Genomic DNA, 72,089 nt, shown 5'->3' on the forward strand with positions numbered 1-72,089 from the left:
TAAAATAAAACTTCAAATAAATGAAACAATTTGACTCGATATTTAACTGTAAGGTCTAGCATAGTTTTAATTTTTTTTTCTGAGGGTGTGTGTATTTCAATATAAAAAGTACATTTATGGCATTTTAATTTCCACCTACAGATAGTTAAAAGTGTTTTGTTTAATTACCCTTGTAAAATTCTATCTTCTAAAATATTAATAAAACCATCTTCCAAATTAATATATGTGGCACATTTTTTTTTTTTGTATTTTTGTTATCCTGCCTTAAAATACACTGAACTAACTGTAAAGGGATGTCAAAGATTTTGAAATTCTATTTCTAAGCTTTTACTTAAGTGTATTGGATGGAACTATGGTACTGTTTTGTAAAGACACAATTGAATATTGTTTAGCACGAGACCTATACTATACCAGACATGCTTTCTTTTTTTTCTCAAAATACTCTATCCATAAAATTTCTCTTTTTAGAAGATTTCTATGCATCTCCATGAAGCAATCTTAACTATGGGTAGATTTTTATAACTTCCTATATGGTATAACATCAAAAGTTCTTAGCCCCTACAATAAACATATTATATGAAACCAATCATCTCCCAAAGATCAATTCATAGGTGGCCTCTAGTGAGAATATTTTCATAACTTTTCAATCCATTTATTTAAATACTGACCATCAAAATAAGTACTAGTTTTTGCTTAGCATCCTACTTTTGCTGAGCATTATCAACAGTTGATTTTCTCTATAACTCTGTGTGTGTGTGTGTTGAACACATTTTACTACATCTCAGGGTCGCTATATCTCACCGTTAATCACTCGCCTCTTCTTCAGTTAGAGAGCCTTAAAACCTTATTCAAGTTTGGGTAATTTGTTGATATTTTTGTTTGTTTGTTTGTTTTATCCTTTATAGTAGGCTATGTCATGAAAACAAATTCTTGAAAATTGGAGGACTGTTTAAATGCTAAAAGAGATTTCTTCACTGAGCTGTAACTTTCCTCATATCTCCTCTCTTTTGTGACTGAAAGATGACATGATACTAAAAAACCTTCTCTGTGCAGGAAAGAGAAATATCACAAACATGCCAGAGTAAGATGTTGTAACCCATCCCAAGATCCCATCCTGTTAAGCTGACATCTAATATGGGTTGCAGAGTTTATCTTACTCTTAAGAAACAGAAAAACAGGGATTAAAGTTCTAAAATAGTCTTTCTATTCCACAACACACTAGCTTTAGCGAAAGTAGGATCACTTTGACTGGGCTTGATTGCACACAGCTGCAATGCTAGTACTTGGAAAGCTGAGGTGGAGAAATTCCAAATATGGGCTTAGACTGGGACTTACAGTAAGACTTCTTTCTCTGTCTCAGGAACATAAAGGTGCTGATGTTTTTTTAAATATAAGAAATAAGAGATTCACTTTTGAGCAATCCAGATATTAGCAGTTGGTTTGAAAAGATAAAGTCAAAACTTACATGAAGGGTACATCCGATGAACTCTGTGAGTGTGAGTGTGAGTGTGTGTGTGTGTGTGTGTGTGTGTGTGTGTGTGTGTGTGAGAGAGAGAGAGAGAGAGAGAGAGAGAGAGAGAGAGAGAGATTGAGAGATTGTTTCCGTCTTTATTTTCCTTACATTCTATTTTTATTTTTTTCCTTTTTAGTTTTTTTTTAAACTAAAGTCCCAGAAATTTTGTTTGTTCAAGCAAGCCCTTGTATGTTTTAATACATACAGTTTTAATAAATACATAGAGTTTTAATAAAACTACTATATTATAAATAGTTCAATCAATGAAAGTCCTTCTATTTGATGAACAATCCATTTAATATTTATATTTATAGAGTTTCTCCAGAGAAGAAAGAATCACTGGAGTAGACAAAGACAGAAAAGAGGGAATTTCCTATGGAACTAGGCTTCAGCAGTTCAGTGTGGATTCTGGAAGCTGGTAGACCAGACATGCTGGTACTGTAACTCTGTCTGTGTTGAATGTGACTCAATGTATACTTTTTAAAGATAACACTTAAGAAATGAAGTTCCACTGTAAAGAAAATTCTCAAAGGAAAGAAAAGAAATAACTAGGAAACACTTTAAACAGTGTTCAACATCCTCAGCATTCTTTCCTATCAATAAAATGCAAACAAAGCAAAAAACAAAAACGAACAAACAAACAAAACAAAAAACAAAAAAACCCAGACTCTTCCTTCCCTCAATCCAAATGTCCATCCTCAGGAATCCAAGTAACAAGTGCCAGTCTGGATATAGTAAAAGAGGAACTCTTATCCTCTGTGGGAGTGTCAACTTGTGTTTGCAAATCAGTTGGAAGTTTCTAAATAAGCTGAACACATGTTTATGACCAGTAACACCATTCCTGGCATATATACACAACAGTATTCGTACCCTACTGCAGAGGCACGAGACCATCCAGGTTCATTGCTGCTCTTCTCATAATCATTAGGAATTGCAATCAAATTATCTTTTCTTTGCAGTGTTTAATTTGGATCAAAAGTGGAAGCCAGGAAAGTAGAAATGGCCTTTTGGAGAGACAGCATAAATCATCACTAAAATTGAAGCAGAGAAATAGAATCCTGGGGCCAGAAATATAGGTACACAGGGAGGGACATAGGTGTACTGAGAAAATCATGGATTGAAGGGAAGGGCTAACCCAAAGGAAAGGGGTAAGAAAAACAATGTGGACACATGCTATCACAAAGCACAAGTAAAAAAAAAAAATTGTAGGAATAGTAGAAGAAAATGTTAAATAAAAGCAAGAGGCAGGATGCTGTGGGAGATAACTAAATGGAGGGGGGCAAGTGGTTGAGGAAGGCAATGGATCAGTCAAGCAAATTTAGAAATATATGAAAATCCTTACTTACATCCACTAGTGAGTAAGCTAATTCACAATACAGCTGAAACAAAAGAAAAGAGCTCTAGTTGAATTACCCTGCATGCGTAGACAATGCTGTTCACAGAAGCTTAACTGACAATTTCAGTAACAGGGATAGAATAGCTCCTTAAGAGTTCTTGCTTATGAAGTCCCCAGAGGTCACTGAAACATTGTGGAAGAAGTTACATAAAGGGCATAAGAGCTGGAGGATGGGGAAGCATTTCACTCCTGTGAAATGCCTTTGAGCTGTGGCAAGGCTATCTTACTTGTGAGCTCTTCTGATTATCTTCACAAGATCTGCACAAAACCAAGCCAGACCAATCCTGGCACAGATGGGGTTGATGACTTCCAGAACACATGCCTTACTGAAGAACCATGGGCAGAGGATTGCGGCAAGGACAGGAAAAAATCATTTTTTTAAGGATATTGCCACTGATAGGTTTCCTATGATTGGGTGTAGTCTTTAACTGTGCTTAGTGAGCTATCCAAAAAAAAAAAAAAAAGACATGAATTTGGGAGGGACAACATCTTGGAGAAGATGTTGGTGGAATTGAAGGGAAGAAATATGAAGTAGATGGGATTATAATTCAATGCATACATGCATATAATTATCAAAATGATAAAAATTATATCTAAGATAACTTTTCATGAGGTGCAAGGCTGTTATATAGGGGGGAGAGAAGTAGAAGGAGGATTCAAAAGAAGGAGGAGGAGGAAGAGGAGGACTGTAGATATAGATTCTTAGATCCCTCTAGTAGAATCACTTCCTTTCCCAGATGAAATATGGAGATACACACCTGCATATTCTAAGATAAACATCAATGACACCAGAGTCAGCAAAGGCAGAACATAGACTAGTACCCCTCCCCCATTCCTTTTCTCCAAGTTGAACTGGAAAGAATAGACATAGTACTTCAGCCCCATACATATGAGCACATATCCTTAGTGGGAAGTGAAACACTAGGATATAAGATGCAGACATGAATGAAGAAATAATTTTTATCACAGGTGTCGATGTGAACATATGCCACACAAGAAACACAGAACAGTTATTATAATTTTATAAAGATTCCAGGGAAAATAGCTATTGGCAACTGATGAATGCTGGGATAGGAATAGTAATTGGGACAGAGGGTAGTACATCTATCTACTCATAGATAGCCAGGCTGCATTGAATACCCCAACACACATTTCCATATGCCAATTGGTGTCATTATATCATAAAAGAAATCACTAATAGCAGGACATGATGGAGCACATTTTAACTCCTCACATTCAAGAATCAGAGGCTGGCTGTTCTCTGTGAGTTTGAGGACAGCCTGGTTTACACAGAAAGTTCTAGGTCACCTAGAGCTAGAACTTAAATGAAACTTTGTTTCTCTATCTCTGTCTCTCTGTCTCTGTCTCTGTCTCTCTCTGTCTCTCTCTGTCTCTCTCTCTCTCTAATTATAAAATATATAAAAGTATTAGTTAAAAATATTATATTCAGAATGGCCTCTTTATATATTCAAATATATACTTACTGTCCCACATTCCCATGACATTATATAAGGTACATGATGAATCCACTGTAGTACCAGGAGACAGCATACTAATTCAATCATTTAAAACTGATGAAACATTCTATTGAATGTAATTGCCAGTCCAGTGGGCCTATGGTGGTTCCTTTACGAGTTCATGTCCTGTGTGTTTCAGGATCACAAATGCTGGTATTCAGCAATTCCAGTTGAGAGGGAAGGTGGGAGGGAAGAAGGAAGGGAGAGGGGAGGGGAGGGAGGAAGAGAAGGGGAGGGGAGGAGGAGAGGAGAGGAGAGATTGACCTGAGGAGATAGCTCAGAGAGTAAAGCCCTGTCACTCAAGCATGAGAAACCTCTTAGAGCTAGAGAGTTAGCTTGTATTTATAATCTTAGAGATCCTACAGTAACATGGGAACTGGAGATAAGAAAGTAGCTAGAAGCTTTGGGCCAGCTAGCATAGAGTATGCAACAAGGAAAACCAAAAGGACCTGGTCTCAAGCAAATATGGAAGGCAAGTACCAGCATCTGATGTTTGTACTCTGACCCTAAGGGCTCTCTAAATTACACGCACACTACATAGAAACAAGATATTGAACTATAAACAATCGATAGAAAACATAGTAGCAATGACACTTACGTAACAATAATTAAGAGCAGGCCAAGAATTTGAGAAAGAACAAGGGAGCTGTACATAGAAGAAACTGCAAAGAGAAAAAAGGAAATGGGGAAATGGTGCAATTGTATTTTAATTTAAATCTACAAAAACTATATCAACAAAGTTTTAGAGAATTAGAAATTTCATGAAAAGAAGACAAGCTTTACCAAGCTTTAACATATCCTCTAGCATTTTAGAGTATTCTTATAGGAGATTCTCCCCCATAGCTTCTCAGTTTTTGAGTTGTTTTCATCTCACTTACTCAAAGAATACAAATGCATAAGCATAAGAATCCAGAACAATGAATGCTGCTACGCACAGACCTTAATAAACAGTTGTTGAATACAGAAATGTTCGAATCCAAGATCAATCTTTCCTATGTTCTTTTTTCCCTTCCTGCTTCCTTCCAAATCTCATGAGAATGCCTCCCATTGGTAGACACTAAACAGGAACCATATGGAAAGAGGCCCTGGGAATGTGATTCCTTGTTTCTCTTCGCCTCAGAATGTGATGGTGGTGAACATAAGTTGAAAATAGACAATCTGTCATGAGGAAGATGGAGTCGTATTCTGGGTCTCACAGCAGGCTATCTTTTTGTTACCTCACTAAAAACAGGACAGCTTCTCCACTATCTCCAAGATATCAGTAAACATAAACACATAGGCCCTATTGTGCTATGTATTAAAGGCTCTGAAAGTCTAAGTGAACCAAGACCAGTAGGCAGGCATGGTTTAATTGAAGTGATACCGAGTGCCATAGAAGCAGAAGCCAGAACAAAGAAGAGTTGTGTGGATGTCATAGTGGAAGCTATTTTGTCGTTGTCACTTTTATTTTCCTTGTGTCTAATGAGCAGTACTGGTATCAAAGCAGCCCTGGAAAGGAGCCTGGCCAAGCCACATGCAGGTGTGGGAGAAGCTAATGGAAGTGGCAGCTGAGGTGACCTATAACCAGGGTGTTGAAAAATGAATTATCCATGTGGTTTAAATGAGCCCAATGATATATTGGAACACCGTGGGGCTTAATACAAAGCATGGCATTCAAGATGGAAGATCCAAATCCCGACTCTGGCTCTAACACAGACCACTTTCATGAGACTGAATGAGTCATTTAAACCACACCACGCTGTGGTTTCTCCCTCAGACCAATCAATTCAACAAGATGGACTGGCCCCTCACATCACAGGATGCTGTAAGGCAACAAGCGAAGTGCCAGCCACTGCCGTGTTTTCTGTGCAAGGCAAAGGTATCTGCTTTATTCAAAACAATGGTCCTGGATATGGCTGTCAAGCCAAGACTTCCATAAAATCAATTCACTTTGTAAACTATGGTGGTTTCTAATGTGGTATAATGCATTAGAAATATTATACCTCTCTGCCGTGAATCTACCCTCCCTTTATGTTAATTCACATGTCATACAACATTTAGAGTTCAACAATTCATTGTAGTTCTGCCAAGTGTTGCCAATCATTTGCAGTGTTTTGCCACAACCTATAAAAATCCCCTCAGGCCTAAAATATGTGCCCTCATCCCTGAATTCACAATCTTATATTTAGACCCAGCCAGCAGGCCCTTTAGATTGCTCCAAATCAAATAAACTCTAAAGCCCACACAGTAGTATTAGATCACTACTGAGCTAGAGGTGTACAGGCTGAAGGAGAAAACAAAACTCGGGGTAAGAGGAATATCACCGGGCATGAATTAGGCATATTAGAGAAAGAACAAGACAAGGAGTCCAAATAGCCTAGGTGAAATGCCAGCCCTGTCACTTTTGATAAAACATAGATCCATCTTGCATGGGACTTTGAACCTCGGCTGGAAAATGAGAATACTAGATTGCATCAGATGGACAAAGGCAAGAAGGTATGCATTCATCAATCCAGCATGTGCATAGAAACTTTAAGAGCCCAGCTGACAAGCGACATTGCTTTTGAACTATCACAGCACTGAACTAAACTATGTGACTTTGAGCCAGATAAAAATAATATATGTGTCTCAGATTTTTAAATCTGTATGTCTTTAAATTTGTAAAGTTATCCTTACAGCGGTGTCCTAAGGATGGAATGAGATCATTGAAAACCAGCTAAACTAGCCTGTGACAGATAGTAGCATTATCATGATGACAACTGTGTACCAGGCAAAGAGAAAACAAAGTTAAATCCAAATGTTTCAGGGAGGACATAAAGAGCATCAGATAGTCTCCACCGATCTCTTGCCAAACCAGGATGCTGTCGGTTTTAGTTTGCTTCCACATATCTTCACTCACAGCCAAGGAGATTTCGTGGCACAGGATGTTTGTAAGCTTTCACTCTCCTGAGATGTCTTTATCAGGGGAGGCAGCACCATTCCTTCTGCAACCACTGCTGTGTCACTTAACAAAACCACTGTGGGAGCCAGGACCAAGAGCAGTGAGCACAACACAAGAATCAAAGAAGCCTTCTCAGCCTTAGAAGTAAGACAACAAGAGCCAAGTACCATGAATGAAAAAGCCTTTCTGACTTTTCCTTGAGTCTGTTTTCTGATCAGGAGTCTCACTGATGTGAAGTAAGAAGCCGTGTTACTGACCTCTAAACTAAACAAACAAACAAACAAACAAAAAACACCATGAAAATGCTATTATGATACATTTCTATAATTTAATAGGTATCATAATGATTTTTGTCTTATTCTGTTATGGCTACTATCACAAAAAATACCATAAAGTGGGTATTTTATAAACTACAAATGCATAGGGGTCAAAAGATGGCTCAGTGGGCAAAGGTCCTTGCCACCAAGCCTGATCACTTGAGGTTGAAGGAGACAACCAGCTACTACAGGTTATCATAGGACCCTCGCAGAGATGTACCCCCCCCACACACACACCAAAACAAATAAATGACATTTTTTTTAAGAGTGAAGAAAATGAACTGAAACTTTTTTTTTCCAGAGCTGAAGATCAAACCCAGGGCGTTGTGCTTGCTAGGCAAGTGCTCTACCACTGAGCTAAATCCCCAACCCCAAACTGCAACTATGTATTTCTCACAGTCCTTGTAGCTGAAACCACAAGGTCTAGACACAGATAGCTGTGAGCCCAGCTGAGTACCCTGTTCCTTCCTGGTCGACCTTTTATGTTGTGTGATCTTGAGAGGTTAGTAGCAATGAGGCTTCCCCAAGCTTGTTTCATGATTATATTTATGAGAGATGTTGCCCTCAATACCTAATCATGCCTCTGAGTATCCACCTTTTAATAGCCTCACTTTGGGAAATAGGTTCCAACACAGAAACTTGAAGGAATAAAAATACTTATCTCAAAGGATCTCAAAGTCATTACCCTAGACCTGCAGGCTTCCTGATGCACTCTTCTCTGTAGACATCTTGGCTGAGCTCCTATGTCTCGTGAAAAGTACATTACATAGTCCCCCTGTAACCAAACCCACAAATACATCTTCATCACTTCCTCCATTCCTTTATTTTTATAAATCATTATGACTTAAATAGAAAAGCATTTGCTCTTTCTCACTATTGCTAAACCTAGGTAATAAATGTATTAAGCCCTATTCAGTCTTACCTACTGTACTTCTCTCACACTTAATTATCTTGAACCATTCTAGTAGCTAATCTTCCCATTTCACACTAGTGCGTGCATTTTAGTATGTAAAGTTTATAAGGGGCACCACCTGCCAAAGGGAATGGGGCATCACGCACTCATCAAGTTTCTAGGTTATCTTTTTCATCTTCTTAAATGTTATAATTCTCAAAGTAGTTATCCACAATTCCTGTCCCATGTGTTAACTTCTTTTTTCTCTTTAGCTCCTTCACAGAAGGGTTCTGTTCCACTGAAACATTCTTCCTGAATCACTGGGCCATCACCACCTATTTCTTCATGTGTAACAATCTCCTCAGTTTTTACCTTTCTTGATCCGAGAACAGCATTTGACCCTGTTAATCTCTTTCAAAACATATACTTTTTATCTAGTGCCAGAAAACCCTCTTGCCTTTCTATTTAATCCTTTGGCTGTTCTATCTACCTGTTAGCTGTTCCACACAGATCTCTTTGCTGGCTCCTCATTGTCTGCCTGGTTCCTAGCAACTAAAAATGATTTGCAGAAACGCATGCTTCTCTCACCTTACATATATCATCCCCAAATCTCACTCCTTTCTGTGGCTTTATCTCCAGTCTAGTCTGATCTTGTTGAACCTTCAGAGCCATATACCTAAGTATGTGCTACACATCTCTAAGAATCTCATAAGCATATAAAAGCCATTTTTCAAGTCTGGTCATGACATTTCCACTGAAATAAGGACCCCAAATAATTCTCCTTGATGATTCCTTAATTGTTCCTGACATTCAGTTCTAATCAAAGCATTTCAAACTCATCGCCTGTCAGTTTAGACATCATTTCCTAAGAATAGCCTTCTTTATATCTAGGCATATAATTAGTTCCATTCAGTTCTTCTACACTACCTGGTCCCATAGGATTCTCTTGATCTCCATTTCCCTCTATGTAAATCCAAATCATCATTTCTGCTGCCCAAATTTTATACTCATCAGGGTAAAATGTATCAAATCACTGTCTTCCCTACCAAGCAACATAAATAGACAACATTTGTGTAACTTGGTCGATGTGTGGGAAGGAAGAGAAAATGAAGGGAGTAAGGAGGGAGAGAGAGGAAAAAGGAGTTCAATGGAGATGGGAGGTTTTTCTTAATAATGCTAATAATAAAATGATAAAAGGTAAATATATGAATAAATAGAGTTGTAAGGAGTGAATATAGAAATCTATAACAATAAAAACAATTGAATGAAACTCAGAATCATATAAACTACTAAATAACAGGTGAAGAATTTAGGGTGTGAGGGTTGTGGTCATTAATAAGGGTGCTTTGCATTTCCCAGGAAATTGTGGCCCCAGATTAATTTATTGATTACATCCTAATGATCATAAAATAGTTGGGGCTGGTGAGGTGGCTTAGTGGATCAAGCCCTTATCGCACAGCTCCAAGGAGAGGAATTTAGATTCTGGCACTTACATGAAAGCTGCGTGCCATGACTGCCTGCTTGTATTCCCAGGGAAAGCATAGGGGGATCTCCCTGGGCAAGCTGTCTGGCTGTAATAGCCAGAATCAGCATACTGTCGGTTCAGAAGAGACTCTGCCCCAGTAGGTAAAGTAGATAGTAATTGAGGGTTATATCTGAAATCAGTCTCTGGCCTGCATACACCTCTGTACATATATGTCCACAGACATATAGACATACATATATGTATGCACACTACATATATACACACATGCAGAAACTTTCCTAAATTCTCCAGAATCTCAGTTTCTTTATGTATGAAAATGCAAAGCCATAAGAAAATAAACATCGCAGGATTCCTTTAAGAATTAAACCAAGCACCATTAGTAAAACCTGAATAAAACAGAATGGTCGCCACAATTTGTGCTGCTGAGGTAAGATAGGATTTTCATGGATAGCTTCCCTGAACTCCACTTTGTACACAATTCCTTTCCTAATACTGTAGATCATCATTTTCAGAACTAGAGAATTTTAATCTGCACACACACACACAAACACACACACACACACACACACACACACACACACACACTATGTCTACTGAAAATTATTGTCTTTGCAATTTTGCTCAGACTTGGCTCTCAAGGTTGGAGTCAATTTCTTCAGAAAAGCAAAATATATATAATTGTTTTTATCTTGTTCTATTCAATGTATCATATGCATATGTGTATTATATCTATCTCTACAAAGACATTTTTCTTAAGATACAATAAATTTCACAATATATACATACATACACACACACACACACACACACACACACACACACACACACACACATATATATATATATATATATATATATATATATATATATATATATTATATGCCCCATTAAGTCACGGAGATCGAGTTATCCCAAGAGTGCTAGTCCACAAGATGCAAGCCCATGAAAGGTAGTGGAAAATCTTTGAGCTGGAAAACCAGGAGTGTGGATTACAGTCCCAATCTGAAGGCCTGAGATCAAGGGGGACTGAGGTCAAGAGATCAGTGAGGAACTGAAGCAGTCAGCAGAGTCAATTTCCTGTCTTCCTTTCACCCTGTCCAGGTCCTCTACAGACTGGATTATGGTCACCAGTAGTGGGAAGAGCAATTACTTTATTCATTTCACCAGCCCCAAAGCTATTCTCTTCTGGGTACACTTCCATAGGCATACCAAAACAGCAATGTTCAACCAAATCATTGGGCATCCCTTGGTCTAGTCAGTTTAGCACAAAATTAATCATAGCATCCCTGGAATGCCCATGCTTCCAATATTGCTGACACCTCCTCTTTTTCTGTCCTGGGGCTTCTCTAATTATCCTTCGCTTTTTAGATCCCTGACTCCTATGTCTCAACTCTAATGCATTACACATCTGGTTCTCAAGTCTGGCTTTTATAAAGCAATCTTATTTATCTTTATGTTATAATCCAGCAGAAAGATGAGTGCAAACCTGTTAAATTAACAATTATTGATTTCAGTTGAAACAGTGGAAATGAAGAAGCTGCTTCTTTAGTCTGAAAATTAACAATGAAGATTGTGAATCTGTCTTTCACAAAGTTAGCAGAGCTTAAGAAATTCACTAACATCTCAGTACCAGAATAAATGGACCAAGCATAATATCATAATCCTTTTTAGTGGAAGAAGATCTCTGCACTTCACTTGAAGATGGGAGAAATTAATGATTAGAAATTAATGGTGGCTAATGTGGACAAAAATTAAGCTTGTACTATATAATTTAAACTTTAAAAATATGACCATTCCCTTGGATTTGGTTAAAAATATGTAATATTAAATATGTAAGATAACTCTCGAGAAAGTTCAGGAAAACATTGCTTTCGTGCATAATATTAACAGCCTAATAATACTGAAGATAATTTATCACTATCTTTAGCTAAGAGGCTAATGCAAGATCTCTCTCTCAGAGTGATGCTGTGCCACTGATAAGCTATCATCCATAGAGTATCCTTCTGTTTCCTTCCGCAAGGCATTGGGGAACACTGCCAACTCTGCTGAAGATAATTCTGTTGATAATCGTGTTGGTTAAACTCCAAACATGTATTGGGTGACACTAGAACATATGTTAATCATAGAGAGAAAATATGAAGCAGACCTCCCCCTTCTGCCTGATCAGGAAGATACATACATACATACATACATACATACATACATACATACATACATACATAGCTTTAACAAGCTTCTTTCTATAAATAATAAGGAGATAATGGGTTACAAAGAGTAATAGATGCTAAAAATCAATAGTTCATGAAAGTGCCATAAAAAGACTCATGAACCCTGAGTAAAGTCTTGGTATGGGTTTAAAAGCTTCATTACTTATTATCAAAGTAAACACATTTTAATTATTGAAAAGTTCAAATAAATAGAATAAAATAATGCCTGCAATATAATACTACCACCTAGAGTTACATAGAGTAAAATCTTAGAATTTTTGCATTTTTCCTATTTCCTTGTTATTAAGTGACTATTACTTTTAAGTAATCTAAAAATTAAAATATTTTTAGTAAACCTTAAAGATTTTCCAAACATTTTTATGGAATTATTAAACTCAATATCTTCCCAAAATACAGAGGCCCTCTCTAATTTACAGAGTCTATGCCTATGTTCCCTCATAGATGCCTGAAATGAACAAACAGTACTGATACCCTTTTAGTCAAGATTTCTCTCTATCAATCTTTCTCTGCTCTTTAAATGACAGTTTGTATACAAATGAGAGAAGATTATTTTCTAATAGAATGATTTTTACTGAATAATCAGAATCCTGTCATGTCAGGGTTAAGTATATTAGTCCCCTGAAAAACAATGTCTGAATTCAGTGAGTATTGTCATGCAATTATAGATTTAAAACCCAGTAGCAAATAATCTTGCTATTCTACAAATTTAAGTTGAATGAGGAGAGATTTGGTGGGACAGGTGCCAAAGCTGAAAAAAATGTAAAAACCAGATCATAAATGCACTGCCATGTCATGATCTGTAGTGTATCTTTATCCTGGAGGCAATGGAAATTCAATAACTGTTCAATGTAATTGATTTACCCACTTAGGACGAGTTTGCTTCCTTAAGTAAATAAGACTAGTAATAGAATATCTAACAAAGGCCCTTGTAAAGATATTCTTTCTTCAGGAAGTGTAACTTATCTTCATGGCTGAAATTAGATGAAGCCTGCTGATCTAATTTATTCAGAATTTCTAATGAGTTAATTAATCAAAAAACTTATAGCTACAAAATTTTGTATGATGTTCATACATTTAGTATTTATGTATCTTGAAATTCAGTCAAATGCTTTAGAGGTAAGCTTTAGATAAGAATCATAGACTTTTCCTTGAATATGGACTCATCCATCATAGTTCAACCTACTGCACTTTTGTATAAACCACATCTACAGTTCATAACATATTTGGTCTATTTTTGTTCTTAAGATAGAAAAATAAGTTTAAAATGTACAACATAGTCCCAAATGTATTTTCATTAATTTTTAAACTTTCAAATTTTCTATGGTAATACCATAGAAGTATTTTTCTTAGTAACTCACATAATTCTTTTCTTTTTTCTAGCTTTAATTTCTGTTTTTTCCTTTTATTGAAAGTAGATTCTTTTCTCATAAAACATGCCAAGATTATAGTTCCCTCTGCCTCTACTACTCCCAGTTCATCCCCACAAACCTTCCCTCCAGATCTACTCCCTTCCTATCTCTCATTAGAATAAACTTCTAAGGACTAACAACTAAAAATATAATATATTAAAAATAAATGAAAATGAAATAAAATATAAAATGAATAAATATAATAAGATGAAGGAAAAACTATTATATCAAAGTTGGACATGGCAACTCAACAGGAGGAAGAGGCCCAAGAACAGGCACAAGAGTCAAAGATCCACTTGTTCTCATAGTCAGGAGGCCCATGAAAACAGTAAACTTAGTGGCTATAATATGTATGCAGAGGACCTGGTACAGACCCATATAGGATCCATCATTGCTGCTCCAGTCTCTGTGAGTTCATATGTGCCTTGCTTCTTCTGGTGTCTGCCACTCTCTGGCTCTTACATTCTCCATTAGATTCTCTGAGCTCTGAGGGGAGGAATTTGATGAAGACCTCCCATTTAGACTCTATCTCTGCATACTGTTTGACTGTAGGTCTCTCTATCTGTTCCTATCTGCTGCCAGAGGAAGCCTCTCTGATGATGATTGGATAAGGCATTGACCTAATAGTACAGCAGACTATCATTACTGTAAGTCTCTGGGTTATCCAATCTCTGATAACATAGCAGTGCTGTGTATGCGTTCCTTCTGTGGAATGGGCCTGAAGAGAAATCACACATTTTTTGTGGAATATGTATTTTGTTTAGCTAGGCAAATATTTGTTACATTTGTTTATTATGTAAAGATGCACTGCTACTTCACCTTGCCTGCCTAAGGCATGTGATTGGTCTAATAAAAAGCTGAACAGCCAATAGCTAGGCAGTAGAGGGAGAGGTAGAACTGGCTGGTGGGCAGAGAGAATAAGTAGGAGAAGAAAAGAGAAGAGAAGAGAAGAGAAGAGAAGAGAAGAGAAGAGAAGAGAAGAGAAGAGAAGAGAAGAGACACTAAGAGAAGGAGGGAGAAAGACGAAATGTCCAGGGCCAGCCTGTAGCATGATTATCATTAAATTAATGCCTTATAGACACTTATAAAAAAATACATACTATTGTAAAATATTAATTGAAGAAGTGTTACATTTGCCTATGCTGTGGAACATTTGTTGAATGATGCAAAGATGTGCTGCATTCTTTTAGGTTGCATTTGTTTAACTCTCTGAAGCTGTGTTACTTTGCCTGTCTAAAATACCTGATTGGCTTAACAAAGAGCTGAACGGCCAATAGGATGACAGAAGAAAGGATAGGCAGGGCTGGCAGGCAGAAATAATAAACAAGAGGAGAAATCTGGGAGGAAAAGATTAAGAATCGGGGAGGAAGAGGTAAGGAGGACTCCAGGAGCCAGCCACCTACCTACACAGCAAGCCATGGAGTAAGAAGTAAAGAATGGTATAGAGAATGATAAAAGTCCAGAGGCAAAAGACAAAGAGGGTTATTTAGGAAAAGCTGGCTAGAAACAAGCCAAGCTAAGGCCAGGTATTCATAAAAAAAAGAATAAGCCTCTATGTGATTTATTTGGGATCTGGGTGGCAGCCAACCCCCCCCCCAATAATGGTAAGTTTCTCAGGTCCTTCCTGGCTCCATGGCCCTGCCTGGCCCCAGGGTCCTGCAGCTGCTTAAAGAGGCTTAATATTATTTACAAACTGTATGGACTATGACAGGTTTCTTGCTACAACTCTTTCATCTTAAATTAACCCATTTCTATTAATCTATGTTTTGCCATGTGTTGGTAGTGTCACCTGTCTGCTGGCATCTTGCTGCTCCTTAGGCAATGGCTAGGCGTCCCTCCCTATTGTCCTTTCTTCTTTCCATATCTCTGTTGGATTTCCCTCCTGCCCCTAAGCTGCCTTGCCATAGGCCAAAACAGCTTTATTTATTAGCCAATGGGAGCAACGCATATTCACTGCATACAAAAAGGCATCCCATAGCAACCCCCCCCCCCACCAAAGCCTAAAGAGTAAAGCATAAAAACAACCAACTATACATGTAGGCATTCAAAAGTGGGCCTATATTTCCATGTAGGGCCTGAGAAAGCTTTTTTTTTTTCCCCCAAAGATAGGGTTTCTCTGTGTAGCTTTGCACCTTTTTCCTGGAACTCACTTGGTAGCCATAGCCCAGGCTGGCCTCGAACTCAGAGATCCACCTGGCTCTGCTTCCCAAATGCTGGGATTAAAGACGTGGCCACCACTGCCTGGCTGCTTTTTTTTTTTTTTTAAGGTATGTCTCCTTTAAGAAATTCTGCCTTAGAGCAGAGCACTTAAACAGCATTTTTCCATGCTAAGTAGAAACAAAAAACTAAGTGAAAAATGCCTGCGACATTCCAGAACTGGAGAGCTGAATGAAGTTCCAGGTAAAATCTACCTCTGACTGGGGGAGAGCTTTAGGCTTTGCTCTGGGTAACCTAAAAAGCAGGTAGAGCCAGAGATAGAGCTGTGCAGAGGGCATATCTGTAGTTTAGCAGTTAAAAGTATGATCACATGGTCAAAACAAAAATAGAGATACACAGTAAAAGAGGTCCAGACAGAACAAATCTCTAAACAGGTCCCAATGTGTTTCATAATGTGCTGTGTGTAGGCTGAGGAAAGAGAAGAAAATGGATATACACAGTCACAGAAAGAAATAATAGTTGAAAAATATAAATTCTTTAAAGAGAGAGTAAAAGTAATATAAAAGAAAAAGGCCACAAAATGAAGGAAAATACATAAGGAGTATGAATCCTGTATAGTATTATGTTGATTTTGAATGTTTTAAATGTTAATGAGCAAGCAAGAGCTGCTGACAGACATTGGATTGTGAACTGGACTTCTAAATTGAACCAAACTAGTTATCTTAGGGCTTCCTTAACTTTAAAAACAAAGTAAAATATATATATATATATATATATATATATATATATATATATATATATATTACTTGGGGTAGAGGATTTTGGTTTTGTTTCCACAGGAAATGAGACACTATGGATTTGTTCCATGTTGATATGGACCAGGTTTGATCAGGGAAGATCTCTTGATTATTATATATATATGATTCTACTCTTGTTTAGGGTAATGTGCTTATGCAGCTCATTTAAAAATGCAATGTATAATTAAGAAATGAGGTTAGTAGTTAATCTATAATAATCAAACTTGTCACATTAGGTGTGTTTTCAGGGTTAAACAGGTATATTTTAGATAAATAGATGATTTTCAAACGCTTCAAAGACCTATAGAATATGACATTTAAGCTGTTTAATAAACTAAGGTTTTTCATGACAATGAGACATGTCTGCTCCTGGCAGCACCAATTTACTTCAAAAAGGGATGATGAGCATTGAAGAAATTTTATAGGAGTTTGATTTCATTCTGGCATGATTAGACATTTAGAAAAGAAACTGCTTTTGCTTTGACTGCTTGATACCATGCTGCATAAACTGGACATGCAGAATCCACAAGGAAGTGTTGGCTGAACTTCGCCAAAACAAGGTAGGATGGTCCCTCAAGATTCCTGCTTCACAGAAGAATCTTCCAGACATTCTACAGGACACACAGGAAAGTGACTGCTGAATTTTGATAATAGAAGGCAAAACTGTTCTTCAAATTTCCTACTTTGCTGAAAAGTCTGCCACATACTCTAGGCCTATAGGCCCAACAATGGATGGCCTAACATTGCAGAGAAATTTTGGGTGATGGTCCAGGCAGCCAAATGTCTCTGTTGTTAGGTTAATATTATATCCTTCTGTGGTCTTTGAGGGAGATAAAAACTAAATAGTTAAAGTTATAGTTTTCCTTAGTTATGATATGAAGTAAATTAGATATAAAACTTTCTAATCACTAACAAAAGATAGATAATGGAGTATTTTCTGTAAATTTGCTAAATACAAATGAACTGAATATTATAGAGGCAATTCTTACTTGATAGCTTTTTTGCTGTATATAGTTTTACTATGTTAAAGTTAAAACCTTTCATTTTTATTTAGACAAAAAGGGGGAAATGTAGTTGATTGTCTTTATTCTTTACTCTTTGGGCATTGGGGGAGCTGTCATTCAACTTCCAAGTAAATCACACAGAGGGTTATTCTTTTCTATGAATGCCCAGCCTTAGCTTGACTTATTTCTAGCCCTCTTTTCTTAACAAATTATCCTATTTCTCTTTTGCCTCTGGGCTTTTATCTTTATCTATTCTCTATAACTTTCTTTATTTTTCACTCCACAGCTTGCTGTGTATCTGAGTGGCTGGCTCCTAGAATCCTCCTCTTTTTCTTCTCCTTGATCCTAGATCTTTTCCTCATAGATTGCTCTCTGCCTGCCAGCCCTGCCTTTCCTTTCTCTAGCCATGCTATTGGCCATTCAGCCCTTTATTAGGCCAATCAAGTGTTTTAGATAGGCAAAGTAACACAGCTTCAGAGAACTAAACAAATGCAACATAAAGGATTGCAACACATCTTTGCACCATTCAGCAAATATTCCGCAGCATATACAAATGAAACACATCTTCAACTTATAGTCAACCACAACATTCTGTGTTAGTCTTTCTGTATTTAGGGTACCTCACTCAAGGTGATTTTTTTTCAAGTTCTATCCATTTGCCTGCAGATTTCATGATGCCATTTTTTTTTCACAGCTGAGTAATACAAAATGTGCAAATGTGCCACATTTTCTTTATCCATTATTCTGTTGAAGATCTTCTATCATGTTTCCAATTTTAGGATATTATGACTAAAGCTGCAATGAACACAGTTGAGCAAGTGTCCTCTTGTGATAGGATGGAGAGTCCTTTGAGTAGTAAAGCTGCATATTAAGGTAGATCAATTCCCAACTTTCTGAGTTACTGAAATATTGATTTCCATAGTGGCTATAGAAGTTTGCACTACCACTAGCAATGGAGGAGTGTTTCCCCTTCCATCATGAGCTGCTATTTGTGTTATTGATCTTAGCCACTCTGACAGGTGTAAGATGGAATCTCGAAGTACTTTGATTTGCATCTCCTGATGGCTAAGGAAGTTGAAAAAATTTATATTCCTCAGCCATTTGAGATTCTACACAGAGAATTATTTATTTAGGTCTGTACTCCATTTTTAATTGGATTATTTGGGTTTTTTCTTTTTTGATATCTTGTTTCTTTATTTCTTCATATATTTTAGATATTAGTCCTCTATTGGATTTGGTGTTACTATAAGCCTTGTCCCATTCTTTAGGCTTTGTCCAATTGGTGGTGTCCTTTTCTTTACAAAACCTTTTTGGTTTCATGAGGTCCCATTTATTAATGGCTGGTCTTAGTGCCTTCATTGTTAGTGTTTTGTTCAGAAAGTTGTCTTTTGTGCCAAGGTGTTCAAACTTATTGCCCACTTTCTCTCCTACCAAGTTTAGGATATCTAGTTTAACATTGAGCTCTTTGATCCTTTAATACTAAATTTAGCTTATGTTTTAATTTAAAATAAAGTTCACCTTAAAGGCAATTATTTAACTGAGGAATTATGTTAATTAGTGAAATTGGATTAATTGGGATTTTAAACCATTACAACCAACTCAGTATAAATCACACAAGTGGAAGGAACAGAGAGACAAGCTGGCTGGGGGCTTCAGTTGGTCTGTTTTACAGAGGAAAGGGAAGGACATTGGCCACCTTGGCAACCTGCAACTGAAGAACTGTCAAGCAGATCAACAGTAGAATTTCTGAACTCCTCAAAGATGTTGAAAACTCTGGTCCTTGTCTATTCAAATCTAAGATGTAGGGTCTTGATTTCCCTTCCATTCCCACATAAATACATCATCACTAGGATATCTTAATGCCAAGGACATAAAACTTTTCACTACTTTAAAAAAAAAAAAATCTTGTTGTTGGTTGTGGGCCCCTAGGCCAGAGGAGGAAAGATAGAGTGTCGTTGTCTATAGCTCTCAGAGCACGGCAGGAGTAGGACTGCTCCCTCCTCAAATCAGGTCTGGGCTCACTCAACTCCTTAGAAACAAAGGTGACATCATGTCAGAGTCAGTTAAGCTTCTGTTTCCATGCCAGAAAATTAGCTCCTCCAAAGTCAGGTGACCAACAGTCTGCCAACTGATATGCCTGGATAGTGTCTGCCTCCACGACAGCCCTCCCTCCCTGCATTCCCTCTTTCTTTTTCTTTTTTTTTTTTTTTTGCTTTGGTGTTTGAATTGATGCATTATTAATGTTTGTCTGCCTTCAATCAGGTCAAAATATGAAAATTAGGTGGATAACCTTGTTCTTTGCGCCCCCCCCCCCATGACTCAAGCTGTATGAGCCAATCCATTACTTCAATAATCGAGCTGTCCTCTGACACAGTGTCACAGTGCCCTGGGTCGCTTCTGACCCTTGTGCACACCTCTGCCCAGACTGGCAGTGAGAAAAGGACAATCTAGGATGGGACACCCAGAGTTGGTAATGCTAAAAGTTTATCCAACTCCATATGTTTTATATATATATTATAGTTTAAATTGATGATGACTTTAATATATGTCTTATTATTGCCATGTGGGAGTTTTCCCTCATGTACTTTAATCATTTAAACTCTCTTTTAACTAACACAGCTGACAATTTTATTTTCACACTTCACAATATCAGTGAGAGCTGCACTTTTTGGCTCCACTTCTCTCTTTTTGGAAGGGGAAGCCTTCTTGTTATGCAGCTGGAAAACACTCAGGCTCAGCACCGTTATCTCCTGGTGAAACAGAACAAGTACAGATCTGAGAAAGAGCCTTTCTGCTCTTATCTGTCTGGCCCAGTCATGCCAGGCCGAGTGGGCACCATCATAGGTCGAGCAGGAGGTCTCATCATTGGAGGCCCAGGCATCATGGGCATGTGGCCTCCCATGGGTGGCCTCATTCCAGGAGCAGGTCCCATGGGCATCATCCCAGTAGGAGGAGGGCCCATCATTGGGATCATGGGAGGGCCTCCCATGTGGGGTGCAGGCATCATGCCAGGGCGAGGAGGACCGGGAGACTGGGGGGAGGTGGGATCATGGGCCTGCTCTTCCATCCATTTCTGGTAGTAGTCTTTCACATTCTCTTTGTGTTGCTGATCACTGCAGTGTATCTTTCTCACAGATGGAGAATCATGTTTCAGATACATATCACAGTAGTCACAATAAAACTTAGGCATGTTGCTCTTCAGGCTGTTGGCTACCTAAACTCTTATATAATTAATGATAACAAATTACATAGTTTTAACATTTAGTGACTTAATACTACTTTTTAGGAAAAATATGTAATGAGCCTTAAGAAGTTTACACAAAGAGATGCTTTAAGGCAGTTCAGTCTGGGCTGGTAGTCAAGTGTGTTTCCATGATACGACCCTGCCCTTCTATCCTTCCACACCCTGCTTTGGCTTCAAGAACCGCTTCAGCAAATCTGCTGCCATGATTACTCTTCCTGGTTAGGTGACAGGATTTAGAGCCTCCTACCACACAAACCATCGGTTGTGGCTGTGAAGCTTTGTCTAGGAAGCTTAACCAAGGTGGTAAGTCTGACTCTGATCTCTGATTATGAGTGGCATCACCCCATGGGCTTGGATCCAGACTGAATACAAAGGACAAAGACAGTAGAACACCAGCATTTTTCCTCCTCCCACTCCCAGACCTCCACCTTCCTTCTTCCTCTTTCCCTTTTTCCCCCTCATCCTGACTATAGATTCTATATGACTAGATACCCTCTATTCCAGTGGTCATGCCTCATCTACCATGGTGGACTAGTATACCCTGACATCATGATCCAGCACAATCCCTTCTTCTTTAAGTTGTCTTTGTCAGTTGTTGACTCATACACACACAAAAAAGTAACAAGCATACTGTTCCTAAACTGGAAGCCAGACAGCTTATTTCGACTGGAATCACCACCACACAGTGTGAAAAGGCACCATGACTAGGGAATGATGACCCTGTTCCAACTCTGCCTCAGACAGAGAAGTTGTAGTTGTATTTCGACTGGAATCACCACCACACAGTGTGAAAAGGCACCATGACTAGGGAATGATGACCCTGTTCCAACTCTGCCTCAGACAGAGAAGTTGTAGTTGTATTTCGACTGGAATCACCACCACACAGTGTGAAAAGGCACCATGACTAGGGAATGATGACCCTGTTCCAACTCTGCATCAGACAGAGAAGTTGTAGTGGTCATACCCCTTGTGTGCCAGAATGATTAAAGGAGTTGGACCCACAGCGTCCCATAAAAACCTATCATATTTAATTTTCTCCACCCTATCATACTTAATTTACCAATTATTTTGTAGGAACCTCTGAAACTCTTACTGGTTCTGTGAAACCCCTTCAAACTTCTTTAAATAGACTTTAAATGATTGTTTTTTTTTTTTTTAAGATCACAGGTGAATGTATTTTCTCTTTCCCACCAGGATCCATGTTGAGCAGTTATCAATCTCTAAAGCTTTGCAATAAGATTCTATAATTTAAAAATATATTTTGTTACTTTTGTTTCCTCTTCCACATTATTTATATTCCATTTCAGTCTATTAGAGAGATAAAAGAAAGGGCACACTGTGTATTTAATAGAAATTAAATAATTTCAATTTTTTTTTTTTTAAATAACATGGCCCTATTGTTTGGACCTGAAATTCTACCACTTGACCTAAGTGTTAAATGATATGTCTTAGGGAACACAGAAAGGCCCTAAGGTAACAGAAAGATCTTATAAATTAAGAAGACCAGCCAAGTGCCTTATAAGAGAGACAGAAGCAGGATGAATTCAGGAGAAGTGTGTGTCTGTAAATGCTGAGGCTCTACACAGTCAACGTGACATTGAAATTTAAAACCCAAACAAGGAATCCTTAATTTATATGTTACTGGGAAAAGTCAAACCAAAGAGATTAACTTAAGTGATCTTGATTATGCAACATTGGCTCCTGGGATTTCCTTATTGTTTTTAGTGATACGGATTCTAAATATGCAGCTTTTCCTCCTTCTTAGTTTTTTTTTTTCCATGTATTGACTACAGTATTATAATACAAAGTCAACGTCTGCCTTTAGAGAGCAGGCTCTCATTCTCTCTATCTCTAAAGATGGATTTAATATATTTTCCTCAGAGGACTCATAGATGTTAAACTGATAAAACCAAATATTCTATTTTATGCTAGCCCAGAGGCTGAGAATAGTGAACTACAGCTCAGATCTGTCCATAAAGAGCCAATTTTAATCTTTGATTGATCTTCAAGTGTATTTTAGTTGCACTGCTTGAAATAGGAAACATTTAGAGAAAAGCTTAATAATACTCATAAGATAAACTTAATATCCCAATTAAAAGTAAAAGACACAGGACTTGAGAAATGGTTAGGAGTGTACTTATGGAGGCCCTAAGCTCAATTCCCGGCATTGACTCAGGTGACTTACAACCTCATAGAAGGGAGAACCCAATGCTTCCACCTGGGTTCTGCAGACGCTTGACCTCATATGTACATGGTCCCATACATAGACAAGATGATACAAGCTAGAGTCATCTAGAAAGAGGGAACTTCCATCAAGAATATGCCACCACCAGATTGCCTATAAGATATCCTACAGGGCATTCTCTTGATTAACAATTGATATGGGGAAGCCCAGCAAAATAGGGGATGCCACCTCTGGGCAGGTGGCCCTGTCTTGTATAAAAATGCAAGCTGAGCAACTGATGGAAGCTAACCAATCAGCAGTGTTTCTCCATGACTTCTGCTTAAACCCCTGCTTCTAGGACTCTACTCTGGTGTTCCTTCGTGATGGACTGTGATCAGAATATGTAAGCCCAATCACTCTTCTCAAGTTGCTTTTGGTCATAGGATTTTGGCATAATAATAGGCAGCAAACTAGAATAGCACATAGTCTAAAATAAAATAAGTAAAATATAGATGCTCATATAAACTGAAACTGTTATATCATTTTGTATGCACTGGGTTACTTTTAAAGAAGTTTCAAACAATATGAAATCAGTGATTTAATATGTAAATGTATTTGTGTGGGATAATTGCATATGCCTGAATGAAAAAAAGCGAGGAAAAAAAAAAACCCTAGCAGAGTACTGCTCACGGGTTTAAAAACCAAATGGAGTGCAAACTTGCACACCAACATATGCATATTTTAAAAAATAATCTTACTGCTGGGCAATGGTGGCACATGCCTTTAATCCTGACACTTGGAAGGCAGAGCCAGGCAGATCTTTGTGAGTTCAAGGCCAGCCTGGGCAGCCAAGTGAGTTCTAGGAAAGGCACAAAGCTACACAGAGAAACCCTGTCTCGAAAAAAAAAAAAAATAACCAAATGGAAACACAAAGATTCATTTATGATTCTGTTTTTTCTCTTAAATAATTTTTCATATAATTACAAAATATTAAAATAAAAAATATTTATTTAAATATTTTTCATATGTGGGCTCTCAAGGCTCAGCAAGTAAAAATTCTAGCCATACAAGCCTGACAACCTGCAGAACCCACTGTGGAAGGAGGGAGAATACCAACTCCTTCAAATTATCTTGTGACTACCATACCCATACTGTGGCATACACACACACACACACACACACACACACACGCACACACACACACACACACACACACACACATACACACACACACACACAAATTATAATTCAGTAAATTTAAAAGTTAAGTTTCTGTATCCATTCTTCAGTTGAAGAGCATCTAGGTTGTTTCCAGGTTCTGGCTATTACAAACAATGCTGATATGAACATAGCTGAGCAAATGCCCTTGTGGTATGATTGAGCATTCCTTGTAGCCCAAGAGTGCTACAGCTGGGTCTTTGGGGAGATTGATTCCCAATTTTCTAAGGAAGCACCATATTGATTTCCAAAGTGGCTATACAAGCTTGCATTCCTACCAGCAGTGGAGGAGAGTTCCCCTTGCTCCACATCCTCTCCAACATAAGCTGTCTTCTGTGTTTTTGATCTTAGGCATTCTGACAGAAAATATGGTACATATACACAGTGGAGTACTACTCAGTAGAGAAAAACAACGACATCCTGAGTGAGGTAACCCAGACTCAGAAGGACAAACATGGTATGTACTCACTCATAGTAGGATACTAGATGTAAAACAAAGATGACTAGACTGCTACACAACTCCAGGGAGGCTACCTAGAAAACGGGACCCTAGGAAAGACACAGGGATTGCCCAATGACAGAGAAATGGATGAGATCTACATGAACAACCCGGACGACAGCGGGAGTAATGAAGGGCAAGATTTGAGGGAAAGAAAGCTTAGCAGAACAGGAGATCCCAGCTGGATCAAGAACAGAAAGGGAGAATGAGGAATAACAGACCATGATAAATGAAGACCACATGAGAACAGGAATAGGCAGAGTGCTCGAGAGGTCCCCAGAAATCCACAGTGATATATCCTCTGTAGTCTGCTGGCAATGGTCGAGAGAAAGCCTGATCTGACCTAGTCTGGTGATCAGATGGCCAAACACCCTAATGGTCATGTTGGAACTCTCATCCAATAACTGATGGAAGTGGATGTAGAGATCCTCAGCCAGGCCCCAAGTGGAGCTCCAGGAGTCCAATTGGCAAGAAAGAGGAGGGACTGTAAAAGCGTGAATTGTTGAAACCAAGATTGGAAAAGCACAGGGACAAATAGCCAAATGAATGGGAGCCATGAATTATGAACCAAAGGCTGTGGAGCCCCCAGCTGGATCAGGCCCTCTGGATAAGTGAGACAATTGAATAGCTTGAACTGTTTGGGAGGCATCCAGGCTGTGGGACCAGGACCTGTCCTTAGTGCATGAGCTAGCTGTTTGGAACCTTGGGCTTACACTGGGATACTTTGCTCAGCCTGGATGGAGGGCACTTGACCTGCTTGTACTGAATCCACCAGGTTTAAATGAATCCCCAGGAGAGTCTTGGCCCTGGAGGAGATGGAAATGGAGGTGAGGGGCTGGGGGCAAGGTGGGGGCAGGGACAGGAGCAGGGAGGACAGGAGAACCCATGGCTGATATGTAAAATTAAAACACAAATATAATAAATAACAAAAAGAAAAGAAAAAAAAAGTTAAGTTTCTGAAATTTTAGCTTTCACTGACCAGACTCTGAAACCTTTATTATGTCATAAACTAGAGGAAACAAATAGTCAACTGTCAACACATTTCTAGAAAGTGCATGTCTTAACTCAGCTAAGAATCACAATACATGCTATTTTCTGAAATTGCTCTACTATTTTTCCCATTTAAATACTCCAAAACTAAGACATACAAGCAGTTTAAAACATGTCCAAAATTATAGAGCTAAGAAGTTGTAGAGCTTGATAATCAAACTGTTTACTTCAAGGCCCCATATAGTACAAATTAACAAACTTGTCTATATGCTGCCCATGAAATGCCAATTGTCCAAGAATGGTTCTACATAGCAGAATTTAATAGCATTAAGCTGTTATTCATAAATTTTTTAAACTTAATTTTTAAAACACTTGAAGAATATTTTTATCTGGCACAAATTGCTCTCTTATTGAGAAGCAAAGAAACCACAAAAATTTTCCATATCTTTTTATGTAAAGTTCTAACAGGACTTAGGAATTTATAGATTTACCTCTATACTAGCTAAAACAGCCAGTATCTGTTTCTTAAATATTCATCCAAAGAAGCGCTTGAGCTTTTTTGTGGTAGGTGCCAAAGCCATGAGTTAAGGAAAGGTTGAGGTCATTTGATCTTCTGTGGAAGAAAGGAAAATTGATTGCATGAATTTAGACAGCAACGAAGGACATGAAAACATCTTGAAGACACACATTATAATGCCAAATATTTCTCAATAATAAACACAGTCGCCCCTCTATGAAGAATCACATTGTTAGAACTGTGCCTTTGGTACCACAGAAGCAATGTGTTTGAACATGCTGGCTTTTGAATTTTCCCACAACACTTCCTCATCTTTGCATCACTTCACCCAGCATTAATCAAGACCGAGCTGAGTTTTGACAAGAAAAGATCTTCCTTTTGCCACTAGTCCTTTCCAGACGATCATATAATTATGGAAAAGGAGATCGCTGTGCTCTGAGGATAACTGAAACAGCATGTAAATTGTGAATAATCACAAAGGGTGAAAAGAATGTACTTTCATTCTGTTTTCAGGTATAAGCGTTCATGATTCTTATCCTAATTCATTCAGTCAAATATACAAGTTTTTCTGCAGGGCATTTTCACAACATCAAAGCAAATTCTCTTTGTTCTTACTTTTTCTTTTGTTTTTGTTTTGCTAATGAGTATAACTCAATACATTGCATGTTACTTTATCTGGGAAATTCCTAAAGTTGTTAAAACAGATTTCCAACAAACCTTAAACATAGCACTAAAGGCACATACAATACTATGACTCATCCCCACATTATCATTTGAATATATTTCAAATAAGGGAAGAAAGAGAATACTTAGGCATTTAATTATGTTGAGTGAACAGAATTCAGTAAAGAAATATTGAGGGTCCAAGATATAACTGAGAAAACAAACCTGTTTCAAGGGCTGGGAAGATGACTAATTGGATAAAGTGCCTTCCATGCAAGCCTGAGAACTTGAGTTAGATATCCACATTTCAGCACAGATTATGTCTGATGCAGTGCACTAATTTAAGAAACACTCCCAAACACACTACACTTCCAAACTGACTGCTGGAGTCCATTCATGACCCTTTCATGATGGGAGCTACTGCCCAGGAAAATCAGAAGAATGAGAAAGAGGAGAAGGAGGAGGAGGAGGAGGAGGAGGAGGAGGAGAGGAGGAAGAAGGGACCTACTTTTATAAACTGTACCCTAACCAATGAAGACTGCTGAGCCTGTGATGGTAATGTATGTCTTATCCAGAGATTCACTGAAATCTGTTTTTAAGGCATTTCAAACCCCAAAGTGTCTACATTTCATGGGAGCTTATTCCAACTGCATGAACAACCTATGTTATGAGATCCTTCTCCTCTTTTTGATTCACAAGCTTATGACTGGCATACCCTATGATTCTTCATAATAGCCATGTCTATGTCCTTAGGTTAAGGTGCTGCTGACATTTGGTAAGCACTTGGTATGATGTCATGCATAAAAGCTTATAACAAAGAAATGTTCCTATTGTCATCACCATCGTAATTAGCACAGTATTTATAGTAATGCTCTTGATAACAATATTAGTATCAATTTTTATATTAACCAACTAGACCTTTTCAGTTCCTCAAGTTCAATAGTCTCCTTGAATTTTTACTTTGATAAAAAGAAGCATAATACACTGAATTTTCTAACTAAAATACCTGTAAATTATGTTCACAGACAGGTTATTTGTGTTGCACACTCATCTATTGTTCTTATCAAGATATCCTTCACTGTGTTTTGTTTACACGCATGTATGTCTTTAAACTGCTCTTTCTCTCTCCTTAAAATCTTTTCCCTAGCTTTATTTTGCTGATATATATATATCCTACTCTCTCTATATAAAAAAACCTGGTTACATATTACAACCATTGGAAAAGTTGTATAGCCTGAGGAGATGACTCAGTGGTGAAATGCTAGCCAGGTAACTATGAAGATCTGAGTTCAGATCCCTTGTACCACATAAAAGCAAGGCATGGCATGGGGAGATGAATCAGCAAAAACATTTACCACAAAAGTCTGGAAATCTGAGCTTGATCCCTGGAATACAGATAAAAGTGTCAGGAAAACACATATCCCACAGTGTTGTCCTCTGAATTCTACACACATGCTATGGCACATATACACATCCTAATAATGAACACATACTAAATCAATCAATAGATGAAAATTTTAAAGCATTAGTATTATAAGAGTCATCCCATCAAATAAGGCAGAATTACTTATTCAGTTCTATGTTCCTTCCTGCTTCCAGTGCAATAACTGGCACATTTTGTTGTAGTAATTATGGTTTTTGTCCATATGTATAATAAATCATTAGGGCCTGTGTCTTGCATAACTATGTGAGCCTATAACACATAAACTACCAACATTGTATACAGACTACAGATTGGGAGAATAGTTACTACATCTCTTAATTTCTCAACATTCTTACTCATTTCAAGATGTGTCTGCACTCTTCTACCTACCCACTGAACTTTTACAACTTACAAGTTTAAATCACAAATATCACATTAACATGTGCATTTTATAAAATAAGACTCTTATGAGAGCATTACATTGTACTTTACACATGCTGAGGTAATGTGCTTAAACACACATCATACATTACCATCAATTTACAGGCAAAAATATATAACATGTCTCAAAAGAAATGTCTCATAATCCATCTCTAACTTCTTGGCATTTGACAAAATTAAGTTACAGAGTTTAACCAAAGGGGAAAAATATTTCTAAATTGAATCTATTTGTGATATACTGGTTTAAAATTCAAAACTGCCAACATATTCTGTTTACTCTCTTGGCATCTGTTGCATCTGCCAACTGGTGGCCAAAAATTAGAGCAGACTTAACTAATTAGAAGGGTCCCCATCTGGTAGCTGAACTTCTTGTTTATGCTTCCTTTGCGTTCTTAGCACAGAGATTCGAACCAGAACTTCTGTGGTTTGCAGCGGAGGAGGCTCTGTCTGGCTTGATTTCTAGCTATTGTCCTGTGGAGCTGGACTTGGCCAGATGGAAGTGTTCTGTGTTTTATAGCCCTTTCCCCATGTTCCCCTTGGGATGACTCATCTTTGCCACGGGAATTTCCATTGTCTCTCAAAACACTCTTTCATTCATTTTCATTTCTGCAGGCCTGGACCTAGGACTGTAAATAGTTTATTGAGAAGCAAAAGCCTCCCAAAAGAATCCAGAATCGGGTAAAATCAATACTATCTTTCCTTTGAACAAAAGAAGAGGAAAGGATTCAAAGAAGATATCCTGGTGGACTTTGTTTCTTTGTGGTTTTTATTTGGCCGTTGTTGGTGTCATTTTACCATAAAGCCTTCTCCTGGCAGAACCCTGCAGTGGTTACAATCACAGACTTTGGATAAAAACTTACATTAAAATTCTGACCCTGTCCTCTATTAGCTGTGTATCCCTCAGCAAGTTGCTTCAACCCTGCTACATTGCAGCCTCCTCATATGCAAAACTAAAACTGCAATCTATTTACTTTTCCACAGAATTACGATAGCTAAATTAAAAATGTTATGAAAAGAGTGTAGCCCAATTACCTGGCAGAAAGAAAACAAGAAAAACAAAATTTAAAAAAATCTAGTATAAGCAATAGATGTCCTAAATATTTTTTTGGTTGTGAGTCTAGCCTTTAACGGCTGAGCCATCTCTCCAGCCCAATCCCAAATATTTTTTTAAGGACTAGGGATGTATCTCAGTTCTAGAATGTTTGCCTAGTGTGTAGGAAACTCCAAATTTGATCCACAATGTAACACAATAAAAAAACTAGGTATAGGAGCTGTGTGTGTGTGTGTGTGTGTGTGTGTAAAGGATTATAACATATATTTTAAGTTTCACTAAACATAGAAATTGAACATATAACTGAGATACTGCAAATATATTGTTTTCCAACTGCATCTATTTAATGCTTTGAAGCACAATTCTTCTGTTATGTTTTTAACTTCTACCTAGAAACTTCTGCTTTACTTGCATACACTTCAGTCAATTATAAACATGAGATATGGTTAACAAAAGCAAACATGAGAGTACTACATTATTAAGGACAATAGAATCACTCTACTAATTTTACCATTGTTATTTTTTTTTCTTTCTTGTTAGTCATTATCCTACCTCTCAAGCAGAAAACAATTGATAAGAAATTTGAAAGCAAATTCATTTGGGAGATATTTCAGACTTACTCAAAATGTATTAATTGCCTATGAATCATCCCTATTTTAAGCCTCAGAATACAAAGATAAGTAAGACATAAGCTATACATTCAAATTGTTCAACAGGCTTTGGGAGAACAAGGTATATAATAAATAAATAGATGACTGTACAAACACTAAACCTTATGATATAGTCTTGGGAAACTTCCAAGAGAGATGGCCAGAGTTGTTAGTAGACATCTATGTAATAGATGAAAGACATTAGCTTAGGAAAAACAGTGCAAGCTCAGTCATAAATCATATATGTAGAAAGGGGTGACATTCTGAGATAAGATTCTAAGAATAGTAGAAACCTAATCTTCACATAGAAGGTGAAGGTGTAAGATTCATGAGAATTAAATTTCTATTGTTGGGATCTAGTTTCAGGGATTATGGCAACAAAAAAATCTACAGAGAGGTATGTGGCCTCACAAGTCACATTCCAATAATTCAGCAGCACTAAGGGTAATTAGTGTGAGTAAGCTGTCAAAAAGAATTTGGTGCAACCCAGACATTAGCAAAGAAAAGACATCTTCAGATAGGTTATAACAGTTCAAATAGAGTAACCAAGCAAACCAGACTCCTGAAAGTAGGGTAAAACAGGGAAGCCTTGACATTCTAAAAATGTTAATGGTGACCTGGAATTGTATTCTTATAATCCCAACATGCAAGAGGCTAAGGATCTCCATTTTTAAGTCAATCTAGGCTTTATAGGGGTAATATATCCCAGAAAGCACAAAACAATGACAAATAAATGTTGGTTAGTATACAGTGAATTAGAAGCAATCAGGTAACCAATGAGAATGAGAACTGGAGGAAAATATATTATACTCATAGCTCACACAGAGGTGATATGCATTTCACAGGCATTACTTGGCAAAGACCTAATGTCAAGAGCCAGGGGACCTTTGACCATAGCCTTTAATGAAAATGCCCCAGGAAATTCAAGGTAGAGTAAGACCAATGCTGTAGAACTGTCAGCAGTACCATAGCTCTAACATTGATACTCATCATATGTCTTGCTTTGTACTGAAATGATTAATACAGAGAAATATAGCCCCATGAGTTGTACAGAACAATAGAGAAGGTAAGTATCTAGACAAGTTAGTCTACACTAAGACATTTTTAGCTGACTCTTCTGCTATCTCTAAAAATTAACTAATGACAAATATCATTCTTTACAAAATCCCAACCAAGCTCCATTTACTCTGCCAGTATCTAAACTATAATCATGGTCTATAAAGACTTGACCAAAATCCTGACATAGTTTTTAATATCACAAGTCTATCTGACCCCATTTACCTGAAAACACCATGATTGATAAATGAATCTCAAGAAAGGCCTCATAACACCCAATTTTATGAGACAGTAGGACTCCTCCTGGCAAACATAGATGGCTACTAGATGAATAAAACCACCTTCTTACTCTTGTAATTTCTCACTCTCTTAACAGCACTTAATTTCCCCAGTCATTCCTCTCTTTTATCCTTCATTTTTAATTTTATTGTAGCTATCTTTGTAAAAACAGAAGTTGAATTTGATTCACATTGGACTTTCCCCTCTACTACAAATTTGTGCATATAGTTAAATTTGTCCTTGCTAATAATAGTGTCTTGGTTTTCATTTTAAAACATCTGACACTGGTCCCAGAAAGGAAAGATCTCACCAGAACCAGCAAGATTTTCTAAAATCTAAAACATAAAAAATACAGAAAACATATTTAATTCAGACCATAACTAACTTTTTTAGGTTACTTATCAGTGCCTTTATGAAAGAGAAAGATAGTTTCATCTCTAGTCAGATGACTAACAATTGCAAAGCCACAGAAGGAACTAGAAGACAGATGAGAAGCAAGGTTAACAAGAATACAGAGAGTTTGGGTGTATTTTAAGCCTGTAATTGAACATAGGTATGTGAGATAGAAGGAATTATCAACATATAATTTATAATTAAAATATATCAATGAATAAGAATAGCCAGAATGGGTAGAATCAGGAAAATAATTCTCAAAGAATGGAAATTTGAACAATAATCAACATTTCAAGAGGAAAAAAAAAGACTAATGCATAAAGATGCCAGAGAAGCAAGAGTCATTAAAAGCCAGAGAGAAAAGAATCATGATGTTAAAGGCATGAGACATTAGAGGAAAGATATGAGTGTCAGATGGATAACAGGGAGACCATAATGTGTCACAAGGTCTACTGTGTATTCTAACTTGACCTTGATTTGGAGGTCGGACAAAACTGTGTTTGAATCTTTCTTCCATGTGTCTCACAATTTCTATAACGTGGGACAAGTTATTTGAAACTCTAATGTTAAAATTTAAATCTAAAGGTATATTTCAAAATTCTTTGTACTGATTGTTTTAATGTTAAGTAAACAATGTTACTAAGGCACCTGGGATAGTGTTATCTTATCATATCCTTCTAATAGGGGATAATTTTGATGATTTTCCCCTAAAATTATATAAAATAATCTAACTTTTCTAATTAATTAAGAGTAGTATGCAGTCATTACTTTTTAATCATCTGGTGTTTACATCAACAGATACATTAGTAAATGAAGAAAAAACATAAGAGACAATGTATTACTATTTCAGTTATATGATAAAAATAACTAATATGAATAGCTGATTAAAAAAAAAAAGGATGATTTGGCCTCATAGTTTTAGACCACAGTCTGCTGGTTCATTGCTATGGGCTTGTGGTGAGTCAGAGCATCATGGTGGAAAACACATGTGGCAGAGGAAACTACTGCCATTGTGCCACTTGGCAAACTAATAGAGAAGAGCCCACTGTCAGGATACATATTTCAAAGAAATACCTCAAAAGCATCCCTCCTCTCACTAAGTCCCACCTTTTAATAGCCCATTCAGCTATGAACTTATCAGTAGATTAATTCATTCATACAGTTAGTGATCTCATGAACCAATCACTTCTCATTACCCAAACTGAGGGCAAAGCTTCAATAATGGAAGCTTTTAGAGGAACACTTTTATGCCCAAATCTCAATAGGAAATTCAGGCTCAACCTATATAGCCATAGACCTAGTTATTTATCATCCTATATAATATCTTGGGCTAGAATGGAAGTTAAAAAATTAAAATCATGCTATGATGGATTTCTGATGGAGGACTTATAATATTTCAGGTAGTACATTTTAGACTTCTAGAAGAATTTGACTCTGAAGTAGAAGCATTTGCTCCCCTACCTTCGCAAATCCTCATTTTTCATGTCCATAAATTTTCACATGAACTACGTATCAGTGTTGCTCTCAGAAAGAAGTCAAGTGTAAAGAATGAAAACACACAAGAATGAAAAGCAGCCATAGTATATAATACACCCTCAAAAAAATGGGTGCTGTGGTTCAAATATAATATAATAAGTACTACAAAAAGCTAAAAAAAAAAAAAAACCCTTGGCTCTAAAGAGTTACACTTGTGAACAGCAGTAGTATGACCCATCAAAAGGCCAACTAGTAACATAAGCATTATTTCTTTGGTAAAGGCCCAAGAAGATTTGATTAGAGTTAAGTATTAAATAAATCATAACCTTGCAATGAGTAGATTAATTCACTAATATGTACGTTTGTGAATCTAGCATAATATTCTAAGCCAAAGACTTAGTACCTGAAAGAATAAAATAGTTTGTCAGGAGTGCTCAATAGCTAGTCTACAATGCTTTTGTAAACCTCTTATAGAGAAAGAAAACAGTCTCTGCTAAGACCCAAGGCATTCCATCAAACTATCTGACAACAGTATACACAAGAGAATTAAGCCTTTTCAATGTGATATTTTTAAAAATGTCTCATGGTAGAACTCTACCTCACTTGATATTGTTGCACTTGGTATAATCCACAATGCTTTTTCCATTTCATTGTCGTCACCTTTTATACAATTTGTCAAAAGGGGGGTGGTTGGCAACTTCCTTCACTATCTGATTGCTATAATTTTTCTTGCATTCCTAGGATTTCCCTTAGTTTCTACAGTATACAAGCATATCACAGTAAGTAAAATGACAAGAGGTCTAACAAACATCTTTTTTATTGAATTTTTTTTTCATTTTAAATACTAACCACAGTTCTCCCTCCCTCTCCTTCTCTCGACTCTCCCCTACCTTCCCCTCCCAACTCCCCCCCATCCACTTCTCATTAGGGGTAAGGCCTCTCTTGGGGAGTCAACATAGGGTAGCATACAAAGTTGCAAAAGGACCTAACCTCTCCCTCCTGCATCAAGGTTGACGAAGGTATCGCACCATAGAGAATGGGCTATAAAAAGCCAGCTCATGTAACTGGGATGAGTCCTGAGCCCACTGCCAGAGGCCCCACAAACAAGTCAAACCACACAACTCTTGCCCACATTCAGGGGGCCTAGTTCAGTCTAATGCAGGTTCCCCAGCTGTCAGTCCAGAGTCTGTGAGCTCTCACTAACTCGGTCAGCTGTCTCTTTGGTTTTTCCCATCATGGTCTTGATCACTACCACTCTCCCCCCACCCAACCACACTCCTATAATCCCTCCTCCCTCTCTTCAACTTGAAGGTTCTATGATGAAAATTTGGGTAGTCACCAATCTGATTAGAGAGAAGTTTTAGTGGACAATTACCACATCCCACGGCTGATGGTGAATTTTATTCCCAGTGTGTTGTCACTGATTAATGGTGTCTAGAAAGATGGATTAATTCTGTCCTTTGACTTCATATGAATGGTCTTATTAGTTAGAGTTTTCCTGCCTGGCCCACAGTCAGGACAAATCTCTCTCACCCGCCAGTCCCACAGTCGCTCAGACCCAACCAAGTAAGCACATGGAAACTTACATTGTTTAGAAACTGTATGGCTGTGGCAGGCTTCTTGTTATCTACTTCTTCTCTCTTAAATTAACCTATTTCTGTTAGTCTATACTTTGCCACATGGCTTGTGGCTTACCAGTGTCTTTACATGTTGCTTCTCATGGCAGCGGCTGGTGGCGGCTCTCCCAAGCCTTCTACTTCCCAGAATTCTCTTCTCTCTTGTCCCGCCTATACTTCCTGCCTGGCCACTGGCCAATCAGAACTTTATTTACACAGAGCGATATCCACAGCAGTCTCAGGGTTAGAGAATAAAAGTTGGTATTGATGCTTAAATATATAAACCCATAATAAAATAAATGTAACATAGTATCCTCATTGGGGTTGCCAAATAAATTATTCAACAACACTTTCAACATATTTCTTGCACTCTTATTATCTGTATGTAAAATAATGTTATAAAAATTATAAATAGAAACACTGCAGTGGCTCAGTGTTAAAGTCACTTGCCCATAAGTCTGTGTACCTGAGGTGGATGCTCAAGGTACAAGAGGAGTATAGAGAGAACCAACTCTCAAATTTCATCCTCTTACTGTTTCAGGAAAACCATGTCACCTAGGCAAAACACACCACAGATACACACACACACACACACACACACACACACACACATGCACACAAGCATGTACACATAAATAAAATATAGATAATTTCAAGAATGTGTGAAAAAATTGTTACAATTAAAATCAAAATATTTTAGATAAAAGTAGATTATTTAGTATTAACCAACTTAAACCCCAGGGTATCATATTCAAAAGTTTATGTTATTTACGCTCTAAAGGACAGTATATATCTCTCTTTATATTTTTAATCTCATAGTAATATAATTTTGTATGAAGAATACATGTCACTTGCAAACTCAGTCATAAATTATACATTTACTCCAATTTTGTGAATTACCTAGGGCCTAGAAAGCAAAAAGAAAGCAATTGCTAGGAATCCACTTGATTCAGTGCCCTGGGAATCTGTTTGCATATAGGGAATCCCCATTTCATAAATAGATTGAAACCATTTAGATAATAGCTGAGGAGATAAGTGACTCTGAATGTTGTTTAGGTTAAAAGTATTCAGAATCCGCCATTTTGTGCATGGTCACTCTCAGGGCCTCATGAGTGTATCTAAGACAGAGAATGAGGATGGTAAGTTCTATAAAGGAAAAATATTTTTGTTCAAATTTCTAAGACACTGAAAAGTCAAGTCTGTGTTGTTTTTAAGTTTTTGTCAGTGATTGTTACATTACACTGTCATTACCACAGTTAGTGCCGTGTTTCCCTGCTGTTCCACTGAGCAGTTGGTCAGATTCTAGAGGACTTTGCCTCTGAAGCCCCGTGGGCATGTAGCTTTGGAGGACACAGACTGCTGGCCTGACCCCAAATCTGCAAGCAAGCAGGGTTCTTACAATCCCTTATCTGTTCCAGATGTCAGACCAGTTTGACTTCTTGAAGGAATATACTCTGCTTCAACTTCCTCAATTCTTTTGCCTCCAACCGTTAAGAATGAAATAAACTCTGTGTTAAAGTTTTACATGATGCCCCATTAATACATACAATTTTATGGTGTTTGAGCATCCTTTAAAAGTAAATTTAACTATAAGTATGAAAAAGCTATTTTCATATATTCCTTTATACACATATGTTATATAAATGGAAGAGGAAATACTTAGCCTTATGTTTCAGGTTTTGATGTAATATTTAATTTAGGTGTTGAAAATAGACAAGGGAGAAATTAGATATCATTCATTGTGATTTCCAAATTAAAGAGATTAAAATAGCAAGGAAAGTAGAGAAACAGCACACGTTAACATTTTTTTTTTAGCTAAGTCTATATTCTCAAGTAAATTGTCATCTTTTGCAATATTGATAACACATTGTGTTTCTAGTGTACATTGTGTCTTGAGGCCTGGCTACAAAGGTCCCACATAAATAGAGAGAAACCAGGTGCTAGGGGAGTTCCCAGGGATCCCCAAGGATGACCCCAGCTTAGACTACTAGAAATAGTGGAGAGGGTGCCTGAACTGAGCTGGCTTACTCCAGTGATCAGATCAGTGAATACCCTAACTGTTATCATCGAGCCTTCAACCAGTAATTGATGGAAGTAGATGCAGAGATCCACAGCCAAGCACCAGGCCAAGCTCCAAGAGTCCAGTCAAAGAGAGAGAAGAGGGATGCTCTGAGCAAGGGCAACAAGATCATGATGGGGAAACCTGCAGAAACATCCAAACCAAACTGGTGGGAACTCATGAAATGTGGATCAACAGCTGTGGAGCCTGCAGGGAACTGGACGAGGCTCTCTGCATAATGGAGACAGTTTTGTAGCTTGATCTGCTTAAGGTACCCCTGGCAGTAGGCTCAAATCCATCTCTGGTACATGAGCTGGCTTTTTGAAGTCCACTACCTATGATGGGACACCTCACATAGCCTCAAGGCAGGGAGAGGGGCTTGTACTTGCCTCTACTAAATGTACCTTCCCATGGGGGAGGACTTACCTCCATGTGGGAGGGAATAAGGGTGGGTTGGAACGGGGTGGCTGGAGGGATGGGAGGAAGGAAGAAAGGGATCTTTGGTATGTAAAATAAATAAGAAGTTTTTCTTAATAAAAAAGTATTTTAAAACAGTAACAGCAATACATATTTTATGAAACAGGATATTACTATATGAACTAAACTTTACTTCTTTGATTTTGCAAGAGAAAATCTGATTGCTAAGTAAAACAAGTAATCCAACTTACTAACTTTTCTTTGGAAAAGAGAGAATAAGAAAATTAGTTTTTTAATTGAAACAAACATGAAAAATTTAAACTATTAAAATATTTTTGAGGAATATTAATAGCTGCTATTTTAATAGGTGAGTACAAGCCATACTCATCTCTCTGAATTTCTGTGTATGGGGTGATTAGTTATTGTTACTGTTAATTGTATGTGCACTCATGATTTGTTTTGTTTTTCTACTTACCCTGTGAAGTTGGTACTAACATTATGGAAAACACCCTCTGTCTCTATTTCTAAATGTGGAGTGATTACCTGACAAGTTAACATAAGAAGAGAGCATAATTAAAACATGAGGGGTGCGTGTGCATGTGTGTCCATGTGTGTGTGTGTGTGTGTGTGTGTGTGTGTGTGTGTGTGTGTGTTAACAGCTCTAAAAGATAACAGAACCTCCTCTCTGTTACAGTGACCTCTCTATAATCTCAACTCTGTCCCAAACAGTGGTATTCCCTTTACTTCCTTGGTGCCTTCAACTTTTGTTAAACAATTCCATATATAAAATTCTCTGTTGAGAACACAGTGTATTTTATGTTTTTCTTACACGATCTTTGGTGCTTGTCTGTGAGTCAATCATCTCACTTCTTATCAAGAGTGCTGAAAGTCATTAACATTATCCCTCTATACAAGAATGAAAAAATTATCTAGTTCTGCATATATATAGTTTTCAAGACAAGTTTCTCTGTGTAGCTTTGTGCCTTTCCTGGATCTTGCTCTGTGACCAGGCTGGCCTTGAACTCACAAAGATCTGCCTGCCTCTGCCTCCTGAGTGCTGGGATTAAAGGTGTGTGCCACCACTGCCCGGCTGCATGTATATATATTATAATTACTCACACAGAGCAAGAGAGAGAGAGAGAGAGAAAGAGAGAGAGAGAGAGAGAGAGAGAGAGAGAGAGAGAGAGAGATGAGATGGGGGGAAGAGGAAGTATGCCATAGAATCATTCTTTTTATCTAAGATGATACACGCATATACACACACAGATGTCCATGTATATCATCACACTAACAACCATTACCTCATGGTGAACAACAATAATGGGTTTACTTTAATTTTTTTACAAAAACTCACCACTTGACCATTTGATAAAGCCATTTTTATTTTGAAAATAACACCATCTTTTCTGTGCACAGAAATATTATAAAATATTTCATTATAATTCAATTTATTGTATTAATCAGACATAATATATAAGTAGTAGCAGGTCAAATTCTGGTCATACTGCAAAATAATGTAAATTCTTTCAATTAAAAGTTTAATAGGTATTTATTAAATTAATATTTTAGCATAAAATTTAATTTCATTTTATTACCACATTGTCACTTCTCCTATTGAACCTTTAAGCATAACTATAGTTATTTTAATATAGAACACCCTTCCATCTATGAATTTGATAGTACTTGGAGTTAGAGGATAAATAAATAAAATACTCTGAGACAAAATAAGATGGTGGCCCAAACTTAGTTGGTAGTTGCCTCTCCCAGGCACCTGTTTTCACTGTAACTGAACATCATGATGCTACATGATGCCAAAGAATGTACAAGAGAGTAAAGTAATTTCTGTAGAATATGTGAAATACTCAGTGATCCTGTTTTGTTAGTTAGTGCTACAAACCTAATGCATTTAAATGTAGTTTTTATAGTGTGTTAATAACAGTAATAAAAAAAGAGGAAAAAATGACATGTAGCTATGTTATAACAAGCAGATGGTGGCTGAAAATGGGCTATCTTCAAGTGTTCCTGTTCTTTTCCAGTTCATGATCAGTTACAGAAATAAACATTTGTGTTCCCTACTCAACCATAGTATCCCAAGTACAAGATATAGGACCTAGCTGCCTTACCAGATGAAGTTTCTCCACAATAATTGTTTATTGTTCTGAATTCAATATTGATATTCCAAAGCTGTGAATGGTGATTTTAAAGGTTCAGAAATGTTATTGCTTCTGTCAAACATTTTGTCTATAATTAGAGTGTCTTTAAAAAAAAGACTGACTCACTTCGTTAAAAAAGACGTACCAGATTCCTCCTGCTAGAGTTCATTGAGAGTATCTTAGTGATTATGGTGATGTGATTGATACACCAGCCCTGAATATCAGCCAACATATTTGTAATCCCATATATGGGGTAGGTGGCATGAACTGACACTAGTATTTTTTGTTTTAAACCTACATTTCTCAGGAAATACTGTACACCTAACAGACGCAACTCAAAATCAGTCATGAGGAATCTGTATTCTGTGCCTGCCACTGGTTTTATGCCACAAAATTTAACATCTGTTCTAATTATTTCCATGAAATAATTTGTTAGTCTTGATGTCTTATTTCATTAAGTCCTTGCAAGAAAAACTGACATAGAAATTGTCTTTCCTATCATATATCATCATATCTAAATACATATCTGAATTATCTGCACCATAATTTATCACAGAGACAACTGGATTCTTGTGCCCCTCTTCATTGTCCCTGAAGAAACCAACTCTATACAGTCTGGTACACATTCACAGTGAAGTATGAATGTCATGCACATGAGTACAATAGTGTAAGTGCAGTTTTGTGTAAGTGTGATATCATCCTCTCCTCATGACACTGTTACTGCCTCAGCTCAGATACTGAACAAGTTCCAGGCTTCTCTTCTACAACAGCCCCTGAAGCTTTTTAAAAGACAATTCTTGATTTGTTACTCCTTCTTCCTTCAAGGGTTCAACAAGTGCAGGTGAGGAGGCTGTGGAGAAAGAGGAAGCAACAAGATGGGTGGAATGATAATGAAGTACAGCCATTACAGAAATCAGCAGGGAGGCCTGTCAAGAAACACAAAATAGAGTTACCTATGACCCACCTAAATCACTCCTATGTATTTACCCAGCAGACTCTGCAGCCTATCACAGAGGTGCTTGTGCAGCCATATTTATCACTGCATTATTCACACTAGCAAAGAAATGGAATCAACCTAGGTGTCCATCAACAGATGACCACATTTGAGTATACATAAGCATTGAAATTGTATTCAGCTGTAAAGCAAAACAAGTTGAGGAAAATAGATGGGACTAGATAGTATTATATTGAATGACGGAATTCAGACATATAACAATAAATATTGCAATCTCTCTCTCCTTTGCAGACACCAGTTTATACTGTTCACATGCACGTACATATGTGGTGAAGAAGGAAGGCCATCAGAGGAAAAAGCAGGTGCTGAGGAAGTGGGTGTGGCAGGAATAAGATACATGAGACATGGAAGCAGAAAGGAGACAATGGGCATGGTGAATGGGAGGGTACAAAAATGGATCAAATGAAGAAGAAAAAAGAAGCAACACAAAACTATTTGGGTGTGTTAGGGCCTGAACTCCAGGCCTGGAACACGCTAAGTAAATCCTTTGCTATACTGCTACTTCCCAGTTCCTGTCAATTATTTTAACCACCACAGTGAAATCTAACAAATGGCTCCAAAGTCCATAGTTGATTAAAAAAAACTTAGAAATGAATTATTTCATACTTTTCTGACTTTATCTCTTGCTATACATCCATCCTTTAAGTTCTGTCCTTACGAAATTGCTCCCAATTTTTAATTTTCTATCATGCCATGCATTTTATTTTATTTTGTTAAAAATACATGTATTTATTATAAATATAATACAATACAAATATAGTAAAATATAAATATAAAATAAATACATGTTTTTTAATGAATAGATGTTTTTTTACATGTATTTCTTGGTTTTTCTTTGTCCACTAAAAAAAAATCTCCACTTTTGATCCTTCTATGAGTCTACTGGTATTAGCACTTCAGAACAACCACACCCCTTTGCACAAGCCTTGTGCAAATATGTTTATATGACTCTCTGATACCAGACTCTAAATCTGCTGAAGTGGGGGACTATTTCTTAATGATGCTTTATTTGTTTATAATCCCCTACAACTGAGTACCATGTTTAATTTGTTCATTTGTGATAGCTGAAAAATCTAAAATTGGATAGCTGCAATTATAAAATTTAAAACATTATTACACCAAAGCCACAATAAGATTGAAGATAAAAAACAGAGCCCTAATTATTACACTGCTGTACAAAGGATATTATAAAATAGACTATACTCTTGATTTAGTCATGCTTTATGTTAGTGAATTGCACTGTGTAACCCAGGATGACCTTAAACTCATTCTCTTTCTCCCTGAGTCTCACAAGCTCTGGGATTACAGAGGTGTATTCCATCATGCCTAACTCCACCTATATTCTTTTCTTAGGATTTATTTATTTTTATTTATATTTTTGAAGGTTTTGCTTGCATGTATGTATGTGTATGTTGGGCGAAATAGAAGTCAGAAAAGGCATCAGATCCCCTAGAACTTGAGTTACCAACAGTTATGGGTCCTGTTGTGGGTGCTGGGAATCAAACCTGGGTCTTCTGTAAAAACAGAAAATGCTCTCAACCACTGAGCCATGTCTTTAGCCCCCTAACACATTACCCAGGTACTGCATTTTTTTCATCAGTTCTGTAGTAGACATGGGTATCATCCTAAAAACATATTTTATTACTTCCCCCTTTTATACATATTCTTAGTTATCCATCTCTGGGCTATGGGTAGAATTAATCCAATCCTAGCTTTCTTTCCTCATGATAGATGCTAGTAACCTGCCACTGTATTCAGGTCTTCACATGGCACAGAACAGACCAGTTCACATCAAAGAAACTTAGTTCTGAGATTCTGAGATTTAACAGAAAGAAAATTTAGTTATTTGTAGATATTTAAGTACAAGTACAGAGGCATAACCCAAGTTGTAAAGACAAGTATTATGTAACATTGAGAAAACAATGTCGTTCAGAGTATAGCTGACCCTGGGAAATGAGCATCCCATTACAAAGAGAGTCTGGGTCTTAGTAATTTATATGAGCATTCATCAAGCTTCTCTCAGGATGCTTCTTATAGTCTAAAGCACATATTTTCATTCTTTTTATAGTACTTAAAATTTGTAGTAATAGTACTATAGTGATGGAAAACATAGTGGGTTATCCTATATTTCCTTCCACCAGGACACAGTTTCTTTTCTTCATATCAATTTAATTTTTGCTTTGAATTCTTTGCTTGTCCCAAGTGCATTTATGTGCGTGCATATGTCTGTGTGTGTGTGTGTGTGTGTGTGTGTGTGTGTGTGTGTGTGTGTTTACAATGTAAAGCATAAGTGTCACAGATAATCTCTCTTCCAAGAGGGCAGATAAGGAGCTCAAGAACTTGATCCACCTCTTCCAACTTGCTTTTTCCAACACTGAATATACTATGTACTGAAGTATTTAAAAAAAAAGAAAAAACACTGGCTCTGTTTTGTGCTCCTACGTGTTAATGCTTAGACATGTTGTTACCTTTAGTTACAGAAAACAAATGAAGGCAAAGTGGAGCTCAGATACAGTTCTGTAATTTGGACTTACTCTATGTGTTCGCCTTTTTCCAGGCCTGCGCTTCTGCTTCCACTTCACTTTTTTTAGCCTTCAAGAGAGATTCTCACTCAAACAGTTGTTTTGCTCTCTCATAATGTTCTTGTATATTTTCCTACCTTTTTATGCCAAATTTATGATTAATAGTGGACAACCAAGTAATGTATTTCAATGTGCATTCTAGTTATTCCTTCTACTAAGGGATGTCTTTGACAGAGAAATCAATCAAATCAAAGTGCAAATATAGTTTAAGTTGGTCTTCTTGCTAAATACATTATAGGAAATCCTGAGAAACAAAAAGGAATTAATATGAAAGTTTTAGAAGTAGGAAAAAATGAAAAATAAGCAATTACTAAGGCTCAAGGGTTACGTCAAGCTTACTAATTTCCTAAGGAAAAATGGACAACAGAAAGAGAAAGTCAGAGATGTTTTTAGTATTCTCTCTCAGGGTTTATTTATTTATGACACTCAGTAAAATTTGTGGTTATAAAAAATTTAAAACACAAAAATTTACAATAATTGTTATAACACAACAGACCTGTAACTCATCACACTGAAAATGTGTACTATTCATGTCCTTGTGACTAATAAATGTGTTGAAACGTATCAACAAATTGTTACTGTCCAATATACAACAGGAAAAGATTCATCAGGCAAACGAGGTATCAGGCAGAGTTCAATCCCTTCTTTCAGGAAGTTTATAGACTAATTGGATATGATAGGTATATAAAGATGCTCAACAGCACATTATATACATATTTCTTTATCAGAATATAACCTGTAAATTAGAATTATTATAAGGAACATCATGGGGTGGATGAGATAGAATCATGGGTAAAGGTGATTACTAGAAAATCTGGCAACCAGATCCCAATCTTCAAGACCCACATAAAAATAAATAGAGAGGACTGGCTCCACAAAGTTGTTCTTTGACTGCCACACCCATACCATCATACCATGGCACGCGCGCGCGCACACACACACACACACACACACACACACACACACACACAAGTATAATAAAAAAATTAAAGTAATAGAAGAAACTTAATACAAGGTATACTGAGGTGGGAAAGAGGAATCATGAAGGAAACAATGAACACATAGGTATTTCAATATCAACAACAATAGGGAATTATGTCATCATTAGAAGACAAAGGTGCCTGAGTCATCTATCAGAATTTAGAACCCTGAATATGAACGTTTTTGTCTGCTTTCTGTGTCTCTAATACCACAGAATGCCCACATCTGTTTATCAGGGACCAACTGCTGCTCTTGCTCACCACTCCAGTAAATCTGAATCCATCCATTTCTAAGAACATAGCCCTCATAGATAATCACCCCTTAATGTTCCCACTCTATGATGTTTCCACAGTGGCTTTTCAGTTTCCACATATGCTGATGTGGGGACATCCAAACCACAGCACCAGCTAAGTGAGAGCTTCAGGCATGGCTATTCAGACCACCTAAGCAAACAAACAATATGCTCCAGAGACAGGAAATATCCTTGGCCCTTTCATCTTCTCGTCTTCCTCAAATGTTCAGCTAGCATATGCCATTGTTCAAGTCCAACTAGGTACCAGCTGACACGAGAGTGTGACAAATGTGTATCCTAGAGTCGAACTATGCACCAGGAGTGAAGCAGACAAAGGTAACAAACAGTTAGACAGCTAACAATTCTAGATAGATCCTGTATGCTATTTGAAAACACTAAACGAGTTTAAGCGGGAGCATGCCATAAAGGATTTCAAGTAAATAACAAAAAAGATCTGTAGTATGAATCTTAAAGAGTCTTATTAATAAAACCAAACCCGAGGCCAGTTATTGGGGTGAATGCTGGAAGATCAGAGAAGCAGAACAAGCCAGAGCTATCTCACCTTCCTAGTTCCTCAGGTCATCCTGTTTCCTCAGGCTGGAAGCTTCTGAGTCCTCCTCCACATGAATCTCAGCTGAACTGTGTTGCTCCAAAGCCCGAATACTTCTCCAGCCAAAAGCTTAACTAACTAAATGCTTAACTCCTTAGTTCCTGGCCCTCATGCCTTATATACCTTTTTCTTTCTGCCCCCACTCCCTGGGGTTAAAGGTTGGGTTTCTTGGATTAAAGGCGTGGGTCACCATGCTTAGCTGTTTCTAAAGTGGCCTTGAACACAGACATCCACCTGGCTCTGCCTCCCAAGTGCTGGGATTAAAGGCGTGTGCTACCACCGCCCAACTTCTGTTAGGGCTTACTCTTCCTATTTTCTAGCCACCATTTTTGGCTTTGTTCTAGTGACTGTCTGTTCTCTGACCCCAGATATGTTTATTTCAGGGAACACACAATATTTCAGGGAACACAATACCCACCACAAAGATCAGTGAATTCTTCATACTACAGTTTTAAAATGTGATAAGAGAGGAGTATGGTAATATTTTATTTGTACTGAAATGTGACTTTATTTGTATATTAATAAATAAAGTTGCCTGGGGGTCAGAGCTAATAGCAAGCCATAGCAGAAGCTGGACAGTGGTGCTGCACACCTTTAATCCCGATCACATGACAGGAGGATCTCTGTGTGTTCAAGGATATAGCCAGCATGGAGACACATGTCTTTAATCTCAATTCCAACCATAGAAGACCTGGAGGTCTGTACAGACAGGCATTGACGAGGAGGTCATGTGGTTGGGTTTATAACCAATGAGAAGGCAAAACAGAAAGTCAATAAAAAGACAGATACACAGGAAGTAGGTCTCTTTCTGAGGGGAAGGACGACAGCGGCAGCGAAGGGTAAGAAAGACTGTTTTAAGTCTCAGCTCTCAGCTACTGCTCTGACCTCTTGGGCTTTTAACTCTGCATTTGGCTCTGTGTTTCTTATTTAAAAGACTGTTACATCTACAGAGGAGGGAAAGGAGAATGGGGAAGAATAGAAGTAAGGAAGGAACAGACTGGAAGAATAAGTAGAAAGAGAGAGAACAGAAATAAGACCATTTAAGTGCCAACCTTATTTAAAATGAGTCTGTAAGGGGGAAGTGCTTATAATTTTATTATCTATATTTTATGATAGTAAAAAAGAAATATTAGCTACTAATATATAAAGTAGTGCAAGAGCTACTTTTCCACAAAGGTGGCAATTTAGTGAATGATCCCAGCAAAGAGAATATTTTCTTCACATCCAGTGTTTGTGGAGGAACAGAAAATAATGATTGAGGTAGGAAATTTTAAGATTTGTCCTTCAGCCTTCAGCTAGCTAGAAGAAGAGTGAAGATTTAAGACTTAAAAAGGAAACTTTTGCTGTAAATATTGTTTACACTCTATATTAACCTCTCAAAGAAACTCAAATATCAAGTATTTACATAGTATAATTTATGTTGCAAGCCTGCAATGAATCCGCAAATTTTTGGCAGAGTATTGGGAGCATGTATGCTCATGCTCTGGTTGAAAACAAACTATCCATGGCTCAAAAAATTCGGAATCCCCAATGGATCTAAATTGAGTCTGATTCTATTCAGCACAATGCACAATAATCAAAAAGAAAATAAGCTGAGAATCGATAACCTCACATTCTGAAATTGCCTGAGAATTTTGAACATTGATATTTATCTCTCCTTCAAAACCAATGTACAGCTGGGTTTTGGAGTCACAGGTGAAAAATTACTATGTAAGAAGCATTACCTTCCTTTATGCCCTCACAAATTTTAACTCATGTCACAAACTTAGCCATGACCATATTAAGTCTCTCAATGTAAGGAAGATGACTCTGAAAAGGCACCAGAACTACATGTCACACTGTAATTCTTGGTGTTTTGATTTCACTTATGTTCCAATTTTTTTATGACTATTAGAAAGAGATGGAAATACAAATCAGTACTTTTTATCTTTATGTTTATGTCTTCCTCCAAGCTTGCTTTTCAGAAGGAAAAAGACATAAAGTTCCCAAAAGATTAATGAATTCACACAATAAAAATATAGTGTATTTGAGACCAGCAGAATATTCAATAAGAATGAGCAAACCCTCCATGACATGACTTAAATATTAATCTCTGCATTTCATTATTAGTTTGCATCTCAAAACTGTCAAAAACACCAAGTCTCTGTACTGGTCCAAAATGTCTTTTTATAAGACATTTTTCCTCAGTCAACAAACAAGACAAAAGCATATTAATGGTATTAATTTCTGCAAAGGGGATGATTCAAAGCCTGTCTTTGAAGAATCAGATAGCATGTTGGGGAGACACCTGCTCCAATGAGAAACTGATCTTGTCCAATATTTGTTGGGAAAAATAGGAAGTCTTAAATAATGACGGTTTTTGGTTTTAGTTTAAAATATGTCCCATAGAAAGGCACTTGAACAGTTGTTCTCCAACTGGTAGCACTGCTTTGGGGGCTTGTAGACCATTTAGAAGACAGATCTGGGTAAAATTAATCTCAGGAGTGGTACTTGAGATTTGATAGCCCTGCCATCTATGGCAATCCATCTCTATTCTCTGGTCCAGGGCTATATGATCAAACAATTCCTTTATTCTCTTTGCACCACTGACCAGTGTATTCTCACTGCCTTGCCTGCCCTGGCATAATGGACTGTGTGCTCTTAGACCATGAGCCAAAGTAAATCTTTCCACCCTTGAGTTGCTTCTTGTATGGTATTTGGTCACAGCAATGAGAAGGGTGACTAACAAAATTACTGTACATAATTCCCAGTATCTCAAAAAAAAAAAAAAAAAAAAAGGAAAAATTTGGTAAGAGTCCTGTTTTCCTGGAGTGATACAAAGTGGGGATGACTACAGAAAAGTGTGTGCCTCACAAGGCATGCTAATTGCAGTGTCCCAAGAGTGGGGCACATTTCTGCTGAGTTGACTGCTCATTCCTGCCTTCTTTCCCACAGTGTTTCTCCCCTCAGTAATATTCCACAGGGATTTATTAGGGATTAATTTGTAATTTTAAGATTTGCTTTATTCCCTGGTACCAAAAAAAATCCCATCACGTTCACATTAAACATTCACTTCATTACAGCTAGTGTTTTGTTTTGTTTTTCTTAATTTCTTTTCCCATTGTTATATCAAAGTACCACAGCTAAAAGAAACTTAAAGAAGAAAGGGATAATTGATCATAGATAAGATACAGTCCATCATGGCAGTGCAGTCAAAGCAGTAGGAGCCTGAAGTGGCTATCACTTCCAGAATCAAGAATCAAAGAACAGTGGCCAATGGGGAGTATCTGGAAGGAGATGAGGGAGCAGAAATCATGATCAAAATATATTGTATATAAAGGATTTGTTTTCAACAAAAAGAAGCAAAAAAAGCAGTGAATACATTTTTACCCTTCCCCAAACAGGGTCCCACACAGAGTATGGACACCACTTGTAGTAGCTGGATTTTCCCACCACAATTTGCCTAAACAAGACAATCTCCTAAAGGAGATAGGAAAATATAATGAAGTTTAAATATTGCTTTGTAACCTTGTATGTGTTGTAATCTTTTCTCTACCCTAGCTCAAGTAGGTTTATTTGCACAATACTGTGACTAATTCAGTCTATTCTGTCAGTCTTGATCCTTTCTCTTTCTATTCTTGGGCACAGACAGACCTTCCTCAAACCATTTGTGGTGTTTACACTTAGTCCCTAAGTAACTGAGCAAACATTGCAGTAATAGCTTGGGGATGGAAGGAACTAAGACAACAGGTTATTGACAATTACAATGAGAATTACACTAGTTCTTTCAACTATCAAACTTTATTTCAAATTACACTTGTTATACAAAATGATGGCCTTCTTTATAACATTTTCATACAATTATATTAGTTACTATGGCCATATTCATCTCCATCTCTTATTTTCTTATTTCCTCTCTTATCCACATCTACCTCCTACTGCTGGTTTACTTTCTCTTTCTAAATATCTTCTACTTAAATGTCTTGTGTATTCTTTTATATAAAATTTTGACTTAGTGTATGAGAGAATACATGCAATACTTGTATGAGTAAAAATTTTTTTTTTTAAGTTAACAGAATCCTCGCCAATTTCTTCCATTCTGGAGCAAATGATAAAATTTTATTCAGAAGTGGTTGAAGTCCATTATAACATTAAGCATTCCAAGTAAGTTTCAAAAAACTTTATTCATCTTTGATTAATATCTCTTGTATTTCTTATGAGCATATCACTGATAAAAGACAAAAATGTTTACATAATCAACAAATTATTCAGTTGAGTTTAGCTCCTGGGAGAAGATAGAACACTAGAAGAGATTATACAGTGAGGTTTTCAAAAATAGGTGTATAAAAAAGTAACTGAACAAAATTTAATCATAAAATTAGGAAATGTACAGCCAGTGTAAATGTGGATATTTGAACGTGGACAAGATCAACAACAAATCAAGTCCAGGAGAGCAACTCAATCTTGATTACGGTAGCTCGCCAGTCAGATGGTGATATGTCAATATACTAGAAAGATATTGTATCACACTTGAGTTTCATCTATTACCCTCATGTTTCATGTTTTTATTATTCTTTGTAGCTAGGTTCCACAAATAAGGAAGAAGGGTCAATTAGAAACTCTTTCTATAAGCAAATGTTGCATTAATAACCAAAACAGATAAGAACACACACTCAAAGAGAAGAATACAAAAGAAAAATACAAGCCAATATCCATGGTCCCAACACTAAATGAAGAGCTGCAAGTAATTAATGGATACTGAGAGGGGGAACTTAATTTTAATTTCAGGATAATCCCCGATGAACTATTAAATCCCAAATGTTCAGCCTTAAATACATATACATATGTGCAATAGACTCAGTGTGTGTGTGTGTGTGTGTGTGTGTGTGTGTGTGTGTGTGTGTCAGAGAGAGAGAGGGAGAGAGAGAGAGAGAGAGAGAGAGAGAGAGAGAGAGAGAAACTTGTGAGATTTTGTTTATCAATTTATGCCATGTTGGTTTGGGGAGCCTAATTTAGGTCAGTATGCTAGGCATCAAGTGACTTTTCTTGCTAAGCCATCAGACTTGGCCCCAATATTTATTTTACAGCTTCAGTTTTTGCATACAGTCTGCTTAACTTCTCTTTTATTGAAGCCAAGTTACAGAGAAAATGGATGAAAAGTCTCAGACTTTACTGGAAAGAAAACTGGACAAAAAAAAAATGGTACAGTATATATTAAAATTATTTCCTTAGACAAGAATGTGTCTAAGAAGTGTTTTAGTGGGTACATTTAGTTTAGAATGGAGAAACTTGAGTCTGTAGTTAATGTTGGACTACAACGCTGTCTACCTTTCTGATGCATATCAACCATGCCCTACAGAATGGTACAATGTCATTGGGATACACAGTAGAATTTTTCTATTTGCAGAACTTTCTCCTCACCCATCGACTGAATTCTTACCCTTGTCTACTACATACTTCTGGGTATTTAGCATTTTAAAACATTTTCAATAGAAAGAAAGCTGACCTCCCAGGTCTAGCACCCGGCTGTAATTGCAATTCTGAGTGAACACCCACTCAATCCTTTTTGTCAGTAATCCACGCCAAAGTTTTAATACAAAAGGTGAAGTCTCCCAAGGCTAGACTCCTTCTTGGCAGAGGAACATCAAGAGGATGGAAAAATGCTTTGAAAAGGGACTGAAGTTTTGTTTTTTTTTTTGTTGTTTTTTTTTTTTTTCATTTTTACCAATTGAAGCTTTAGCTTTGCCAAGTGTGTCTTCAGCGTTTGGCCTGCTATGTCTACATGATAGAATATTAAGTTCCTCTGAGACTTTTGCTACAGTGGTTCTTATTAAAGAGCAACAAGTGATTTACATCTTTGGGTAGCTCCCTGAGACTTTGCCATTATACTCCTAACCTGCTGCCCCCGCTCAGTTCATTCCTCCATTTGGTCTCAGAATTTGGGTAAAATGTACACAGCTATAATTTCCACTTACTCTTTTCCTTCTATGTTACTCTTCATTTACAATTATCACATTTTCTACCTAAAAATTATGTTACTTCTCACTCTTTTATTTTTTTTCATTTTCTTAAAGCACTCTTTAAATCCTGCATGTACAATATATGTATATTGTGTATGTTCATATACATACAGACCATAAGTTTTTTATAGCTATATTGTTTTGTCATATGAAACCTGTGTGAAGTCACAAGTAATTTCTCTTGGACAAATCAAGGCCTAATTTTTCTATACTAGTCTTTATTTTCTTTATAGTTTACTCTTATTTGTGACTTCCTATTAATATTTTACTATCTTATTCCATGGAAATCATCATTATTTATTTTTTATGAAGACTATTATTCAGGGTTAAAGAGATGGGTCAGCAATTAAGAGCACCTGCTGCTCTTCTAGAGGACCTGGATTCAATTCTTAACACCTATATGGTGTTTCCAACCATCTGTAACTCCAGTTCCAGAGGATCTGGTTCCCTCATCTGGCCTCTATGGAAATTATGCATACATGGCATACAAACATGCACACTGGCATAATACCCATATACACAAAATAAAAAAGAATAAATCTTCAAAAAATAGTATTATTCATTTCCATCTTCAAAATGGCAAGTGGTACTCCTTACCAAAAATAATATCAATAGAAAGGAATAATATGGAAATAAAATACCTAAGGGTATTTTGGGTATGTTCAAGGTTTGTCAACAGTACCAAGAAATATAAGGGTTTTTGTTTCAAGAACCACACATTTAAACTCTGTAATATCTCTGCCTCTAACCTAGTCTCCTGAGATACCCTCAGAAGGGTCAAAGACATAAGGATTGGACCATTTAAAGGCACTGGAAACCAGCTGACTTCTAAATCACACTGCAATGAGTAGAACTCAAGAATAGACTATGCTATTACCTGATAAAACAGTTTTTGTATTTAAAATTATGTAAATAAAGTATATAAAGTAAAATTGAAACATCCATTGCTGAAGATAACAATTTTCAGATGAAAGAAAAAGACTAGTGGATAATTATGTCTGGGAAAATCTGGATATTTTGTTTAAGATGGAAACGTTAGAGGGATTATATTCACAGTTTAAAATGGAGCCTTTAGAAGAGTACAAAGAAAGCACTCTTATCAACTCTGTTGAGACAACAGTTATAAACTAGGACTTTCCACAGATAAATTGAATCATATAATGTTCATGAAAAAAATTAAAGGTCGGCTTCACATTATAATGAGATATAAACATAATCAACTTCAGAGCAATTTTAATACAAATATGTTTGTAGAGCCTCATATAACATAGACAAAGAAGAAAGAAAACAATGGTAAGTTGCAAGAAGGTTTAATTTCAGTCACAATCACCAAAATGCACGCCAAAGCATTACTGTGATAATTAAACATATAATCAGCATCCCCAAAGAGAAAGGCAAATGAAAAACAGCAATGAGACAGATTTTTTCCCATTCAAATACAAAAAAAATGCGTAATGAAATGGAGATATACTTAACATGATTCTAATCCAGTTTGATATGTTTGAATAAAAAAATAAAAATGTGAGTCCATCATTTAAAATACCAGCTATCCATATGATATTTTAGGTAAAACCATGACCAAAGTGCTTATGTGATGAATCATGTGCAAGCAGTTAAAGTTCAGTGTCATATTATCTACCACATGCCTAGGTAAAGTGGTACACATCCTCTCTACAAGCTTACAACCCTCCGTCTTTCTATGCTGGGAAAATGATCAATAGGGATAAGTATTGGCTTTACGAACATTCTTCAGCTGAGCTGCATCCCAGTGATGATAAATCTTTATTGTCAACCTGACTGTATTTAGAATTATCTAGGAGAAAAATCTGTTCATGTCCTTGAGGGGTGTGGACATTTAGAATGAAGTTTAACTGAGGAAGGAATGTCTCTATAAATGTAGGCTGGCATCCAGACTGCATGAACAGGGAAAAAGAAGAAGCCAGTTGGGTGCCAACATTAGCCTTTCTCTGTTTCTTGAGCAGTGGAGATGCAATGAGTCTCAGTTGTAGGCCCCTGCCTCCAGAGACTCTGCCGTGTCCTCTTCCACCATGATGAATCACAACCCTAAATCAAACATTCTTCCCTTGAGTTATATCTTGTCAGGTATCTGGTTGTGCCATCCTTAGACAAGCAGCTGCATACAACTAAGAAATACTGAGAAGGGAAGAAAGGTTTTCACATGGTGAAATCCCTACCTGATTGTTGGTTATCCAGAATGAAGTCATCAGCCTTGAAATCACACACATACAAATAGCCCTAAACAAACTGAGCCAGTTATGTGTGGTTGTGAATGTGTATGTGTGTAAAATAATAACAACTGAAGAAAAAGGGTCCATGAATTTGGGAGACAGTAAGGGGAAGGAACAAGGGAAAAGTATATAAAAGAGTCTGGAGGGAGGAAAGGGAAGAAAAAAAGAAGTATGTGTTTAAATTTAATTTTAATTTCTTAAATGGAGGTCTCTGAAATATTCTCCAACAACGCTCCACCAACCCCACCTGAAAAAAATAAAAAGAACTTCTACTTTCTTGGCTTGTTCAACTCTATCTAGCAATCTCTAGGAAAATACTTAATTCTATAAGAAATAAACTTAAATTTGGAAAACATTTTCATTGATCTTTTTAGTTTCTTTATATCTTCAAATTTAACTTGTTGAAGTCCAGCAGAATTTAAGTGTTCATTACTTTGTAGTATAAATGCTTCTCTAAAAGTACTAATCTCAGAATTTGCTACAGAAAAATGCAGATTTTCTCAGTATTGAAGCTAGGATTTTCATGTTTTTCACTGACATAAAAAAACAAAAATGTGTTCTAGTTTACTTAGAAGATCAATAAGTAAAGACATTTTTTTCTTCACCAAAAATGAAAAGAAAATAAGTCTTAAACCAATTATAACAGAAAGTAGAAAAGAACTAAGAACTTGGGTCTTCCTCTTAACCATCAGCGCATGCCTCAGATATTTTTATCTAAAACTCTGTGCTGTTAAAAAGCAAATATAAGCCATTCCTTTATGAGTTTTACTGTTGGTTTATTCACCTGGAGAGGAATTTTTTGGTTTTATAAAAAATAATTGGCTTTGTGGCCTTTTGAAATAAAAATTACTTTTAAAAATTTTGCTTCTCCTTGTATCAATTTTAAACTCTTTCTTTGCCATGTTTTCCATGGGTCTCAAGCTCTGCTCCCCTCCCCCAGCCCCAGTTTTGGCCTGTGTTAAATCTCCCCCCCCCTGCTCTACCAACAGCTTTGTGGCTAGACAGGCACAATTTGGTGGAACTATTCATTCGTATGAGGTTATAATTTTTGTTCCAGTAACTAACACTTCATTAAGTTGAAATAGTTTCATTATGAAAGGAAATATTCACAGAGAACTTAACCAATGAATGGAAAATTACTGTTTTTAACCAGTTTGATTCAGACGAAACCAGACAAAATGTTAAAGCTTATTAATCAATTTTGGTTATGCTTAGAATTTTCAAAATTTTTCATCACAGGAGAATGAAGATGGAATGTTTCTTTAAAATTTTAAGTTTGCCACAGAGAAACAAGACATTACAAATATAAATGTTTACTCTTTAAAACATGACATTTTCATTACATATATAAATATTTAAATACTTCTTAAAGTGTAGCATTTTTTTAGTTTATCTTAATAGAAAATCATTCTGTTTTTTAAAAAGATTTATTTTATTTTTAGATATGTGCATGTGTGCATATCTGTGGGTGGGTATGTGATGTGAGTATGGCTGCTCACCAAGGCCAGAGTTATTGGATTCCCTGCAGCTGCAGTACAGGATATTATGAGAAGCACAGTGTGGGTACTGGGAATATAACTCTGGTCCTCTGGAAGAGCAGTATTCACCCCAAAACACTAAGGAATCTCTCTGGGCCCATGTTTTCTTTAAAGGTATCATATCTCAGACTTTAAACTCTAATTTAACCCCAGAAATTCAGTCTGCTCCATTCTATTTATTTACCCATTCATTCATTCAACAACTACTTATGGAGGACACACTTGATCAAAGGAATGAACTAAAACTATCATCTGTAGATAAACATAAAGTAACATGCATCCTTCCCTATAGAACTAACATTTTGGAATGACACTCAAAAAACTGCAGGACCAAAGTCACAATTATTATGCCAAGACCATTACAGGTGGTAGAAGGTGAAGAACTGAGTACCAGAGAGGATTTTCTTCAAGAAATATTAATGTCACATCAGGAAACTAAGCAGGTCCTGCTTGTATAATGAGGAGGAGAAGGAGAGAGTAAAGAGCAGATACTCAAAGAAAAAGCACAGCATGATTCCTATGAGAAATGTGTGGTGAAAACAAAGGAAAACAGAAACCAACTAAAGCTCCAACAGAAAGGACGGAATAGAAGAGAAAACTGATGAGACGTAAAGCATGAAGATCCAAGCTGGGATCACCCACGATTTCTAGATGATGAGAAACTTCAGCGCCTTCCCCAACAGCACAGGACTAACAACACTGACTCCATGGTCATTGAGAACTAAAGAGTTAAAATCCTTTTGGTATTGGATGACCAATTGGTGTACGCTTCCCTGTGGAAGACTATTTTTGAATTTCTTGGACTTCTTCATGTAGAGTTAAGATCTGATGGGATTTCCTCATCAAATGTTAGTGTGTTTATTATGTTGTTTCTGACAGAGAAGGATATATTTGTGCATTTATCAGCATGTGTGTGTATGTGAGGGGTGTTCACTTAGGAATATATACATATGTGTGTAAAAGAAATTAATTTAAAAAAGAAAAAACTTTAAAAAGAGGCCATGGTAAGAGTGTAAGGAGTGGTATATGGGATGGCTTAGAGGGGGAGAAAAGGGAAGGGGGAAAAGATAATTATATAATAATCTTAGAAAAACTAAAAGAAATGATAGAAAAAAAAAGAGTTAACATCCTAAAAGGTAGGGGATTTGTACCTTGCATTGAGGAATTGTTACAGAAACATTACTCTTATAAAATTGGTTTAAACCAGCCAGTTGTTGGTGGTGTGTGCCTTTAATCCCAACACTTGGGAGGCAGAGGCAGGTGGATCTCTGTGAGTTCAAGGCCAACCTGGTCTATAAAGTGAGTTCCAGGAAAGATGCAAAACTACACAGACAAACTCTGTCTTGAAAAACCAAACCAAACCAAACAAAAAATTGGCATAAATCAGTGAGTCCTAAACACATGTTATCTGGTATGTACTTGCTTCTTAGAACTAGGTCTTCAGAACTGTGTGAAATGAATGATATTCAGTTAGTGCTGAATACACAGAAGCATATAGGCAAAGATCTCTCAAAAACATTCACAGTATGCTCACAGTTGATGGTGAATATCATCACCCCTTCATCATTTGTTTTAGTTTTGTTTAAAGCTGGCAAATAACCATCTGGTTTTTTGTTTGTTTGTTTGTTTGTTTGTTTTGTTTTCCTCTAACAACCAACTATAGAATTAAGGTTCACTGTTATGACCAAACAATTATAAAAATAAACATGTTAGGTAAAAAGTATCATCATGACAGGCCATGCTTGCCAGAAGACCATATAGCCTGCCCACAGAACTTCCCTGCTCTTTCTGTTCTCACAGACCCAATCCCTCAAGGTCCTCCCTAGTGCTACCACAGAACACCAGCTGCAGCCACCCTTCCTCCCTGCCCACATCTCATGTGGATTCCATAGACAACCTGCTCCTTACTTCCTTCCCCCTACTTGTCTCTGCATCCCAGCCTCCAATACCAGCAGTTATTCCTTATGAACATACCAGCCAAGCAGGCAAATAAAAGAGGTAACACACTACCAATCACAGTTTCTGAAAATCCAGAGAAGAAACAGAAATCAAGGAACAAAAGGCTCACTGAAAGAAGACAAACCCAGAAATCAGCACCTACACCTATTACCACGCAAACTCCCAATGTCTAGATACCTGTGTAAGAACACAGTCAATAACAGGCAGGACACTATGTCTCCATTAGAGCCCAAACTATCATATCACATCAAACATGAATATTGTAACACAGCTGAAGCACAAGAGAAAGACCCTAAACCAACTAAATGAAGATGATAGGAATCTTTAAAGAGGACATGAATGCATCCCATAAAGAAATCAAGAAAATGTAAACAATTGGAGGAAGTGAATAAATCCCTAAAAAAAAAAAGCCAAGGAGGAGGAAAAATTTGAAGGAAACAAATAAAACTGTTCCAGACATGAAAATAGAAATAGAAGCAGTAAAGAAAACACAACCTAAGGAAATTCTGGAAATGATCCATATCTGTCACTGTGCACAAAACTCAAGTCCAAGTGGATAAAAGAACACAACATAAATCCAGTTACTCTGAACCTGATAGAAGAGAAAGTAGGAAGTAGTCTTGAATGCACTGGCACTGGAGATCACTTCCTAAATATAACACCAGTATCACAGACACTGATAGAAACAATCAATTAATGGGACCTCTTGAAACTGAGAAGCTTTTGTAGAGCAAAGGACACAGTCAACAAGACAAAGCAACAGCCTACAGAATGGGAAAAGATCTTCACCAACCCCATATCTGACAGAGGGCTGATATCCAGAATATATAAAGAACTCAAGAAACTAGACATCAAAATATCTAATAGTCCAATTAAGAAATGGGCTATAGAACTAAACAGAGAATTCTCAACAGAGGAAGCTCAAATAGCTGAAAGACATTTAAGGAATTGCTCAACATCCCTAATCATCAGGGAAATGCAAATCAAAATGACTCTGAGATACCACCTTACACCTGTCAGAATGGCTAAGATCAAAAACACTGAAGACAGCTAATTCTGGAGAGGATGTAGAGCAAGGGGAACTCTCCTCCACTGTTGGTGGGAATGCAAGCTGTATAGCCACTTTGGAAGTCAATATGACACTTTCTTAGAAAATTGGGAATCAATCTCCCCCAAGACCCAGCTGTAGCACTCTTGGGCATATACCCAAGGAATGCTCAATCATACCACAAAGACACATGCTCAGCTATGTTCACAGCAGTATTGTTTTTAATAGCCAGAATCTGGAAACAACCTAGATGCCCTTCAACTGAAGAATGGATAAAGAAAATGTGGTACATATGTACAATGGAGTACTACTCAGTAGAGAAAAACAGTGACATCATGAGTTTTGCAGGCAAATGGATGGATATAGAAAAAATCATCCTGAGTGAGGTAACTCAGACTCAGAAGGACAAACGTGGTATGTACTCACTCATAGGAGTATACTAGATGTAAAACAAAGATGACTAGACTGCTACACAACTCCAGGGAGGCTACCTAGAAAACAGGACCCTAGGAAAGACACAGGGATCACCCAATAACAGAGAAATGGATGAGATGTACATGAACAACCTGGACGACAGTGGGAGTAATGAAGAGCAAGGTTTGAGAGAAAGAAAGCTTAGGAGAGTGGGAGATACCAGTTTGATCAAGAACAGAGAGGGAGAACAAGGAAAGAGAGACCATGATAAATGAAGACCCCATGGGAATAGGAAGAAGCAAAGTGCTAGACAGATCCCCAGAAACCCATAAAGATACCTTCACAATAGACTACTGGCAATGGTCGAGAGAAAGCCCTAACTGACCTACTCTGGTGATTGGATGGCCGAACACCCTAACTGTCATGATAGAACTCTCATCCAATGACTGATGGAAGTAGATGCAGAGATTCAAGGCCAGGCCACAAGTAGAGCTCCAAGAGTCCAATCAGCGTGAGAGAGGAGAGATTATATGAACAAGAGATATTGAGACCACAATTGGAAAAAGCACAGGGACAAATAGCCAAACTAGTGGAAACTCATGAACTATGAACCAATAGCTGAGGAGCCCCCATGGAACTGGACCAGGCCTTCTGGATAAGTGAGACAGTCAATTAGCTTGAACTATTTAGGAGGCCCCCAGGCAGTAGGACCAGGACCTGTCCTTAGTGCATGAGCTGGCTTTTTGGAACCTAGGGCCTATGCTGGGACACATTGCTCATCCTAGGTAAAGGGAGGCAGGGACTAGACCTGTCTCAACTAAATATACCAGGCTGAGCTGAATCCCCAGGAGAGTTCTTGCCTTGGAGGAGGTGGGAATGGGGAGTGAATTGGGGGAAGGGGGAGGAGGGAGGACAGGGGAATCTGTGGCTGGCATGTAAAATTAAATTAATTATAAACTTAAAAAAAAGAGAGATGGGGGATGAAACTACCTACTCCTCAAAGAGAAAATCCACCAAGATGACATTTCAATTCTTAAGATATATGCTTCAAACACAAGGTTACAATTTTCATAGAACAATCACTAGTACAGCTTTAATCACATATGACCCTCACACACTAATACTGGGAGACTTCCATACAACACTCTCACCAATGGACAGGCCACCCAGAATTTAAACAGAGATATGCTGGAGCTAACTTACATTAAAAACCAAATGAACTCAAAACATATTTATAGAACATTCCAACTAAACATGAAAAAATATAGTCTTCTCAGCACCTCAAAGATCTTTCTCCAAAATTAACCACATACTTAGACAAAACTAGTCTTAATAGATATTAGAACATTGAAATAATTCCCTACATCCTATCAGACCACTATGAATAAAAGCTGGATATAAAAAATCAACAGAAGTAACAGAAACCTTATAAACTAATGGAAACTGAACAACTCTGTACTGAAGGAAAATAGTTCAAGACAGAAATAAAGAAAGAAATTAGAGACTTTCTAGAATTCAATGAAAATGAATAGCCAACACACCCAAACTTATGGGCCACAATGAAAGTAGTGATGCAAAGAGGAAAATTCATAATACCAAGTATGTACATTAAAAAAAAAATTGGAGAGGTCTCATACTAGCAATTTTACAGCACACCTAAAAGCTATAGGACAAAATAATAAATAAACATCCCCAAGAAGAGTAAACATCAAGAAATAATCAAACTGAGGGCTGAAATCAATAAAACAGAAACAAAGAGAACAAAACAAAGAATCAATTAAACAAGAGATTGGTTCTTTGAGAAAATCAACAAGATAGACAAATCCTTACCAATCTAAGTAAAAGACAGAGAGAATATCCAAATAAACAATCAGAAATGAAAAGGGGGACATGACAACACACACAAAGGAAATCAAGATAACCATGAATACATACTCAAAAAACCAGATACAGCACAAAATTGAAAAATCTAAAAGAAATGGATAATTTTCCCCATGGGTAACATGTACCAAAGTTAAAACAAGATCAGATAAACCGTATAAATATATCTATAACCCCTCGTGAAATAGAAGTAGTCATCAAAACCACAAACCATAAAAAGCCCAGACCCAGACAGTTTTAGCATGGAATTCTACAAGAACTTCAAAGAGTTAAATCCAATACAACTCAAATTATCGGACAAAATAGCAACAGAAGGAACATTGATCAATTTATTTTATGAGCCCACAGGTACCCTGATACACAATCCACATAGATTTAAAAGAAAGAGAAAAACATATATTTTCTTATGAATGCATATGCAAATATATCCAATATAATACAAGCAAAGCTAATCCAAGAAAACATCAAAAAGATCATCCATCGTTACCAAGTAGGCTTCATCTCAGAGATGCAGGGATGGTTCAATATTTGAAAATCAGTACATGCAATCCACTATATAAACAAACCGAAAGAAAAAAAAAAACACAAGATGATCTCATTAAATTCAGAAAAGTTCTTTGACAAAGTCCAACACCCTGCATGATAAAAGTTATGAAGAGACTGGGGATGCAACGCACATACTTCAGCACAATAAAGGCAGTTTACAGTAATCCTATAGCCAAGTCTAATTAAATGGAAAGAAACTAAAAGCAATTCCACTCAAAGCAGGAATAAGAACAGGTGGTCCTCTTTCTCAATATCTATTCAATATGGTACTTAAAGTTCTAGCTGGAACAATAAGACAATCAAAGAATATCAAGGGGATAAAAACTTGAAAGGAAAAAGCCAAAATATCATTATTTGCAGATAATATGGTAGTATATGTAAGTGATCTGAAAAATTCCACTAAAGAACATCTACAGCTAAAAAACATTTTCCATGAAGTGGATGGATACAAGATTAATTCAAAATAAATCAGTAGCCCTCTAATATATGAATGAAAAAGGAACTGAGAAAGAAACCAAGGAAACAGTAGCTTTCACTATAGTCTCAAATAATATACAATATCTTAGGGAAACTCTAATTAAGCAAGTGAAAGACTTCTGTGATTAAAATCTTCAATTCTTTGAAGAAGATGTCAGATGATGGAAAGATCTCCCATGTAGCATCAACAGAGTAAAACAGCCATCTTACTAAAAGCAATCTACAGAGTCAAGGCAATCCCAATCTAAATTCCAACACAAATCTTTACATAACTTGAAAGGCCAATTCTCAGCTTCATATATAAAAACAAAACTCCTACAATAGCCAAAACAATTCTAAAAAATAAAAGAACTGATGGAATTCTAATCAATCCTGATTTCAAGTTGTACTATAGAGCTTAGTAATAAAAACTGCATGATATTGGCATAAAAACAGACATTTTGATAATCAGAATCAAATTGAAGACTCAGACATAAATCTACACCATTATGGACAACTGATTTTTGATAAAGAAGCCTGAAATACACAATGGAAAAATAAAGCATCTTCAACAAATGGAGTTATTCAAACTGGATGTTTGTATGTAGAAGAATGTAAAAAAATAAATCCATATTTATCACCCTGCACAAAATTCAAGTCAAGTGGACCAAAGGCCTCAGCATAAAACCAGATACACAGAACCTGGTAGAAGAGAAGGTAGGGAGTTGCCCTGAAAACATTGGCATAGGAGATGACTTTCTGAATAGAACACCAGTAGCATAGGCACTAAGATTAAAAAATTAACAAACAGGACTTCATGAAACTGAAAAACCTTCTGTAAGACTTTATTTTGTGGTTGGATGGGGGGTGAGTGTGGTGGTTTTGTGTTCCCCAAAATATTGTGCACCCTATTAAAGTTATCTGGGGTCAGAGACAGAACAGCCACTAGATACAGAGGCCAGAAAATGGTGGCACTCACACCTGTAATCCCAGCACTTGGGAGGGAGAGCTAGGCAGATCTCTGTGTATTCAAGGAAACAGCCAAGCATGGTGACTCACACCTTTCATCCCAGAAAGCGAGCCTTTAATCCCAGGGAGTTATGGTAGAAAGTAGAAAGACATATAAGGCATGAAGACCAGAAACTAGAAGCATTGGCTGGTTAAGCTTTTAGGCTTTGGAGCAGCACAGTTGAGACCCATTGGAATGAGGACACAGAAATATCCAGTCTGAGGAAACAAGACCAGCTGAGGAACTGGCAAGGTGAGGTAGCTGTGGCTTGTTCTGCTTCTCAGAACTTCCAGCATTCACCCCAATACCTGGCTCCAGGTTTGATTTTATTAATAAGACCTGTTAAGATTCCTGCTACAGGTGAGTGCAGATGGGAGCAGGTGAATAAAGTAGTGGGGGAGATGGGATCTAAAGAGAGAGTTCACGGAGAGATGGCTGAAACTGGGGCCAGGGCGGTGTAGAAACCTCATGCAGTAGAAACTTCCTAGAGTCTGTGAGGACTCGTAGTACTGGGGATGTGGAGTCTCAATGTCCATCTTTCACAGCAAGGTAAAGCCTCCTGTACTGGGACTGGGTTGCATTTGGTTGAGCTTTTGTCTGAGGGCTTACCATGGAGATACTCAAACAACCAAGACTGATGCTGAGACAGAGGCTTGATCTCCACAAACTGACAGTCGGGCCCCATTCACATCCACACAGCTCGTCGAACATGGAGCAGTGGAGCTGGCGCCTGCATGTAACCTTCACCCCTACATTCTAGTCTCTTTGAATGTGGGAAGGTACTCCACAGGCTACCGAAAGAGAAAATGTGACACCAAGCAAGCCATAAAACCTTTTATCAAAAATTTGCCTTGCCTGCAAGATGTGCTGAGGAAAAGGTGACACAGTACTTGTGGGCATGGTCAACCAATGTTTTATTTAACTTGAGGCCCACGCCATGAAAGGGAACCCATGCCCAACAATGCTTGCATGGCTAGGAACTGAAGACTGGATAGCCATGATACCTAGGGTAGAACCAAACACTAATGGTCAGAAAAGGTGTATCAATGAAATTATTCCTATTGATATTCTGCTATACTCATAGATCACTGCCTTGTCCAGTCATCAAAAAGGCTTCCTCAGGCAGCAGGTGAGAGCAGATGTAGAAAACCACAGCCAAACATTACGCAGAGTGAGAGTCTCAATTGGAGGTCTCCATAGGGTCTCTTCCCTCTGGAGGGAAGTGGGTAGGTTTCAGCAAGTATGGTGGGAACCCAGAGAACATGCCCGCTGAATCAATTAAGCAAGATGCAGATGGACTCAGAATCTGAAGCTGCAAGCAGCAGGTCCTCCATGTGTAAGTCGTGGCTGTTAGCTTGGTGTTTTTGTGGAACTCCTAACTGCTGGGAGTGGGTGGTGTGTCTCTGACTCTTTTGCTTGCTCTTGGGACTCTTTACCTCCTGTTCTGTTGCCTTGTCCAGTTTTGGTGTGAAAGTGTTGGCCTTGTCTTAGAATTTGTTTAGTGGTGTTTGGTTGTTGTCTCTTGGAGACCTGCTCCTTTCTGAGGGAAGACAGAGGGGAGTGAATTGGGGTAGAGGGGAGCTGTGGGGGATCTGGGAGGAGTGGAGGAAGGGGAAATTGAGGTTGGGATGTATTGTATGAGAAAAGTATCTATTTTCAATTTAAAAAGTATCATCGTGTAGAGTGAACACATGACCTATTACAAGTATCAAATGCAAACACATTGTGTCCTTGAACCAAAGCACATCTTATGAACTTTAATGCTGATTTTCAAGTGCATCTTTTCTTTCTCTGTGGCTCTGCTTACATTCTATGTCCATGATGATGTCACTGTTTTCTTTCATGGCTTATTGTTTAACTTACACAATCTCTACTTTTCCTGTTTTGTTTTGGATTGATCTGGTTTTGCTCTTTTTTGTTTGTTTGTTTGTTTTTGTTTTTCAAGACATTTTTTTCCCTGTGTAGCCTTGCATCTTTCCTGGAACTCACTTGGTAGCCCAGGCTGGCCTTGAACTCACAGAGATGTGCCTGGCTCTGCCTCCCAAGTGCTGGAATTAAAAGCATGAGCCACCACCACTCTTTTTTGCTCTTGTTGGTTGGTTGGTTGGCTTTGTTGTTGTTTTGCTTGGGTGTTATTCACACTTTCTACAATGGTCAGTTTTCCCATCCTGTTTGTTGATACAGAAAACAGCATTTAAGTTCTCTGAACTGTAGAAGGCCTAGCAAAGCCATTTTTTTCATGCCACATGTTAGGATCAGGAGAGAGTCTAGGCCTGTTCTTTGATCTGATGTCATAAAGTTTTCACACATAGTTTATGAATGCAGAATTTACTACAAAAAACAAAACAAAACAAAACAATAAAAAAAGAAACAAAACAAACAAACAAAAAACCATAAGTGATGTATTCCACCCAAGTACTTATCTGACTTTCCTAGAGCAACATAAATGCAGATTCTAGGTAAATCCCTCTATGATCCTTTGGAAAGAGTCCCAACTTTACTGATGCTCACTTGGGAAGAGATACAGCATTTTTCTAAATTTAGCTGAAAATGAAATGACTCAGGGGAGTGTCAGTGATCCATTTATAGTCTGCCTCTGTATGAGCATACATCCGGAATTTGTCTACATTTTTGAAAGACTAAAAGTATTTTCTGCCGCATCCCAGACTTACACTTGCCTCATTTGCTTTCCAAACTCTGTGTTGAAGTTTTCAGATGTTCTTTAAAATTGTTCCAAACTCATAGGGGTCCATGGTTATCTTCATTTTCAAACATGAGAATCTTCTTCATTGTAGGTAACTCATGCCCTATTTCTTTCTCGACTGTTTTCAGTTCTATACTTTTACAGTTTATAAATTAATATCAAATCATTGTGAAAATTTTAGAACGCAGAATATTTGCCTATCATCAATTGTATTAACAATATAATTAATTATGAGAGTTTAATTTTTATCATCTATTTAACTCCAGAATAATTCTATTTATGTATTAGAAAATAATCTTTATCTACCCATGCCCTCAAATCAACCACATAAAATTTTCTTACATCTTTGCTATATTAGTAATGAGAAATACATATTTCACAAATGCCACAATTCTACATAACAGTGTTTTCTGAGCTATAATAGCACATTATAATGAGAAAGTTGTACATTAAAGTTATTAAACTTCTTTACACAGTTGTAAAAAGAGACGACTTGGGTTGAACAATGAAAGAAACGAGTATTTTTCCTAGATTTTTGCGTTCAGAAAATGTGTTAGAGGAAGGAGCTTCACTCTCACTGAGATTTTACTTTGCCAAGAAAATTTACAATCCTGGCTAAATTATATTTCATAATTACAGGATTTTAAAAGTATCATCACACAGTAAGTAACTGTGGTTGAATTCAGGTCCATTGATTCAGGGACTTTTATAAACACGTACAAATATATGAAGTAAATTAACCATGACTGTGTTTGTTCAGTGAAGAAACAGCACTTCTATATGTCACATATGGAAAAATGAAAACATCCAGATGAAGTTAATGTTGTTATCTGGTTTCTGAAATTCAAAAATTGTTTCACCACAAGGAGCCATGACTATAAAAAGCAAATTTAAGTGAAAAAGATGGAAAAATTACTTTGTGGTCATCCAGTGAATTTTACATTCCACTGTTATTCATAGGAAGAACAAACTTTATATAAAGTCAATGTCAAGAGACTCTCTGGTATTTCTTTTCATATTCTTTATAAAATTACCAGATGAAATATTTTTTGTGTTCCTGAATGTATACAAATCATGAAATAGATACAGAATGTGACAGAAGCAAAGCCTTACAATTACTGCCCCAAACAAATCAAATCTAATAACTTTCAATAGTGGCCTCTAACACTTAGGTTTAAGACCTCAATTTATATATGTGATTTCTCTGTTTGTACCATGAGATTATTATGCTGTCAGTGTGTTTGCTAGAGGTTATACTAAAATAGCAAATGTCCCAGCCAAACTCCAGCATCACTGAGTACAGAGCTGAGTTGGGAGTGAGCCTTTCCTGTTGGTCAATGGAAAAGAAGCCCTATTTTAGTAAGTCATGCTTTGCATTGCTTCTCCTAGGCAAGGGACATTCAAAATATGTTCTGGGTTTCTTCTCCTCTTCACTTGAAAGTATAATTTTTTTTCATATTTTATGAATCTAGATGAATGTTCTGTACGTTAGGAACCAGGGCTTAAAAACACATGAGGAAATTTTATATATATATAAACTTTTGGTAAAAAATGAATCAATATCATGTATATCAACTAGCAACAGGGAACATAGCTGACCAGGAATTCAAGACAAGAGTATGGCAAAGCCATTTACCTCATGGACAGAATGTGAATGAGCAAAAACACAAAGGACCAAGATACATGATGCCTCTTGGTGTCATGACCAAATGAGCTAAAATGTTCCCTTAGGTTCCTTCATGAAGAGTCCACTACCTCCTAGCCACACTAACCTTGAAACCAATATTTAACATCTGATTCTTTGAAGAATCTTCTAAATACAAACTATAGCATATTGGTACTCATTTTTTTCCACTGTGAAACAACAACAACAACAAAAATGTTCCTTTAATCTATCTCTACTTACTGTCTACAAAAGAGGAAGTGTTTGTCTAGTGAAAGACTCATAAAGGCAGCTTGCTTATAAGAAAGTATTTTGTGCCTCAGTGAGGACTTTTAAGCTATGTTTCTGTAAGAGGTTTTGCAATAGTTTCCAAATTGAGCATGCCCCTGGGATTCATGTATTTGTGATGTTTCCCTTATGTACGAGATGCAGCTGACCTGTACAATTATATAGAATACATTTCCATGGGCAAATTCGAAACTTAGATTATGGAGCACTTAGGACCTCTACTTTGTTTTCTTGGATCATCTCTGAGATCAGTTTCTGTGTCATGAAAATAGCAAAGCAGCCACACAATGAAGAGCTAAGGCTTCCTAAAACATCAAGCAAGGGATGAAGACAGTTGGCAACATCTCTGTGAGTAAGCCACCATGGAAACAAACCTACCAGCCTTAGGCAGGTCTTCAGTTGACTGTGGACCAGCATCTTGAATGAAACCTCAGGAAAAAACACATGCAAGACCATCTGGCATTGCTATGTTTTAATCACTGGTGCTCTGAAAATCTATGCTAATAAAATTTTCCTATTTTTTGCTAAGTATTGGGGTCATTTGTTGCTCAGAAATAAATAATTAGCACTGATTCAGTCAGTAAAGACGTGTCTAGCGCTGCACTTGAAAATATGCACAAATTCTGGATATGTCATATGGTAAGAAAGACAACTGTAAATTTTCTCTTCTGATAGTTGACATTGTAATTTTCTTTAAAAGTTAAGAAGAGAAACTGATCATCTTAAGGGGGAGAATTTACCTCCTTCTTAAAACTCAAAGAACAGACATTATCAAAGTCGGTTTACTTTGCTCACTGTCTCAAATTTTTTTTTTTATTATTAAGAAATTTTCTATTCACTTTACATACCAACCATGGATCCCTCTTCTTCCCTCTTCCCACCCCCTAGCCTTCCCACATTTCCCAACCAAGGTCTCCCATGGGGAGTCAGCAGAGCCTGGCATACTCAGTTGAGGCAGGTCCAAGCCACTTCCCCTAGCACCAAGGCTGTGCAAGGTGTCATACCCTAGGAACTATCTCAAATTTTATTGAAGGTTTTAGAAAACAAACTTATTTCTTACTCCGACGTATTAAAGAAAGTACTCTGGTTTTTTTTTTTAATTTTCAGTTAACAGTGAGAATAAAATTTGGTTCCTACTTTTCAGAGTGCCATTTACATCCCCAGTTCCCTGCATGTTACTTATTTTGAAGGTTGAAGGAAAAATTCTGTACTTGTGTGACAGCACCCATCTTCTGACTCCAGAGTTTAGAAGTGTTCTTTAGCCTGTACTGATCTCATACATATATAAGAAAATTTCTAGCTTTCCAAATTTCTATAATTATATTGTGAACTATTTTTCTAAAATAAGAAAAATTATTCTTGATGGAAGGATGATTTGTCTGGCTTTTCTCTTGTTCTGTTGAGTGACAAGACACATGGTAACTGGCACAACTTATAGCTCATTCCTGGGTGATATTAACATTGATGTTTGAGATCTTCCTAAACCCTGATATTATTTTATTAACAAAAATTTTTATTCATTTTACATATCAAAGATCCCCCTCTTCCCTTCTCCTGCATCTCCAGCCTCTCCCTGCCTACCTATCCCGCATTCCCTCCTACAAGAAGGTAAGGCCTCCCACAGGAAAATACATTCAGTTGAGGCAGGTCTAAGCTCCTCCCCCTGCCTCAAGGCTGTGCAAGGTGTTCCATCATAGAAGCGGGCTCCAAAAGGCCTGCTCATGCTCCAGGGATGGATTCTGATCATACCACCAGGGGGCTCCTTAAGCAGATCATGCTACACAACTGTCTCACTATGCAGTGGGCCTAGTCCAGTCCCATGCAGGCTCCATGGCTGTTGATCTAAATTTCATAAGTTCCCACTAGTTTGGTTTGGTTGTCTCTGTAGGTTTCTCCACTAATATCTTGATGCCTCTTGCTCATAGAATCTCTCTTCCTTCTCTTCGACAGGACTCCCAGAGCTTGGCCTGGCTACACCCTGCTATTACCTCCCTTTGCCACAATTGTCTTTCCATTGCCAAACCTAATACTCACATTGTCCAAACCAACTGTCCCTCAGCATCTATTGGTCCTGGTTTATATTATAGTATATGATATTGCATAGTAAACATATTTGTAATTACTTGCCTGCAGATGACTAGCATGTATGGTCACCTTTTCCCTCACCATCTCACTAGCTTCACAAAACCCAGAGCCATTCAAAAATGCATTTCTTTCTTCAACCAAAAAAAAAAAAAAAAAAAAGAGTAACTTTTCTTAAAAGAAACAAGTACATATAGTACTCTACCAGAGTGAAATGATCTTTATCAATTCTACTTCAAGTTTCTGAATGGGTGGGATTAAAGCATGCAGCCATGAAGATGAAGAAGGGAGTTCTTAGAGCTACATGGAAATGTGTTGTATGTGATTCATTCAATCTTCTACTATCCTAGATAACTACTTGATAACTTTCTCCGTCTCTGCAAACCTTAACATAGCATCCTTTTTTGTCACTTCCTTCTAAGGAAACAAAAGCTATCAGAGAAGCTTGTTTGTGGTCCTTCTAACACATCTATATCTATATCCACACAATTTATCTGTCTTCCATCTAGAATACAGAAAATGTCAGAAGGAGTCTATGTAAGATCCATTCCTCCCCTTGTACATGGGAATTCATTCTCTGTTCCTTGAGATTCTCATTATAACAGTATCTCATCATGGCCTGCCCTTTTGACTTTCTCTTCCTTGCTAGGAAATGCCATCAGTCTGCTACCGTGCTTTGACATCCTCCATTTAACAGGAATAGTTCTCGTGTGTACACATCCCTCTGCACCTGTTTCCTCCCCATCCCCTCATTCTCTATGATTGTTCTCTTCCTCCATTATCACCTCTGTCACCAGTTTATCTATATAATTTCTCTCCAGCATACCTCAGCAAGGCTTTAGCTACTGTAAGTTGGCCTTTTAATACCATTATACCCTGTATAAAGCAAGCTATCTGCAGATTCTCAATTTTTATCTTATTTGATCTATTTTTAATATTTATACTCAGTATTTAAATGCTTGCCTTGCAGATTTCTCTTTGCTTGTTTTGAGACTCCATTCTGTCTTGCTTTATCTTCTATCTTTTTCTGACTATGCTCTTAGCTCTTATTTATTCATTCTCTCACTTGACACTATACATTATTAATCTCCAAACACTGGACTACCCCATCCTGTAGATGAATTTCAAAAATGATTAAATAAAAAAACACAGAGCAAAACATGGGGGTGAAAGCCTTAGAGATCACGGAAAGAGGAAGAGCCCCCAGCCAATCTTACCTCACCAACTCTGCAACTTCCAAATGCGAATCACTTCCTGTCTACCCACACCTTTATATGCCTTGCCTTTCTGGCTTCTCATTGGCTCTTGGCCCAGCTACCTCACTTCCTTGTCACTGTCTGTAGTTTACGGACGTTTGTCTTTGTTTAGGTTGCTGGTTAAAAATTGTTATTGATCATAGTCAATATTTTTCTAAAAGAAGAAAGGGGGATATGATATGGAAATATAGGATATAGATATGATAGGATAAAAGAGTAGATTATTGAATCTACTTTTAAAGAGCAACTTGTTTAAAATTTTTGTATTGGTATAGATTTTAGTTTATTGATACAAATTTAAAGTTAATTTTGTCATATTGTATGTATATTACTACTCTAAAAAGGTATTATGTTTGTGCAACTCATTTTAAATTATAGTGTATAGTTGAGAAAATACAGATTAATAATTAGTCATCTATGATAGTCAAACTTTTAGTCATGTTAAGTTTTTTAGGTATATAAAGGTATATTTCAATTAGGTAGGTAATCTTCAAACACTTGAGAGACCTACAGAATATGGCATTTAAAATGTTTTAAAAACTTAGACTTTCTGGCCAGTGAGACACATCTGTTTCTGGCAGCACCAATTTACTTCAAAGAGAAAGATGGGCATTGGAGACACTCTATATGGAGTTTATCTTCTTCTTGGCAAAAATAGCCATTTGGGCAAGAAACTGTTCTTGCCTGGACTGCTTGATAAAATGTTATACAAACTGGACATGCAAGACCCATAGGAAGGTGACCACTAAATTTGCAAAAACAAAATTAAATGGTCCTTCAGGTTCCTGCTTTGCAGAGGAAACTGCCAGACATTCTATAGGACACAGAGAGAAGTGACTGAGAGACTCTAGGCCTGTGGGCTAAAGATAGATGCTTCAACATTACAAAAGTACCTTGGGTGACTGTCTAGGCGGTCAGCTGTCTCTGTCACTCTAGATTTTTGGAAGTTGCTTACAATGCTCTTCCTATTTACTTAGGTGTTATTGTATCCTTTTTAGGTCTTTCATGTAGTTGAAAACTAGATATAATTTTCCTTGGTTATGATAAAAGATGAATTAGATATAAAACTTTAGACTCACAATATAGGATAGATAGAATATTTTCTTTAATTTTGCCCAAATCAAATAGACTAGATATTGCAACTGTAATTATTTCTTGATAACTGTTTGTTGTGTGTAATTTTACTATGGTGAAGTTAAAACTTTCCTCTTTAATTAAACATAAAAGGGGAAATGCTGTGAAATAATACTTTTGTCCATTGGTTTAATAAAACACTGACTAGCCAGTAGCCAGCCAAGAAGTCTAGGTAGGATAAGCAGACAAGGAGAATTCTGGGAAGAGGAAGCTGAGTCAGGAGATGCCAGCCTGCTGTCCAGGGAGCAGCATGTAATGGCACACAGGTAAGGCTATGGAAAACATGGCAACACATAGATGAACAGAAATGGGCTGAATTTAAATGTAAGAGCTAGTCAGTGGTAGGCCTGTGCTAATGACTGAGCAATTTTAATGAATATAATCCTTGGGTCTGAGCAGCTGCCAGACCGTGGGGCTGTGAGGCCGAGAGAGGTGGGC

At 37.2% G+C, this 72,089-nt stretch overlaps 1 protein-coding gene across 1 annotated transcript; it reads right to left on the minus strand.

The window, feature by feature from the left end:
* Nucleotides 1–20,433: 20,433 nt before the first annotated feature.
* On the minus strand, nt 20,434–20,826 carry LOC118596692 (U1 small nuclear ribonucleoprotein C-like). Its single transcript, XM_036207571.1, has one exon. It carries the CDS (start codon nt 20,824–20,826, stop codon nt 20,434–20,436), a length of 393 nt encoding a protein of 130 aa, XP_036063464.1.
* Nucleotides 20,827–72,089: the final 51,263 nt, after the last annotated feature.

This window comes from Onychomys torridus, chromosome 16 (genome assembly GCF_903995425.1).
Source record: "Onychomys torridus chromosome 16, mOncTor1.1, whole genome shotgun sequence".
Classification (NCBI taxonomy): domain Eukaryota; kingdom Metazoa; phylum Chordata; class Mammalia; order Rodentia; family Cricetidae; genus Onychomys; species Onychomys torridus.

Bases quoted from the DNA above. Each gene is read 5' to 3' on its own strand.
- LOC118596692 (XM_036207571.1), bottom strand. From the start codon at position 20,826: ATGCCTAAGTTTTATTGTGACTACTGTGATATGTATCTGAAACATGAT.